The 72,089-nt window shown below is 39.7% G+C and overlaps 1 long non-coding RNA gene across 1 annotated transcript; it reads right to left on the bottom strand.

The window, feature by feature from the left end:
* Positions 1-38,822: 38,822 nt before the first annotated feature.
* On the bottom strand, positions 38,823-64,721 carry LOC133479784 (uncharacterized). Its single transcript, XR_009789068.1, has 3 exons — positions 64,355-64,721; positions 41,146-41,490; positions 38,823-40,156 (listed from the first exon to the last, which is right to left on the bottom strand). It is a non-coding gene; the product is annotated as an uncharacterized LOC133479784 (long non-coding RNA).
* Positions 64,722-72,089: the final 7,368 nt, after the last annotated feature.

Raw genomic sequence — 72,089 nt, 5'->3', positions numbered from 1 at the left:
CTACTACTAATATTACTATGTGTCCCAAAAAAAAAAAAAAAATACTGTACAGAAGTAGATTAAGTACAGTACAGAATTAACATCAAATATTATTTTGTTTATTTTATATCCTTTTATTTATTGTTATAATATTATGAAACGTATGCAAGTAGTACCAGTGTAATTGCTTTCCTCGCTGCTCTCGTCACACAAGTATAAAATGAAATCTGTTACAAACCACGAATAGGTACAGTAAATAAAAAAAATGCCGAACCGTGAAAAAGCAGGGGTCCACTGCATTTCTGACCGTGACTACTGTAAGTACTGCAGGGCCAGGTGCGTTTGTCTGTGTGAGGTAGACGGAAATGTAGAGTTAAGCTCGCTTGTATGGTTTCTGCAGAGCTTCTCTGAGCCATCCCATGGCTTGAGTGAAAACGGTGAGTGCTTACATCATTCAAAGGCATTTATCTGTGTAGGGCACTGGGGAGCAGAAGCATCATCACAAGCAGCCGCTAATGGTTCTCTCTGGATCCAGGAAAATCTCTCTGCAGCTCGACCCAGTGCATCCACGCCAAATGCTGTGGGCACTACAGAGCTGCAGCCGGGGCCAAATTTTACCCTAATGAATTTGGACCTTGCCAGGTTATTGCAAAAGGCAACCATGGCCATCCAATACCCTCCTAGATGATCTGAAGTGACTCCCGTGACCACCATTCATGCCAGGGAAAGCAGTGCCAGGTGTAAATAGGGTCGGTGGGGTGTACGTGTGGTAGATGCTTTTGTCTTTGGCATGCATCGGTTCAGTTTAAGCGTTCATTCTATCTCACACACAAACAAGCAACTGCAGGCATCCACACGTCCACACTTATTAACATGCATTTGCAACTACATGCTCATACACACAATAAGAGGGGGTTCTCATTCGCAAAAAGACACACAGTTCCAACCACTGCTACGCTAGCTGTAATGAAGCCTGAGGAAAACGGCGCTGTTATTTCCTGTTTTCAGATTGGGGGAAATTAGGTTGTTTCGGCCATAAATGTACAATTAACATATTGATTTTCTTTCCTCTAAATTGCTGGGAATCTCTTACAAATTGTATATTGAGCTTTGGTCCAGTCAGATTGAAATGTGCTGGTATAGGCGGGATGTGCACGAAACAATTTTGCTCGCCGAGCATTCCCGAAAGCAGGGAGGATAGAAGTTGACGAATCGTATTTTTAACCAGCTCGGAGCCAAATGCCGTATTTACCACGTACGACTGCAAGATGTTTGGTATTTTTACTTTTAATATTTTTTGTGGTGCACACCACCTGTGTGTACCCCTGGGTATTTTCTGTATGCTTGTTAAAACCAAATTTTAGGCTAAAAGATAAGTTCTAGTACCTGAGTGGCTGAGTATCTGTAGGCATTACATGAAAGAGTAATGCATATACTTCATGAATTGACCTTATACGATTCTCAACAGCACACAAGTGTGGCCATTCAGCAATATTAGTATGTTTGTATCATCACAAGCTATTCTGGCTTTTTTCTCTCTTTCAAATATACATTCATTACTTCTTGTACATCCTTTGCGTCACCATTTACACTCACACTTTTCCTTCGACACTCGCTGACTGTGTTCCTCAGTCCAATATGCTGAAGCCCCCCCCCCCCCCCCCCGGCTGTGTTACAGGTAGCAAAAGTCTCTTTCAATTAGTCATAATCATCACTCACGGTCAATGATTGTGCTAAAGGGTAACTTCCAGTCTATGAGGGGGCCTTCGCAGCTAATGCACTGATTCAGCTTGTCTCGGCCAACTTCTCTGTCTGCTGAAACCAAAGCAATTTATTCGTCGCCCAAGGCTCTTTTGGCATGAGCCAGTTGAGTGAGCTAACAGAGACGCAGATAGAGAGACGTGAAGGGATGGGTGAGAGACAACGAGAGAGAAGAGTACTCTCTCTCGCTCTCTGAGATTTAATCGGAGACATCTGTGCAAAGGCAGGCAGCTTTTTCTCTGAGGAGACTTAAGCGGTGTCTTAGTTTGGGGGGCTGCGTTTGAAGTGCAAGAGAATTATCACTTTCTTCCAATAACAGTGCCAAGGATGGAGAGAGAATGAGAGAGTAAGCATAGATAAACAGCAAATCTTGTTAATCTGCTTCATCCTGGTATACTGGGGCGTGCTCCAGACACATGAGAAGCAAATCCAATCACCAGACAGGAAAGGCACACAGCTGACCAATCAAGTTGCCATCTCACTGGACAAATAGACGAGGCCAGAGGATATTAAAAACGGTAGTTTGTAAATTATGAGGTGGGGCAGAGAGTTTGAACACATACTATAGGCTAAATTGTTTCTACCAATCAGTTTAAAGAAGACAACTCCACCAGGATCACTGAAATAACTTGAAACTGACAAGTAACAAGTACTAACAAGTAACAGTTACAGTCCGAGACTGCAACTTATGAGACTGCACCAGTCAAATGTATTTTGGCGTACTTCTCGCTCCAGCTGTGTCGGGTTTAAAGGCCGCCTTCTATGTCTGCATGTTTCGTCTCCTTCCATATTCGATAGGATTTAGATCGGGGCTCATCGAAGGGCACTTCAGAATAGTGCTATGTTTTGGTCCCAGCTATTCTTGGGTATTTTTACCTGTCCTTTATGTGCCGTTACCTGAGACTCAGAGCAAGCTTTCCGACACTAGGCAGCACATTTTACTCCAGAATGCCTTCATAGTCTTGAGATTTCATTCTGCACTGTACAGATTCAAGACACCTTTTGCTGGATGCAGCTAATCAGCTCCAGAAAAATACCAAGCTTCCGCCAATGTTTGAAAGTAGCTAAACCGGTGAAGGTAATCCCCAATTTAAACATTTGTGATATTTGAATGAGTCACTAATATAAACATTACCATTTACAACACAGAAACTTTGACAGTCCCACAAACATGTTACTGCCATCTCAGACGGTGGTGATGATGGTGTTGAGAGGTGAGGTGTCATGCAGTCTGATTGCATGCTTACCGGTAATAAGTATTAAACCAGTTTTGGCATCATTGCTGCAACCAGTTTCTGTCCTTAATGTGACATTTTTCAATAGGTTTTAGCTAATATGAATAAAAAGCCCCAGTTTGAATCTGTGGAAAATAAGTCCATGATACAGATCAATTAAATTACCCTTATGTAGGCTTCTGAAACGACCCAGTTCATCTTCTTAACATGTTACCCAAACCTGCACCTGTGAACTGCCAGGAAAGACAAAGGAAAGATATGTTCTTCTTCTCGCGCTTTTTGCTAAAGGGCAAGAGGTTGGGCAGAAGAATTATGTGCGGGCGTTAGTTGGGAGGACGTATCGCAACACTTGTATGTTTGTAATTGTTCCGTGTGTGGTTGGGTGCGTGTGGGTGTGCACGTCCTCATCACTTCCTGGTATCTTAAAATAGTCAAGTGATGGAAGCTTTACAGCGATAAAAGTCTTTGAGTAGTTCGGAGTCACAGTTCAACATAGTTAAGTGTTGCCAGACACCGCCATCATCGCTGTCACATCAAAGTCATGGAGTTTTTTCTTTTCTTTTTTTTTTTCTGAGCAGCAACCGCTCTCTGCCCTCCTAAATCATGTATGCTAAACCTCACGATCACAAGACATACATATCTGTAGATCTAAGCAAAACAGACATGTACTTGTGATCCAGTGTGAAGTGCAGTGTACAACTGAACAAAGAGGGCTTTTTAAGAGCTACCTTTAGGAATCATCCAGGTACATTACTTCATTATTGAGATACCACATTCTATTGGCTGGATTCCAAAACAAGTTAAGGGAAAATAATAAACTTCAATTGACTCTGACATTTCAACAACTTATTAATCAGCCTAGTGGCCAAATGAGTGTAAAATAGTGTAATCCAGGGAAAGTGAAGGCAGAAATGAGATACAAAGTGAGTAATAAATCAATCAGGGAGATTGTTACATTTACTAGAATCATAACAGACACACGCCAACAAGTGATGAGCTTCTTTGTGTCTCTGTCACACACACCCGCACGTTCAGACGCACACTCAAAGCCTGTTATTACAGCTTGGGAAAGTAGTAATTTAGTCCATGATTACAATCTATCAGGCAGCCTGGGGCCAGACTCTGAGAAGTGTCTGTCTAAATGACACTTTAATAAGATGCCGTCAAACACACAAAGGGTGGAAGCACACATGCAGGCACATGCTCATCTAGACACACCAGTAGCTGCATTTCTCACACACACACACACACACACACACACACACACATGCGTAAATACCTTCACACAGATACACACTCTGTTAGGTCGAATTTATAGGATAGCATGGACGCTTTTTTTTAATTTAGCACAGTACTTTATGCATGCATGAAAAGACACAAACACACACACACACACACACACACACACACGTACTCTAAAGATGATATCAAGAGTGATTACTTTTATCACTCACTGTGTGTCAGCCATGCATCATTTCAGATGAACATCCCTCCCTTAGTATTTTTCTCTGCCTGACGCTGGATGAGCCTCGAGGATATTTAAATGAGCCGCGAGGGAACAGACCTTAGCAGCAAACTGAATAATAGATTTGTCTTATTTCTTCAACTATTTTTCTTCAGATAGCAGTTCCATGGATGTGAAATCGGATAATAATCCTGGTAAGCACCCAGGCTAATAAGCAAAAACATTTATGTCGTAAAATCATTGGCGCTCTTCAACTTCTCCAGCTTTCTTTTTCTTGTTTTCTTTTTCCTGTGTTATTAGAATAGGAAATGAAAAGAAGAAAAAAAACCTCAGTGTATAATGCAAATTGGGATGTTACATTGTAAAACAATATTCCCCTGAAGGCTGCGTTTATCTGTTTAACTTTCGCTCTGAGGATCAAAAGTACTTACTTTAAGTTATAGTTGATGTTTTCAGCAATTAAGACTATCGACAAAGGCAGAAGTATTTTTGTAAAGAGTCTGTCTATCGATCCAATTTTGTGCTTATCCTCATTAGGCTCACGGGTGAGGTGGAGTCCATCCCAGCCGCCGGCTTTGGGTTAGAGGTGAGGTACACCCACCTTTATGTTCCGCTTGATAAAAGATGAACAAACAATGTTTTTTTTTTTCAAACTACACACTAGTAAGCAAGTAATACTCATCAATTCATGCACAAACTTGCACTGTCTGGATCTTCGTCCCATGTCGACAGTAGGAGACCTTGACTCTTCCGCTCTCTATGTTTCTGTACAGCGTAGATTTTCATGGTCACATCTGGGACAGCGTAATGAGTTAATGCCACATAATTACTCTGTGTGGTTGTAGATGACCAACCAAACTCACAGCGTCATTTGGTCGTCTCTCTTTCTCATGCATCTTCTCTCTCTCCCAATCATTCACTGTTGATTAATAGCAGCGAGCGAATGAGAGGATGGGAAAGAGTAGGCGTACTTTAATGCAGCCAGAGACTCCGTCATCAACATTACCGGAGTCTCTGGCTGCATTAAAGCTCCGAGAGACGAAAGGCTGGCGAGCACGTGTGTGGAAGTGTTTCGCGCTGCCTGGATGGGAGACAGCTCGAGCATTAATTGAATTGAGATGATTCCATTATCAAGCAGTTTGTCTGAGCGAGGAAACCAGTTAGTCAAGAGCAGATAGAAGAGGCAGACAAAAAGAAAGGGTGACAAAGATAATGAGCAATGTGGTGACACTCATCCTAATTGCATGCATTGCAGTGCATGCTGAATATATTAAGTGTACACTTTTAAAAAAAACAACAACTTTTATTTTCAAAGCAAATATGTATGAAACATGCTGGCATGTTTTGATCAGCCCTACACGAACAAGCAAAATGCATATGATTCATTTCACAGTATCACCAATAGTGCGTTTCATATAATGATATTTATATTTACTAAAAGATGGCGAATAAGAAAAATAATCAATTTTTGTTCATGGAAATAAAAATTTCTGCATTTCCCCTTTTCCTTCTTTTCTTGTCTGTGGATCCTAGACAGAACAATCGATCACCTTTGGTTTTATGCCCTGTGACCTCTTGCACACAGCAGTAGCCCATTTGTCAATACTTGTGTGTGTTTCTTCTAATTTGGTGCACAAGTGTGTAAAGGTGTTCGCGTGTGTGTGTTTGCTGTGCAGGTTGCCAGCAAACTCCTCAGAGCAAAAGCCTCCTTTGCTTTTAGCCCCGAAAGCTCAGTGGCTGTGTAAGACGGATGGCCCGGGGGGGATCGCCATAAATGTGTGCGTGTGCGTGTGTACATGCGTATTTAGCATGAGAAATATTATGATGTGATTTAAAGTGGCAAATTTTGATTTTCATTTCTTTCATTTAATCCTATGATTATGTATCCTGAATAAATCACTAAACTGAATACAACGGAATACATAAAAATACATTTTACCCGACAAGATTACTGCATGACCATACTAAGATGTCGTTTTGATTGGTATTGAAATGGTTTGTGGGGTTGTACTCATACTGTAAGTATTCTTTTGGTCTATCTGTGCTCGTGTGTGTGTGTGTGCGTGTGTGTGTGTTTGTTGAGTGAGTGATTTGCTCCGAGTCATGTTTGTTTGTTGTTGTGGAGGTTGCTACTCTCAGTTTACTTGGCACTGGTGTGTTTACGGTTAAAACATCAAGCTGATGTTCTCATTTTACCACTAAAAAAAAAAAAAAAAAAAAACTTGTTGGAAAATTTCAGTGAAGGACAGGGATGAGAGTGGAGGGCATGTAAACATAGCATGTACCATACATAGTATGGGCAGTTTATACACGTATGTAAGCCTTCTGCACATACCGATGTTAAAACAAAACACTTTTAGACATGCTTACAAAAGGGATCAGAATTATGCATGCATAGCTTTTCACTAAAACATGCCAATACTCTGAGATTGCTTTTCACACTAATGCTAAAAAATATATATATTTATCATATTTTTAAGTTATCCATGGAAACAAAACAAAACATTTGAAAAGGGTGCCAAAAATGTATGGCCTCTGAAATATTAGACTTTTTAGGCAATGGCAAGGGAAGATCATGTACAGAAAATGGCGTCACGGCATTGCTGGAAGATGATAGCACTTACTACACTTACTTGTCTGATGTCATCCTCATTCTACTCATATGCCTGAGGTTACATATTTGCATGATATTATAGTCCTTAATTCTTTTTTTGTATGGCATTTCACTGCAGCTGAATCTTCATATTTCTGTTTTCATTTCCAAGTGATCAGCAATTTTTGGTTACAAAACAATGAGCTCATGTTTTTCGGACCCTTTTCCACTTTAGGGTACATCCACAGTACAAAGTCTTAAGGATTTAAAACCTTCCTTTTTGATTAAATTTATAGTCAGTTCTGACGCAGCAGCTTATGTGTCATCCCCTCGTTATGCTGATTAGATGCAACAAATGTCTTGTTCGCAGTTTTTTTGTCTTATTTTTATTTTTTCACCTTTCATTTACATGCATTCTGCCATCCAGACTTCTGACACACCCACTATGCGTCATATTTAATTAAATGAATTTTTTTTTTTTCAGGCGGATCGGTGCAGCGTCTGCAGTGATGCGGACTTTGTATCGGTCTGTTGTGGTGAAGAAGGAGCTAAGCCGAAAGGCGAATCTCTCGATTTACCGGTCGATCTACGTTCCTACCCTCACCTATGGTTACGAGCTGTGGGTCATGACCGAAAGAACGAGATCCCGGATACGAGCGGCCGACATGAGTTTCCTCGGCAGGGTGTCCGGGCTCTCCCTTAGAGATAGGGTGAGAAGCTCGGTCATCCGGGAGGATCTCAGAGTAGAGCCGCATTGAGAGGAGCCAGATGAGGTGGCTAGGGCATCTGTTTAGGATGCCTCCCGGGCGCCTCCCTGGTGAGGTGTTCCGGGCACGTCCTACCGGTAGGAGCCCCCGGGGACGACCCGGGCCACGCTGGAGAGACTACTCTCTCGGCTGCCCTGCGAATGCCTCGGGATCCCCCCGGAAGAGCTGGAGGAAGTGGCTGGGGAGAGGGCAGTCTGGGCTTACCTGCTGAGGCTGGTGCCCCCGCGACCCGACCTCGGATAAGCCGAAGACCTTGGATGGATGGATGGATTTTTTTTCTTATTTTCACTTTCAAATCAGTTCCTTCATCAAATAATGACAGAGCACAAAACACAGATTTCCATTGTAATATTGACCTATCTATTATAGAGAAAAATCTTCATTACATCATTACGAAAATGGTACTGCAGCCAGTCCTTCTTGAGTGTTCATAAACAAACATTTCTGTCCCAATAAAAATAATTAGAAGGCCATTGTTGACGCCATTAGTTTAATTCACATCTTTAAGAATGCTTACAAAGAATAGTTATTAAACCCCCTGAATCCCGTGTAAAAACCTTTTTCCTCTGAGTCGTTGCAGAATTTATAGATGGAAATGAAATGCATTTTATAGACTACAGCAAGAAACATGCGCAGTATAAATGTTACAACTCCATAAAGCATTTTGTAAGAAATAAGTTTGTGAGTCTTCCCTGTACATCTGTTTGGCCTAGGGACGGCATCATATGATGAATTAACTTTCCACATGTAAAAAATAATGTATTTTCTCTGCAACGTGCCATTAAACTGGAAGCGTGACCTGGACCTCAGCGTGTACCAGCATCATGAAAAAAGATTCTTATAAAAAAGACAACGACATGAAGACTTGTGTATCTGACATCAACATTGTCCACATATTCTGTTTATCAATTGTCTAACAAATAATGTGGGTCAATTATTGATATTAGATCATAAATGATTGTTGATGTTTAATGTTTTTTTTTTTTTTTTTTTTTTTTTATGGCCCTAACTAAGGGAAACCTTTGGGTTTATAATGTACATTGGTTGTCAGTACAATTCTGCAGCAAATCAATTAAAAGTAGGCCTGACAAATATGAATAATGCAGTAAGTTTATTAAAACATTTATCAGCTAGGCTTATTATAAATGAATGACTTTGGTGGAAGATTCGCAGATAAGATTGGCTTCTCCTTAGTCTGCCGTCTCCAACTCGGTTGTTTACCACTTGGGAAGTTTTTAATAATGCAATCTATATAGTCTGCTTTTTGTTGTTGTTGTAATTTGTAGAGTTCACCCGATCCATATGCTGTGGTGCTTTCTAACAAACTGCAGTCGCAGATGTGAAAAGTCATCCTGTCCTTCATCGCTAGTTTTTATCTTGAGATTTTTTTTCCCCCAGTTTACTTATCAGCAACAGACAAATCCCGATTTGGCCTGAGCAGAGTGTTCGGCTTGTCCCGGTCCTTGGGGCAAGAGAGGTGTCAGTGAGCTTGCATACAGTATGTCCTCCTGAGAATTAACTACAGAAACAAATTTTGAAAAAGATTTTGAGGTTTGGAAAGAATCAGATGCATGAAAAGAAAATGGCAACCTCTACAAAGGTGTTGTACTAAAGACTATGGCTCTACATCGACTACTACGTTTTACATCCATTTTGTATTTTTTCAACAGTGACAGTAAATTCGCAACACTATCAGTAGTATCATGAGAGATTTCTAATCATTAGAAGTGTGATGTCACTGGAGAACTGCTTAGGATACAATGGGAACCTAAGGGGTTTGGGGCTGCTGTGACTTAATTAGAAGGTTCAAGTGTAAAAGAAAAAATACAAGGGAGGAAGCAGGGAGATGATTAGTTTTTAAGTGTGATTTCACTCTGTCTCTCTGTTTATGTGAGTCTTCCGGGCATTTTGGAACCTGTTGACACAGATAATTCAGGTGGAGGCCTGAGGGGCTGGCTGAGGGCGCCAAGCTGGGCCAGCGTGCACATCTCAGCGCTTCTCTGGAATGGCTGCCAGCCCAGTCTGCGCGGCTGTGATAATGGAGACTGCAGTCCCCTCTCTGTGTTGTGTGGAAATGTTTCCATTAGCCTTTGACAAGAAAAGTCCTCACTGCAATTTAGTCCATCTTTTATGTCCATCTTGTTTCTTCCAGCATGCAGATTTTCTCTCTTCCTCCCCGTGTGTCTTGCTTGTGAAGTTTTCTGTCGGCTGGAGCCCTCCAGCGCTGCTGGAATGCTGGGGCTGAGATAAAGAAAAGGCCTTGCTCGGAGCAGGTTTGAGTGTTCTGCTTTTTTACATCAATGACCTCTTTTTGAGGCTTGTAAACACAAGGCATAAACTACACTGTGACAGAAGCTTTTCCAGAAGGTCTATCTCCTCTGCCATTTGAACACATGCACTTTGATGCAAGGGTTAGCTGTGACAAAATCCAAACACATTTGCTATTTTAACAGCATCTTTTTATACCAAATCCAATCCCGTTTTTTTGGCATGGGCAAATCTAGAAATTTTGATGTCATGCGTATTTGCATTCTTAAGTGCATTTACATGCTGAGTATTTTGAATTGTAAAACTTTACTAGATGCAGATTTTATGCTTCTGTAGAGCAGGAAAGACAACAGTTAAGTGACTAATAATAGGAGTATAGTGGGAAGAGACGAGGGACTGAGTGGGGAGAAAAGACATAAAATGAGCCATTTGGACTTTGTACAGGATTTTGGATACTATACACATTGTTACTCTGTGAAGTAGTTTACAGTGGGCAATTTCTTTAATGTCTTGATTGAGGAGCCAGTGTATATAGAGACATATTTCAAGTCGATTAACAGACATTTATATGTGCAAAGGAAGCTGGGGTTTTTGGATTGAGGACTTCCTAAAGAAGAACGGGAGTCACTAGAGCCTTGTAGAACTATATTCCATAAAAAAAAGTGCAGAGTTTATGTTCATGCACGGAAAAACAATTATGTTTTTATATATCCTTCCGTCCCTCTTCTGTACTGTTTATCCTCTCTGGGGTCGCAGGTGTGCTGGGGGAGGGGGGCTTGGCCACCATGACCACCAATGCCGAGTATGGCTTTCGCCACTCTTAAGACTAGGAGCAAAGAGATGGAGTTGCTACTTGTTGAGCTCCGATTCTAATAAAAAAAAAAATTAAATTAAAATAAAAAAAAAAAAGCCCTCTTAAATACAATACTGATTGTATTTTCACTCGGGGAGGTTGAACTTCAACACCAAGCCGACAAAGTAAATTCATAATAGTAATAGTAGACATATCCCCAAACACAAATAAACCCCACCCCCATGTCAACAACTTTGCACAACATTCAAGTTTGAGCCATTTACCTGACGCAAATCCTGATACAGTTGTCCACTAATGCTGATCTGAGCAGCCAGCAAAACTCAATGTATAGTAGCTCTGCTCACCTTTGACGTAGCCCCACTGTTTTGTCACAACCTGGGAAACTTCAGATGGCTTTTTCTAAAATAGGCATACAAAATTGGCCAAACCGTACACATATGCCGTACTGCGACAAGTGTTATGACACAGTGTCATGATGTTGGTGAGTGCTGTATGATGAATAAAGTTCTTTTTAGCATGCACTTGTTGTCTGTGCATTATAGAACATATACACTTAGAGCAACGAGGATGCGCTGTGCTCTTGTTCTTCGCCGCCAGTCAATCAGTAGTCCAAGATAGTCCTATTCTCATCTACAACCATCTTATTTTCATACTCTTAGACCCGCGTGGATATATGAAGATTATGTCAACTTGTTGGCCATATAGTTCGGTGCTCAAAAGAGCAATCTGGCGATGGCAGCAGACAGGTGAGTCGAAAATCCTCCGTAAATTGACAGATTGGAAGACGAGATGCCAAAACCACGTGATTTGCTCTTAGTCGAATTCAAGCTTTAAACGTCAACGTGGAAGAGTAAAGTTGACTCGTCAACAAATCAGTTTCAGCAATTCTTAGCTCTGTACCGTCATCCATACCTACACGAAAATGCTTTGGTTTCCTTTTGGACCCACATCCCAGCTGTCCACAAGGTGTTTTCCATTATTTTTTTAAACACCGAATCTGTCAAGAAAGTGTTATACATTTTTTCAGGCCTTGGCTGGATGAATGTTTTAGATGTTTGTGTGAATGGATAACAGCAGGAAGCACTGAGTGGTTGCATGTACTGTTGCATCTGGTGACTGCAGCATTGAAGCTAAAACTCACATGGAATCCATCAAGACTTGATCTTATCATTAGCCCTCTGAAATCACAAATAATGTCACATACTGTATGTTCTCATGGAGCCACCATTTCACATCTACCATCTAGCCACAATAGATTCCTTACTAAATGAGGATTGGTGTCCAAAGTTGCAGGAAATTAATCTGGCAAAAGAAGATAAAAAAATCCTAAGGATTTTTGTGATACTTTAGAGATGCTCTCACCATAGGAAGTGATCCAGGAGTATCACTTTATATGCATCTGGGAGTATATTATTTTTAAATTTTACAGAACCTTTAATAATACTGTATATGGGTTAATGTCTATCGCATATTCCTGTTCAGACATGTCAAGAACCATTATGGAAACTTGAGACAGACTCTTTGCTGGCCATTTCCTATTGAATAACAGAGTGTGTGAGTTTTCACGACAGAGAACAGATGTGCTGCCGTTTCCGGTCTTTTGGAGCTCAGTCACACTTAATATAGATCCTCTGACGCATGCATTTCACAAGTGTTTATAGAATAAGTGCTGGATTTCAGCAAGTGTTAAAAGCTTAATCCATCCAAATGTGTGAAACTGAGAAGTATTTTGTTCACACCAGAAGGAGTAAATTGACTGAGGATTGGCGTCAAGCACTTTGCTTTGCTTTAAGAGGCTAAGGTCAATAATGGTACACTTCGTAATGATTTAACTTCCAGTCCAGTGGTTTACTGGGGACCAATCCCCTTTCCTCACGCAAGTCAACGGAAATATGCTCCAGTTTACCCAGGATCCTGAAAAGGATAAGTCCTTGAAAATCGATGGATGGAGGAATGTCACATGAATTTCAACAGGACAACTCACCCAATCTGTCAGCAGGCAAAACACTGTTGAAAGACGCAATATAGAATTACTGGTGTACACACTGAAGTTTTTCAAATGAGCTTTCATTCAAGGCAAAAAGGATTCCAACAACTGCAGAATGTTTGCTTGAGAATTTATGGACTTGCCATCGGAAAAGACCAGATCACCATGTGGCACACTCTATAACGTATCAATTTGATTCCAAATATGACTTCCGGCTACGGCCCCCCATTCCTTATCAGTGAACATGTCCACATCAGTCTTCACGATTTAGCCACGGCTAAATTCCTCCGAATTTAGGCTGGCTGAATAATAAGGACATCTCCACAGTTCCAATAGCTGCAGGCAGCACCTCTTGAATAGCATTTTGTACATAAGCTTTAGCTTACTAGCCTAGGATACCAAGCCAATGCCTTATCCCTGTTAACAGAGACCCTTCTAAGACAGGATTAGTGGGGAAGATAGTCGGTGACAAGGGAGGGGGACGGTCCGTCTCATGGGAAGCCCTACAACTAACCCAATCATAATGCATTTGTTTAGATAAGGAGATCACAGCAAAATCGAGTAGCCTGGTCGTCCACCACTGAAATGGAACATTCGTAGCACTGTAGTAAGAATGTCTCAGAATGTCTCATTTACCCCCCCCCCCCCCCTTGACATTGTGCAATTGTTCCTTCGAATATATCAGCTGCGACATTTTAAACCATACTGTCTAGTTGTCCCATGAAATTACGAGGTAACGTAATGCTTGTGATCCTTTTTTACTTCTGAGTGACTGAGAGCTACTTTTAGAAAGCCTTTCCTGAGAAATATATTTGACCAGGCCACAATAGTATACGATGACGGTAAGTGAGATACAGTAGAGAAAGACAAAAAAAACAAAAAGCCTTTTGACTTTCTGCTGTGACCTTCCGCTCTTCTCAGAATCGGCCGATTCCTTCATGGGTTAACCATCCTTAATGCTTTATGTATGCCATGTGTGACACTCTTTGCATAAATGATTCCAAATAATTGGGATTTATAAATTATTCATTGTGTATTAATGCAGGTGAAATAGCTTTTTGGCTTAGACTGGTGTCTGCCATTCAGAAAATAAGAGGAGGAGGTGGCATATCAGATTCTTCGGCTGTAAAAAAATATGAATAAATAAGTACCTTCAGTGAAATATATGAAATCAAATGCATGAGAACCATGCATGGTCATTGCAGCAACCAAAGTGGTATTATCGCTTGTATTTTTCTTCTTTTTTAATAAACTATTGCTTAAACCTATTGCAAAATTATGAGAATTCATAGATTCATAGCATACGTCCAGAGTTATTTAAATTCATTAAGACCATCATTATTATGGAGCTGCCATAGTTTGCTAAAACACAAATATCGTGTGAGGAAACGTAGAGCAATTTGTTTCATCCTCGATCCATTTTCAGTACTGCTTCTCGTCATTCAGGTCGCAGGTGTGCTGGCGCCTCTCCCTGCAGACTTTGGGCAGTCAATCCAATCACAGGCCACATATAAACAAACAAACATTCACACCTACGGAAAATTCTTCAATTAACCTACAATGCATGTTTTTGGAATGTTGGAGGAAACCGGAGAAAGCCCACGCAAGCACGGGGAGAACATGCAAACTCCACACAGGCGGGGCCGGGGATTGAGGCAGACGCTCTAACCAGTTGTCCATCGTGCCGCTTGTTTATTTATATAGTATATATTTATTTACGGCGGCAAGGTTTGAACCACCAACCTCTGAACTGTGAGGCAGATCTGCAAGCCAGTCATCCACCATGTCGCCGAGCGGTTTGTTTAATATTGTCAATTTTGAATTGTCAATTCCCCAGTTTGATGCTGGTTTTCCTGGCTAAAACAATCCACAAATAGGAAAATTCGGTATTTCCTTCACAAGGCTTTCCAAGAAAACCAAAAACAAGACGGAAGCCGTCGGCCCGATGAACCTAATCTCCCATCAGATGATATATGGTTGAGGAAGATCATAGAACAGGATTGATAAAAAAAAAAAAAAGTGAAATGATGTATGTTTAATTGTGTTATGAGCACGAATGCACTGTTTTGCTTGACTAATGTGTAACCAAACACAGCCAGAAACTACTTTGTCCGTTTTACCGTGTGTTCACACTTTTGTAAAACAACCTTCGGTGTTCCAGTGTGTGACACAGGCCTTGCATTTCCCTTTTCTTGCCCGAAATGCCTTGCCTGATATTGTAATTACAGGGCTGTCGTGACCTTGCTCTGACACTGACTGACCCAAACATGTGAAACTGGGAACTCGGGCGGCTAGAAATATTTAGACTGATAAAGCGAGTCCCTGCGCCTTCCTTCTTAGTGCGCTATAATATTTCTTTTGGCAGGGGTCACGGGTGACTCACCGTACATCATCGCCAACTTATTAGATCTCGAGGCAATTAGCCGAAAACAAACAGGCGAGACAGACTCGCTATTGAGTCAAAAAATAGACTGTGGTGCTCAGTCATTTCAGAGCTGCATCAAAGAGGAGTCAGTGGCATCAAGAAGAAGAAAGGAACACATTGTTACAAGGTAATGCCAATACAGTAGTGGGGGTGCAGGACATTATTTTTCCAGTGATTCAGGTTACAAACCCAACTTGCCAGAGTATAATAGAGTGGTGGAAAGAACTTTTCACATGAACACTATGTCCAATGTGCAGCATGGTTAGTTTAGGATTAAGACCCCATACAGGCCCCCCCTTGACATGGGAAATTGAGCCTTGAGATTATATTGTTCAGGGCAGGCCCTCAGTCTGTCATTAAGGTCAAGGGGACATCTTGATGTTCACTCCCATAATGACTGCAACAAGTCTCGCTGCAGAAATCTTAAACCACCCTGGAGATATCACTTCCTCGCATAATTGTCTGCAATAATTACAAATTGTCTTTTGTGCTGCCTAAGGACTGGACCAAATGAGCTCTCTGGAATGCCAGGCGCTTGGTAGCGCTTCTTGCTAGCATTTTATTCCAACCTCAGCAGTCTGCAGCATGGCAAAAAGTAATGCTGAAACACTACACGGTCCTAAAAAATGATGTCATGGATGTTTCAGAGTACAAAGTAGAGTACAAAACATTTCTAATACAGTTACACAAGTTTCTGATGGATGACAAGAGAGGACATATATATTACAGTGAATGAATGAATAGTTGGCACGTCTAGCTCACAGTTCTGAGGTTTGGGTTTGAATCTTGGCTCTGGCCTTCCTGTGTGGAGTTTGCATGTCCTCCCCATGCTTGCGTGGGTTGTTTTCTGCAGGTTCTCTGGCTTCCTCACAGATTCCAAAAACATACATGTTATCTTAATTGAATACTGCTCCAGCTCACCCATGAATGTTAATGAAAAATGTTATTATATTTATGATTTACTTTCACCAAAAAGTAATTGAATTAGTTACTAATTACTCCTTTATATATGTAATTAGCTACGAAGGGAAATAATTATTGCGGTATTTTTTTGAAAAACTTTCAAATGAGGAAAAATTCATATTTTAAGGGAATTCACAGGGCCAGAGTAGAACAGCGTAGATGGGTACTTTATTTATTTAATATCACTTGTACTGGCAGCACGGTGGAAGACTGGTTAGCACATCCCCCTAAAAGTTCTGAGGTCTTGAGTTCAAATCTGGGCTACTACCATTACTGCCCACCACCCTAATAATTGCAAACGCTCTCGAAAATGCCTCACTGGATTTTTGTACATACATTGTGTTCTCCTTGCATGCTATTACTTATATACACTGTTGCTGCTGAAACATTGCACATTTCCCAATTGTGGAACTAATAAAGACGATCTTATATATAGGGGCGAGAAAACGAATGACAATTCTATACGATCAATAACTGACAGTATTGACAATTTAAATTTGTTCTATTGTACTGCCTATATTTTTCTACAGGGTCCTAATTTCCTGCCGATGCCGCAAGTACAGTGGTTTTCAAACATTTTACACCAAGTACTACATCAAAAAATATTTTTGCCTCCAAGCACTAGCATAATGGCCAACATTCAAATCCAGAAAAAAAAAACAGTTTTAGTACTAAACTGCAAATTTACTGTACTTAAATGAAGTACAACTGAACTGTACTTTTAAAAAAAAATGCACTGCACTTGAAGTAAAAAAAAAAAGTACTTTATAGGAAAACTAAAAAAGAAAATACAGTACTTGATTTTTGAAAAAGCGACAAGATTCATTCAAATATGTTTGATTGTATTTCATGTTTTAAAAATTGTAAATTTAGTTTTTATTGAATTCAGTGATTCTTTCATGTACCACTAGAGAGAGCCTGCGGACCACTAGTGGTACTCTTACCACACTTTGGGAATCCCTACTTTAGCAAGATTGTTAGGACGATACGATACCTGATGAAATATATTGTGGTCTGCAACTATGCATTTCCAGTTATGTTTGTACTGGTAGAATATTTCTAGTTATTGAGGAACAACAGCGTACATAGCGTATGTTTTGGATCTCATTAGGTTGGAGAGGTCTACGGTGAGTGTAAGGGGGTACCAACACTGACTCAAGTGAAACAGATAGCGAGTGAGTTAGTAAGTACAGTCTATTCCATGAACAAAGTTTACCATCGCTATGTACTAGTAGTACTAGTAGTATGAGAGACAAGAGTGTTATTGTCTGTGCTCATCGCAGAGGTCTCATCTTAAGCACTTCAGGGCCGCACCGGAGTGTTTATTTGGTGGCTGTGTGTCGAGGTTGACGGCCCTCACGGGGGCTGCTGGGAAGATGGCGAGGTTGGATTTGGGGGCTCATTGCCTATGCATGACGGTCTTGTAGGGAGATTAGAATAACACTGACTATATTCTATAAATGAAGAAGAGAAGCAACGGAAGCCTCCAGAGTCCATTATGGATTTTAATAATACATCAAGGTAGTGTAACTGAATAACCGATCTAGAGGGAAGAGAGGAGGAATGGGGGAGATAAACTTACACATGTGACATTTGGTTAATATAGAATATAAATTATGAAAACAAAAAGGACTTTTATTTAATCTTGTCTTCCTACTTTTATTCATTTTTAGTTATTTACTCCCCCCCCCCCCCCCCTCTCTCAACTTCCCCCTGAATCCAGAACACGGTGTAAACAAATAAAAAGAGAGGGAGAACAGTTTGGCATCTCTGTAGATTAATTAATGTGCCTGCAAGTTGGCATCGCCGAGTGAAAATTATGTACATAAATAATATCACTAATTAAAAAGATGCAGATTAACATGCAAATAATGTTAATGAGGATCTGCAATTCCAGAGTGTATTCGCATAATATCAACAATTTAATGTGTTGGTGAGACTGTGTTTGCATTACATTAATAAAATTCAAAGAGCTGTGCATAGACAATTCTGTCGGAGTCTCTGTTTCCACTCTGAGTTGTAAATTTTGTGGGCAGTCACAGCCACTTCTTTGGCAGATGCAAAAGTTATTATCTCAAAGGCTGGCTGAAGTGGTGCCATGAGCCAGTTTGACCAGCTGTTGGTGGGGGGCTCGCCAGAAAAGCGCGAAGACAATTAACTGTATTAGCTGTTGTGCTGCTCTGTTTGTTTTCTCTCAGATTAATTTCACATAGCTGACCAGAAATCTGCTGCGGAAGGGGACACAGATGTAAACAAAAACAACATTGTTCCAATTGGAGAGAACGTGTGTATATATCTTGCGACGACATCAACAGTAATGTATCGCCAATTTCCACACCCTTATTTCCACTACGAGCCCTCGCTTTAAATGAATTGAAGAAAAAGATTTCATATCATTTAACTTTCACATGTCATCAAGAAATGCATTTCAGTTACCCTTTCATGATTATTGTATGATGACCATCACATTTGGCTATACTATAGCTGCATAAAGTCTTTAAAACAATGGTAAATCCTTCTACATGGTACAAACACAGTGAGCATTCTGCTGGAAATCCTTGCAAAACAACAGCAGTAAATGCAGTATTTTGCTAGAGAAACCCATAACAAATATTACATTAGGTAGAACATGCATTTGATTTTACATCCAGCAACATGTACTATACTGTACTATGTCACTCCAAAAAAGTAGAATGCGCTCTCAGTAAATCCTTCTAACTTACTGTTAGACCAGAAAGCCCACATCAAGTTAGACAAACAAGATTCTGGATTCATCCCATGAAATAGAAATAAAAATAAAAAAAAATAGATGAAATAGACTTGAGGATGGGAACTCAATGTATTTTGCAGAAGAAAATGAAATGGCAACACAGAGTGAGCACATCCTTTCCTGTGGGGCAAAAGTCTGCTCCATTTTGGGCTGTTACCTGCAGAATAAAGAGGAGGATTTTCTTTTTTTTTGTAACAAGGAGAATTACTGCCTGTGTCTATCAACACTCAGTTGAGTTGGGAAAATGAACATCTTTCCAGCCAGCAGTGATATGACTCAAGAGGATAATGTTTTACAGAAATAAACGCTTTCACCTTGGACTAACGTTCTTAGCCCGTTGAGATTAGAGCGGGCTTAAATTTAGTCAAGTGTTGCATACAGTATGTCACCTAACTATGTTTATAGCAGTAAAATATGTCCTATCTGATGACTGGATGCAATCACGGCAATCACGGGTTTGAGGAGAAAAAAAGCTATTCATCTAAAAAAAACAACCTTTGCGGCAGGTTTCATGGCATGTCCATCTTTAGACATGAAACACGCTGACTGTCGTGATAACGTTGATTTGGTTCGCAATTGCGCAACATCTGTATTTGTGCGGAAGATGCAAGCCCCCTTCAAGTATTCCGACACAGCAGTTGCAAACGTTGTCTGCTCTGGACATAAGTTTGATATTATGCTTGGCATGGCCTATGCTACAGTTTTAAATTCTGAGAGGGAAGTGGGGAGGGAAACACAATGACCTCTTCAGCCGGGCACAGCTCAAGCAGCTGGCCAATAACTTAGACAGGGCTTTGTAATATGCTTGCTTTGGACTGTGGGGAACTGCACAGACAACACATAAAACTATGACAAGCAGATGATGGATTAGGGTCATAAGTTTCAGTTCAGCCGTGCAAACAAAACATTGTGATTGTATGTTACGACAATGCGGGGTAATAGGCAGAAATTAACAGATGTTGATTGCAGCCTGCACGCTCTCGGCATGCAAAACAGCTTCGAAGGAGAAGTAGTTGGGGTGAATGAAGCAAAACGATAAGTGGAGCCGGGAGCAAAGCAGGCAAATATGTTTTTACTTTGTTGAGCAAACTGTGTTGTGCAGTTTGCCCCATGACAGACAGACAGACACACTGGCCCGTCTGTGTTGAAGCCACAACTTTTAGTAAAAGATGAACATGAATAAAATAACGGTGAAGTCGGACGTTTTTTGATCTGCCATGGAGCTGTTTCAAAGTTGTCAGGGAGCGAACCTGTTTTAATGTAACGATTCCCGTTTTTTATGTTCTTCCTTCATAGCCTAAGGTGAAATGCACATTTCATCAAGATTATGGAGGACTTGTGTAGTATTTGCTCTCCTCGTGAATGTAAAGTTGCTTTTTCCTCTCTGCGGACTTGCAGTGAGAGTTGAATGCTGAACTGCAAAGTACTTGTTATAGCTCAGCTTGGCGGGTAATTAACTCAACTCTCTAAATGTCTCTCAGTGCCGGACAGGAAAGCTGAAAATTTGTTCAAATGAATTGCTGCTCCAAAATAAGAAGTCACATAATTCAACTAATCCACCAATGTTGTGTTCTCCATGTTCTGAATTAATAGTAAAATACAAAATGATTCTAATTATTATGGACAAATATCATTATAGTGTTATATTTGTATCATGTGGTGCTCAAAATGGACTCAGCACACCTCTCACTATGAGTTAGTAAAACATCCTTTTATACAATGATAATAGTAACATATACATTAGAATATTAGAATATCAGTAATCATAATGGTATTTCATTGAAATGTGATGAAAAAAATACGAATTTTGAAAAGGTCAAAGTAAAAATGTCTGCTCAGGTTGTTAATAATTGTTGACAACAACAAAAAAATATTACATTATCACTAAATTTGAGTGGTCACTAACTGATAAGTAAAACCATTAATCAAAACAAATAATGCAAGTCATTTAAAATACGACTCATGATTATCTAACCAAATACAAAAAAGTGCCATGTAATCTTCTATTCACAATTATGATAATTTATAATCTAAATTAAGAGAATAATGAAGAAACCCATCCATTCAGTTTTAAGTAATGTAGAATTAATAGCGCTCACAATGGCCAAATGGTTTTCAAACTCAAGGCAGAGACAGAGGGAGAGGACGAAAATGATATCGCAATTATCATAAAATCCATCATTGTAATTCACACAGGCTGAGTGTTGCACTGTTTGGATAGGTAATGATTTTCTAATATGAGGAGGCAATTTGCATAAATAGCCTGGAGATGGGTTATCATCATCGTTGTCATCATCATCATCATTTTCAATTCCGCACAATTACAATCCCGGCACTATATATCAGAGCTCACAGCTATGTAAAACCACAGCACTAATTAATAAGCCATTTACAGACTAGCAGCTAGTTACTGTTGGTCCTGCTGATGACCTTAGTGAGGATGAGCTGTCTCAGAAGTGTCTGTGTGTAACTACAAACATAATGATGTGCCAGGAGGGAATCATTAAAAATAATTTACACAAGCCTTCATTTATCCAGATCTTTTGATAGCGCACTTCCCCCGGTGTTTAGATCCATGGCACAGAACCTCCTTACCATTTGGAAAGTGCCGGCCGGGGGAACAAGTGGGGATACCTAAGTGGTTAATTAAGAGCTGTTGGGGCGCCGGCAGAGGCTCCTGAAAAATCTCTCTGATGTCTGCTGTGTCAAGTGCCGCTCCCAAACTGAGCAGCGAGAGGTAGCAGCCACACTAGGCTAATTACTGGGGAAGGCAGGGAGCAGCTGAGGAGAGGAAAAGGACCACTTAAATGAATTACTCTCCAAGAATCCCGGCTTTTAAGGACAGACACATATGTGCATGCACATGGTACAATGCAAATATTTGTGCAATCAAAACCATTTTGAGCATGGTTAGTGGACGTGGCATCCTCCATGCAGCTCAAAGAGGATGATTGTTTTCAGTCAATGTGTTTTTATTTTTTATTTTTTATAAGAAACATTTAAAAAGGATGTCGGAGAAGAACAACTGAAATGGAAAGTGGGAAATACAGTGAGCATAATTGTCCTCATTCGGGGTGTCAAGAATTATATATTACTGTGTTCCAACTCCTTGCTGGCAATTTTTTTGTCTTGAGTTTGTTGTCACATTTCTGTCGGGCCAATTATATATTACTTGTGCACTCACTGTAGTAGTCTCGCCACGCTGCGCTATCTGCATATCTGTTGTTGACCAATACTGGCCACTCATGCCAGAGTAGCATCTGCTCCACTTGCACACTGACTGAGGAGTATCTGCAACATTTGCACAATCAACATTGTCCCAGACTATCGAACTACTCGCTTGAAGTCTCGGCGCCCTTTGCACAATAGTCATTGCATCGGACTATTGCAATATTAGTCATTCGAACTGCTCTAAGTGCTAAAGGACTGCATCTTTTTGCACAATTGTTCAAAAAAAAATAATATAATAATAATAAATAAAACAAATAATGTACCGGCATTACCTGATAACTAGCAACCCTTTATTGCTCAGTGAATGTCTTTATGTCTCAAAAGTGTTCTCTGTCAATTGACTGTCTGTTGTCGTACTAGAGCAGCTCCAACTACCGGAGACAAATTCCTTGTGTGTTTTTTGGACATACTTGGCAAATAAAGATGATTCTGATTCTGATTCTGATTCATAGGTTCATCTATTAGCAAAACCAATCATCAGTTGTGTCAATAGTAACAATGTACACATTATAATTAAGTACAGCAAGGAAGAGGAAGAGAACCTGGACAAACTAAATAACTCCAAGTTGATTAAACTTCCTTCTTCTTTCCACTTCTATGCAACTCCACTTGTCAGCTTGCCGGGTAGCATTGCACTGATGCAATCCCATACTTGAGGTGTGAGTGCTGAATGTGTGAATTGAATATTGCGATTTTACACTATATTACGAACCCAAACTTGAGTGGTCTGATATGCAACCTTACTGACTAACAGCTAAGTAGTTACACAGTTTAAGGCAAGAAAAATAACAACTCAGCTGTGTCTTCTTGTCTTGATGAAGTGTTTGCAACTTTGCCCAGCACAATTCAAGTGCCAAGAAGGGAATGTACAAAATATGTCCCTTTTAATCGTCGGAATTCCCCAGCGTGGTGTCAAAATTCTGCTCAAATGCCAGCGCTGCCAGAGAGAAAGGGGTTGAACAACGCCGTGGGATGCAGGCGCTAGCTGCCACGAAAGCCTATGTTGATCATGATACGTTGGACCGAGCAGTTAAATGTGCTTGGCTCCTTCTCTCCCTCTTTCCACAGCTCTGCGACTTCTCGACCATTCTATGGAGGGGAGTGCAGTGAGGAAATGGCTTGCTGGGGAAAAGATAGACAATAAGGGTTTTAAGGCCTCTGAGCTGCCGACAGCAAAGCTGCTTTCAAGGCAGCGAGGAGCCAGGCTGTCATGACCGAGCCAAGTGCTCCAGCCACATCAGCCATGACAGAAGGCTGGCATAACAATCATCTTAACAATATGGCTGAGTTGCTGACCCCACACTGCAATGGGGCTGTAGCTGCAACCACGGCGTGTATTGTGGTTGGCTTGCCACTGGCGCTAATAGCTCAACACTGGGCCAGGCCTTGGATCAGGGTGGCTGCAGTGGGATTGCAGCATGCTTGTATTGGTTGTCGAGGAATGTGTGGTTACAAAAGTAAATAAATAAATAAAGCGCTACAAGCAAGTCAGCTTGGTTGGTGATCTTAGACATAAGCAAGATGATTTATGAGAATAAATGTGGGGATATTACTAAACTATTACTAAAATAAAATTGATGGCAATTTGCGAGTATGGAAACAGTAGGTACGCTTGTGCAATATGCGTAATGCATGAGTTGTATGGCGCCTTTTACCTCTAATAGCAATAATTCTCTAGTTTGATTGGCAGTGCAAAAGGGGTATTTAATTAACAGTATTTAGGGGCCATCAAAACAGCAATGAGCCCAATTTAATTTAACATACTAATGTTTTATTCTTTTCCAGAAATCTTCACGGTTTGTATTTTCAAGGTTTTGTCCGTCCTCTTCCTGTCAGCCATTTTGGAAAGGATGTCATTGCTGGATGCCCGCAGAGAACAGTGATTTAATTTCTTTTGAAACATTTTCAAAGGGTGGCAAAAATGTGTATGGGGAAGCTGCAATAGGCTGCAGTACAGTCAAAAGGTGGGTGTCCCGGATCAAAGGCCAAGAACAAGAGCTTGCTTCGAGTGACCGCCGTGACAAGCAAAGGAGCGGCAGAGCATCTTCAGCAGTTAATCCTGGGAATAGTGCGAGGGTCCAGGCACTGATCAAGAGCTTAGCGTTACCAATGTTGACATCACCATGATGTGTCATCATTGATCACATAACCCTAACCCCATACAAACTGTGCAACCCTTCCAAAGCAAGAAATTCACTCACAACAACAGCTTCTGACGGTAATCCAACAATGGCGTCATTTCCAAAATTGATGACAGGAAGTGGAAAGCCTTGAACGTCTTTAAAATAAACCTTCAAACAAGTGTTTAAACTAAAACAATGACAACTTCAGAAAAGAAAAGTCAATTAATAATAGGTTAAATTCCGCTCGTATGTCTTTGTGGTTGTAATTTGTTGTGGCATCCATCGGTTTTCCTCAGTGGATATCGTTATTGAGGTCATGGGTAACAGGAGCCTGTCCCTGCACACCCTCGGCTGGTCGTCTATCAGTCGCAGGGGGACTGCATCGTAACGTCTGGAAATACATACGGCAGGCTCCTATCAATGATGGGCTGACCACATGCCACAACAATGAACTAACCGCCGTTCAATGACAGCATCTCCCACAATATTTTTCTCAGTATACAACAAGCGCAGTCAGTGCCAAATATCAACATCTGTAGATACCTTAATGTCCAAAAATACATGCCTTCCATTTTCTACAAACCAATATTTATTCTAATACGTAGATTAGGACAGCAGCTCAAAATCCTCCTTGGGAAACTTTCTTCTGCACTTGCAATTACATGTTTCACTTCGCAAGTATTATCCTCAAAAGTATGCTGAAGGATTGGAGGAGAGACAAAGTAGTAATTACATGATTTCCGCTGCATGTGTGTGTGTGTGTGTGTGTGTGTGTGTATATCAATATTATGCCATTATCATTAATAATACACTTCAATTGTAGCAACTTACAGTTATTTTGACAAGGCCACTCATGAAACGTTTAAACAACTCACAATAGCAAATGTTCCTGGAAATTGAAAAAAGGAGATAAATACATTGTCTGTTCTTCCTGTGGTATTATATTTCCCTATAATTATGTTGGATCTGACACAAATACATCTGCCCACAATATGGTTGTATTATTTGACTCTAAAACATACTGTGTATAATGTCTCTGAAGTCTCTAGACTGAAAATGAATGGTGTAAAACATGGCTGGCATGGGTACTGTCGCCAGTGTTTCAGTTTTGCTCCCCATTCGCTAAACATACAAGGTGGAAGGGAAGTGTACGTTTTCTGCGATAGGATCGTAGCTGAAGAAAAGCGTGTACATTTTCACACTCAGTCAAACACATTACTTGCGCAATCCAATGCAATACAAATGCTGTACCAACAAACATATTAGCAACCACTCGGTGCGGAGTGCAGCCCGACACCGCTGCAAAATACAACTACAGTACAGGCAATTAAAAAGAAATGCTAACGTAAATCCTCAATAACGATGTCAATCAAAACTGATCATTACCATACAGTTTTTCCTACAGCTTGTGTATTAAAACCTATGAAATCACATTCCGCTTTGGTTTCAGAACAAATAACTTGTCCCAAAAGCGAGTTCTCGTCCAATCCATCTTTTAAGGCACTCACCACGTACAATCACTGTGATTTGTTCACTCCATCAACTAATAAACTGTTGAGGCACGTAAGTTTCTTTTCACGTTTCACTTTTTGCCCTTCTCGTTTTAATGAGATGAAAATGACGAATTCCACTTTTAATGCCACATTTTCATGCCTGCCACGCTTCATGTAGCTCTGCGAATTAACACTGGTATCAATGGCTGGCCACAAAGTAGGACCATAAAGGCTGCCATGAAATTTGTTTATCTAGCTGCTGAATTGTATTCAGCTGGGGATATATGGCATAATAATGCAAGAACTGCAGGCTCTGTAATTAAGTCTCTCTTCAGATGCTTTCCAAAGTAATTCATTAACGCAGTGTCTCACTCGCAGCTGAGCTGCAGAAACAAATCCGATTCACTGCTTGAAGAAAGTTAATTTGTTAAATGATATTTTGTGTGTTTCTTTCCCCCCCCACCTCCGGCTCATTCTAATTAATATTTCTCATTACGGCTGTTGCAATACAATTATTTGTTGCACAGTGCGGAATAGAGCTATTGATGTTTTTCTGTTCTGTAGGTAGAGATTTTGGAAAATTTCAGACCAGTGGCATCGCTAGGTTTTGATGTTTGGGCGTGGCTTAGCCGAATGAAAAATGTCTAAATGTGAAAAGGGGTATTGTGTTGACGGTCTGCTTGCTCATGTAGTGAATACTTAATTTTCTCAAACATAATCGTTGACCCGGGGGTGGGGCAAATTTCATTTTACGGGGACTGAACATTGGTCAATATCAGACAATAAAACATCGTCATAAATACATACTACAAAATAATTTGGAGGTGGTAGGAGGGGCTTGAGAAGTTTTTTTGGGGGGGCTTCAGCATTTGTTTAGTTTACAGTATTTATTTTATCTTTGTCTTTGCGCAGTTTATTTACCAACTCTGACTCAGATGAATTAAATAAGTGGATTCAATATAGCATTGTTGTCATAATTTTAAAGTTATGCCGTTGTGATTGACAACACCATGGCTTCTCGCCTAATTAGACAATATTAGCTACCGATAACTGTAATGGATAGCCTGCTTTGAATACAACTGGAGAATTAAAGAAACTATATTTCATACTATAGGGCTTTAAATGTAAAAATAAATCTGTCCAAAAATGTTGAGTAAGATTATCATTCGAAAGAATGGTTGAATGTTGAGGGACGTGAAACTCATCACGTTTAAATGTTTGACAGATGCCAGGAAAAAAAAAAAAAAAAAAAAAGCTTGCATAGGAACTCCCTATTAAGTCACAAAGTTAAATATTTCAAAAGAAACTAGCAGTTAAGATATGATACTGTAAGTCCCATATCACTTATTGGGTGACATCCTTCATAACATAAATGGGATGACGTTTACTTGACTTGCACTGGCAATTTTTAGAGTTATTTATGCTCAATTGTTGTTCAATGTATACACTATCACATACTGTAAACAGAGCTCTAGTGGTTTCCCAGGATACATAATACTTGCACGGATTTCAAGATAAGGGACATTTTGTGCACCATGTCATCAAGTATTCTCATGCTAACACAAAGCGTTTTTCCTTTCATACATTTTGGACACTTTTCAATTTGCCACGGAGGCTTAGCCAACTTTAAAGTGCCTACAAATTATGAAATGAGGCTTTTGCCCCTATTGCGCTCTTGCCAGTTGGCTGCCTATGGCAACGCATTCAAAGAGAAAAGTTGGGATTTTCAAAGCCAGGCCAATTAAAGGATCTGAAACACAACATAATTTAAACTCTGATCATTTGGCAGAACCTTGGAATGAAGAGTGGCTCCTGTATTGGCCCGTTTAAGGGTGCTTCTAACTACTCTGGGGGGGGACACGAAATATGTCCTGAGAGACGGGGGAGAAACCTGCAATCTGCATTATGTATTTTCCACATTTGATGGGCTTATGGGTCAGTAGGGGGAAATAATTATTGAACGCACGCAAATACATATGTTTTAAGAAGTGCTTCAGGAAGAGGAAGTATAGTGAAATAAGCTAATCATAAGGTGTAGAATAAAGATAATGTCACGGCTAGTGATCTAAAGCGTACTGCAAAAAGGCACCTCCTTGACAAAACAGTCATCTTATTTACAAGGCTCACAATACACCTACGCAAATGTCAAAAAGCGGAATAAGGAGGGGGGGGGGGAATAATTAGCATATTAATCTTTTTTATGCCGTCATCTCTCAGGTCCAGGGGACCCGTGGTGTAATTTAAATCTAAATGCTTTCCTGGCATTAGAATTCATTTTAGATGGGTCAATTGTTCCATAATAAAGGGATAGAAGGTGTACTTCATGCAAGAGATTTATGTTTGCCATTTGTTCATATTCATGTGCTACTGAATACCCCTCAATTCAAATGGTGATGGCAGCTCATATCAGTCGAGCTCCAGACCTACAGATCACTAACCGGCAGCTAAGAATTTCATTTGCGGAGGACAAAAAGAATGACAGAGGCAGGGGGAGTGAAAGAGAGACATGGGGTGGAGGGGAGGTGGATCAGCTCCCTAACACCGTTTATTGATTTCCCCCCCCCCCCCTCGCTAGACAGAAAGCCTGTATAACAGCTCTATTGCCCTCATAATGATTAGTGACAAAAGTTTAATTAAGCAATTATGAAGCCAATAATAGAGTTGTCTGGTTTGCTTAGCTTTAGACTGTTTAAGACTTATCTCCCCCTCACACATCACAGCAGCTGGAATGTGCTTGAAGAGATTAATACCGTGAGAACACAGATGCCCACTTTAATACTGTGCCACCATGCCATTTGAATGAAGTTGAGAACACAAGGTTCTCTTTAGCAAATTACAAGTCTGACTTTAATGAATATGGAGGGGGGGGGGGGGGATGGGGGGGAATCAACTATTGTTTCAAGGTGTGATTATAAAAACAGGCAACGGAAAACAAAAAACAGGAGATTCCGTTTGTCATCTCGCAGTTGAAATATACATCATAATGTTTTATTGAATAAAGGATTAGTATGAAAAGGCTTTGAAATTTTAAAGCATCTCTCAAATGAAAATGTGTCAATTTTATTGAATTTACTCTTCAATGCCTCCGGAGTTGATGGTTTTTGTTTGAATACATAACCATTCGGCACTCTTAATGAATATGATGCAACATTGAAAAATGTTAAAATAGAAAATATAATCCACCGTAAAATACATTTTATCAACAATAAAATGCTTCACCCGCTTAAAATTTTGCCCAAAATTAAACATTTGTGGAGTGGTATTATTTGTAATAATTTGCACAACAATGATATTGCTGACATGGCACGGACCATTTCAAACATACAGTACGGTCCGAAATAAATGACATATTTGTATGGGAAGATATACTTGTGACTTTATAGTGTCAGTGGACGCAAGTGATGCATCAGTGGATTTAGGAAAAATAAATCCATGGCATGAAAGGAGCCTTACTGACTAGCCTATAAAAAGTCTTCAGTCCTCTGAGCTTATCAGCCTTTGCTTGAGCATAGCAACTCAAATTTGTGTTCGGTGACGGTGTAAATCCTCGAGGAAGCACATGGGCAAACAAGCTGAACAGAGGCGGCCGTTAGTATAACAGCATATCCAGTATTTATATGTTCTAAAGTAAAACTATTATAAGAAGGGAATCTTAGAAGGCTCTGGGACATGTTTACACCATTTTAGATAATACCAGCTCTTGCTCAACATATTGAATCGCAGATTAGTCCAATATCAAGTATTACACTACGGCTTTATAAAAGGAGGTCAAACTCAGTTGGATTTAATGTTTTCTGAATATGCTTCCTGAGTTTCAGATGCTTTATCCCCCGTGTTGTTTTCCTGCAGGGAAGTAGTAGGAGGTGGAGAAATGTGCGTGGATTTCACAGACGGACCCAAGACCGGCTTGTCCATATACAGTGGGTACGGATTGTATTCAGACCCCCTTAAAGTTTTCACTCTTTGTTACATTGCAGCAATTTGTTAAACTCATTTAAGTTAATTTTTTCCCTCATTAATGTACACACAGCACCCCATATTGACAGAAGAAAAATAATATTATTAATATTATATTATGTTGTAACTGAGCAATATCGTATGACTTGACTTACATCTTGCTTAAAACAAGTAATGACTTGACATGCCTTAAATTTACTCGGGACTCTGTTTGCTTGATTTTCACCACTTTTTCCTCCTTGTATACTATTTTTTTTATTTCCTGTATAAACTATTGCTGCTGAAATGCTGCAAATGTTGTCGTTGTGGGCCGGATATAATCTTATCATATTTTATCTTTTCATACTTCCACCTCCACAAATATATCCTCCAGTTATTTAGCACACTTTACTGTTAAATTGATGATTAGCAACTAGCCTGAACATGTATGCTAAACAGGAAATAAGTTTTATATTTTTGCATCTTTTTGGCATGGAAGGGTCAAAACTATTCTAGATTATTTGTGGAGATTAAACCTAATCAATTGGTGTCTACTTTGGCCTAATCTATGCTATGATAATATGCATAGTATTATATAGTATCTAGTAATATATAGTATAGTATAGCATAATTGTACATTATACTGTACATGCATAGTAAAGAAATGTCATATGCAAATCTTATATTCATCATTAAATTACTTTAAATTGCATTTTGTTTTTAAATTGAATGTTGTCATTTTATAAAACAATGTGAAAAACAATGATATTCAATCTTGTTCGTCACAAATCAATGGTGTCGCCAAGTAAAACCTCACCGGGGCCGCCATATTTGGTTGGGCTGGCTCTGGATGGACATATTCTCGTGTATATAGAAATCAGTGGCTTTTGCATGCAACATGCAGTAGGCCTACTGTGCAAACGTCTTAGGTCACTATTGAATTTGTTGTTTTATCATTGCCATAATGATCATATATAACTTGAAGACCACGTGGCGTTGAGACCTCCAACAAGACTTAACTGTTAATACAAGTGAGGCCAATTTCTAGTTAGTTAGTTAGTTAGTTAGCATGCAACTTCCTGGTTCACAGAGGATGACAAACAGACAGGAGGTGCCATTATGATTCTGGGAGGACGGTTCCAATGACAGCAGAGTGACTCAAATCGCCACTGAATCACACGTCAAATAGTTGTGCAGATCTGTGCATGTGGCACAATCAGCGGACACTTCGCCAAAATCATCAGTGCTGAAGTCTTCACTTCCAATCGGCCTCATCGAGGACGGCCAACGGTCTGCAAATCGCCGATTGTTGGAGCGGCGGGTGTTCGAGTGCAGCCAGGCCAACCCGGACCTGAAAACGGTCAAGACTGTAGAGAGCATTGTGGACTGCAGGAGTCAGCCTTTGCCACGTGCTGTCCAACTGGCCTGTGTTAACGCCAAAACCACCAGACTTTCCAACAGCTTCTTTCTCCTTTTCATGAGCTTTTTAAACAACTGACTCGTAAATTTACTGTGAAATAATTTGCCATCATGTTGCGCACTTTTATCATAGATATTATTACCGCAATCATCACTGTATCATTGTTACTTGGATACTATTGAATGTTTTTATTTGAAAATGACTTTCTGCTCTTTGTACATTGAATGCATATTTTTATGTACATGTACAAGAGCAGTGATTTTCAGTGTCGTACGAATACCACTACCACTAAAAGAATCATTCAATTAAATATTCAAACTGTGCGTAATGTTACAGTACGGCTTCAACTTTATTTTTCAATTCAGTACAGCCCATTTCTGAAGTATTATTTAGCTTTATTTAACTGCTAAGTACAATCAATTTTGATTTTCTCATCCAGAAATGTTTGTTTTCAAACATTTATTGAGGTGATTTTTTTAATTTATTTCAACTTTTATGAGCAATCCGTTTCAATTGAATCATAATTTAACTACAGTTTTTTTCCGCCCTATATTTAGTTGCAGTGTTTATGTTGAAACTGTGCATAATCTTACAGTGCCTAGCGAAACTATCAAATATACCTACTATGAATAAATCTCAAAATTCTCTATAAATGCTACTGTATTTTAGTGTTGGAGAGTATTTTTTTTAGGCAGTACCACCATACTAGAGGAACACCAGCTACCAGTGACAATTCCCTTGTGTTTTTAATATACTTGGAAGATAAAGATTATTCAGATTCTGAATATTTAGGCTTAAATGTTTCGAGAGGGAGAGTAAAATTGATTGATCTACAGAACTGAGTCACATGCCCATCCCTAGTCTGAATATACTCCAGTGCAGTATCTGTCTTTTAGTACACAAATCATATCACTGCTCCGGGTCGAGGTCACATCAGGTCTCCTGTATGAGATCCGCTTCACAGCTGGATGTCTGAGGGCGCAAAATGGAGCACTCCGTGAAGGACACAAAAGTGAAACAGAACCAAGGGAAAAGAGAATAAACCTGAAACAATCCAGCCCGACATCCCGTAACACATGCTGCGTTGTGGGATGTTGCTCTCTCTCCCCCTGACTCTCGAGGACAATGAGATGACATGCTGAAGGTGGGATTGCATCTGGCATCATATTTAAACAGGGCTGCCACATCTCAGGAACACGGGTCGCTGCCAGATTGCAGGCTAATTAGGGAGCTTCTTGGATGACCATCAGTGCCAGTCGGTGGGCAAGGTAGCGGGGCTGAGCCTTGTTCTGCCATGCTCCCACTGCGAGGCCTTGAAAAGACGAATGGCCACTGAAACACCCTCGGGACCCCATAATGCTAAATATTCCCATCCAAAACAAAAGGTGTCCCTGATGGGATTCATTTTTTTTCCTTTGTCTCAGTCTCCCCTTTCAAACAAGTGTAAATTACCTTGTCTTTTTGGATAACTGCTCCAACGGCGAGTTCAGACCCATGCAGCAATTGCCACTAAAAGCCATGTACTGCGTGTCTTTCATAGATGCCTGCGTCTGAATAAAATATTTCACCGTGGCATGAAATGCTCTGAAGGTTATTTCATGACTTTTAGTCATTTCATAAAAGCAATAAACTACTGTTGTGTGGAAATAAATGGGATATAATTATGATGTTGGCTTGAGGAGAAAGGACTGAAGGTACTGCCGTGCTGGCTGAGAGTAACCCTGCTGAGTGATACCATCTCTGTGGGTGCAGTTTGACTTGCTATTAATTGCATTGTAAAAGTGCTCCATCGGGACGGATGGCTCCAGCCGTCATTGTTTTTGTGTTTGGCATAATGCCTTCTTCTGACAGGCAATATACCTTAGCAAAGTATGCCCAGTTTGACAGCGAGCGGGAAAGCCAGAATTGTTTACTTGACTTCATTTCTTTTCCCCACTTGCTGCCTTTTTTTTTTTTTTCACGTCGCTGTGCGAAAAGCGGAGGGGAACGCGATGTGGTTGAAACATGCAGCTGGCTGACGTCTTGCCTAATAAGATGCCTATCATGCATGCTAGCAGTGCTGATTTGTGTCTCCCTCTAACTCACCCCATGATTACATTCTAAGAAGCCAGCCCCCCCCCCCCACCACCCCCGACACACCTCTCTCTCTGCTCCCCCAGCTGATCCTCGTCTTGTTACGTGGCATTAATGACACTTCAGTCATTGTGGCTCTCAAGCGGAGCCCTTCCACAGCGAACAGAGAGTTGACATTTCCTGACATTTTCCCAACTAATTACAGTACAAATAATTAAGCATGTTCCTCGGTGTAACAAATGAAGGCTAAAGTCGTCTGTCAGCCCGGGCCATGATTGATGACACTCTGGGAGACTTATCTGATGGGTCCTGCCACGAGGTACAGAGGAAGCAAATTTATTAGAACGAACAATGCAAATTTCGAGTCATCTCATCCAGTTATGCACCGAGGCAATATCCGTGTCAAGGTGAATGTGACAATGAAAGCAAAATATTAGCATTTTGTTGAGCGGGCTGAAGGGGAAATCAGAGCACAGAGATGACAGGCCTAATTATTTCGGCTCACACAGGCCAGGACAGCTGTTTCTGGTGTCCTGAACAAGCCTGTCACACAGGTAACCAAACAGGGGATGCGTTCCTGCCTCTGTATCCGACACTCTGCGGATGTGTCTGCCACTAATGACCAATGCTAATGTTGCTGCCGTGTCTCTGTAAAGAGAAAAACAATGTGATGTCAATAGATTATTATTATTATTATTATTATTATTATTAGTCAATCAACATTTTTTGAAAGAATTATGTGAATTTAGAATTAATGAATGCCTGCAACCTACTGGACACCAAAAGGCTCTAGAAAAAATTTACACTCCCCCCCCTATATTTGGAGAGTGACAAACACCAAGACAAAGATATAATCCAATATACTTTTGTCAAAGAGATAACTATACATATAAATACAAAATAACAAAATAATAGTAAATGTAAATGATCAAGCTGTGAATTAAGGCCTATTTGAAGCTTTTTCCAGCATAAATAAAAAAATAGGCTATCAGGCCAAATTGTGATGTTGAAAAAGAATCCTTTTCCTTAACATGAACACACATTGAACCACAAGTGTCAGGCAAGTGATCTGCTCGTGCTGCAAAAAATAAAATACATACTTGTGATATATATGAACCAACAATGAAGAATGGGCTGAAGGCTTTTATACTACCAAATAGCAATATGCTGTCTCCATACATCTTTGCTTTGGGGATTGCAAAGGTGGCCGCCTACACTCATAATGAATGTAGAGTTTGTACTCCAGGGTAGCCTAACAATGACTCTTAGGGGGCAAGTAAATCCAGATAGCTTTGGGGAAAAAATGAGGATCAAAGTATGCTGCTTATGACTCGCTGGCTGGCTCGGAACAGATGGACGTCGGAGGCACTGTGAGCCCATTGAGATTCACGATCCAAAGTGGTTGCTGCTGTTCTGTATACACAGGCAGATGATGTCTTTGTGTCATTGGATTTTGTTAGGAAAGGGATGCAGATGTTTTTGGAATATGCATGCAGGAGTAAAGCAAATAATAATTTAAAAAAAAAACAAAGCAGCAGAGAAACAAGAGCTACTTTAAAGGAGAGTGTTTATCGAGATTCGTTCACACGGGTTGAATAAAATGTGTTGTTTTGCTTAGTTGTAAGCATTGTAATTGAGTGTGTAGCTTAAATTACAACAACAGGCATGTTTTATTCACTTTGCCGCTGCTTTTTTTGTTTTTGTTTTATTGAACCACAGTTAGCTCCACATTTGTAGGCTATACAGTCATCAATTGTGAATGTTCAGTTTTACAAAGCCTGGTATTTTGTGGCAGTACTTGTGCCATGTTTGTTTTAGACCACTTTAACTTTCTAGTTGTACAAAATGTACCATGTGACACTAATTTGGATCAAAGGCTGTACAGACACCTCTTTTTTAAAGAAGACAGTAGCCAGTCATTGTTCATTGGGTCTCCCCGCACACCACATATTGTTTACGGAAGAGTATTAATTTTTCCAAATTTTCGATACCAATGGGTATCGAGCAGTGGAAACATGCCATTAATTAACATACGACACTCTTTTATTATTATTTCAGACATTCTATTTTTACAGTATATGACAACTTATCATCCATACATCCCTCCATTTTGAACTAATTGGAATGTCAAGATTTCTGCCCTAAAAAGGTGTAGGCTCTGGTCAAAGCATATTGCGCCAATACCCTGCCCACAATATAACCAATCAGCTCTCCCATACCCACAAACTCAGCGATACATCCATGAGCAAAATGTAAATTTGTCTCAATATCTGTTATATATGCATTTTCTTGGTGAATCGTCTTCATGTTTTCCTTCCAACCAGCTAATGTTCGAGCGCTGCCATTTCATTAATGCCACACGCTGCAGCGCCCACTTTCACCGTTGTCATCTTTGAAATGCCAGAATGTTGAGGAGAGTACAGAATCAGGGACTTAGTAATCAGGCTTGTCTGGCTCCAAAATGCCAATTAGAATGTTGGTACTGTAGGGAAAGGGAAAACATTTACCAATGTGAGCATTTTCTTCAATGGTAGTTATTAGTCATCTTCTTGGAACTGTTCTGTTATTTATGAACACAGCTCAAGAGTTGTCATCACTTGAAATTGCTTGACAAGCTAAATCTGAAAATATTTGCATAGGCAGGTCAAGAATGTATTTTCTTTAAAAAGCAACACGGTAGCTTTTGTTGTTGTGACACGCAGAGTCAAAGACTCAAGTGCAACAAAACGTACATTCATGTAATTCAGATAAATGACAATAAATGTCCTTGTTTCAGTCTTGTCACGTTGACAAATGCGTAATTTTGCTTCTGGGCAGTGTTCTGTTCTCCATCATGTAACTGTTGGTCAAAAAAGGAAAAAAAAGAAAAGGTAAAAGCTACAGCGAGAGAGTGAACGCGAGAGTGAATGCCTCAGGGGCTCACATTTAACCTGCCCACCAATCCCAATCAATGTCCTTACTCCTTTCCACTCCATTTTATCAGCAACTCCAGTTTCCTAGGAGTGACTGTAGTACGCCGCTCTATGAAACAGTCACAGGGCTAATGGGATGAGATGCAAAGAATTATAAATGCTGACAGTAAATCATATTACATCCCTAATAAGCCTTAACAGGATAACTGGGTCAAAGCTGTATTATCTTAATTGATTTTTCTAAAGAAACCTGACAGTGAAATGTCAATGCTTGAATATTTCTTCATGCATCATTAAAACAAGATTGGCTTTTAACAAAAGGGGAGGAGGACGGGATCCTTCGGGCTGAATTGATTCTTCCTCGGGGCAGACTTGCACAAGTAAGTGTATTACATAAAAATCTATACAGGATATTAAAACAACACCCATTCTGCATGACGTTTACAATTAAAAGCTGACACCCGCCCGTGCCTTTGTATCGGCCACTGCTGGCTGCCAACAAATTGCATTTCAGTTCTGTGACTTTGAGAAATCAATGGACTGATTGTATAAATGCCCAGAGAACTTGTGTTAGCAGTGTAATAGAGCTGCGACAGTCCATGCACAGTTGTCTGCCAATCTCTGCTAACGGCACTCTTGTTAAATTATACAGAAAGTGCACAATACATGCAATAGTTGTGATCAAGGTGCTATAGTACCTTATGTCATATGCAAGACATTTTAATGAATTAAAATTCTGCTGCCGGCACGGTTATTGTGACCGGTTAGCACATGTGCCTCACAGTTCTGGGGACCGGGGTTCAAATCCCGGCCCCGCCTGTGTGGACTTTCCATGTTCTGCCCGTGCCTGGGTGGGTTTTCTCGCGTACTCCGGTTTCCTCCCACATGCCCAAAACATGCGTGGTAGGTTGATTGAAGACTCTAAATTGCCCGTTGGTGTGGATGTGAGCGCGAATGGTTGTTTGTTTCTATGTGCACCGCGATTGGCTGGCGACCGGTACAGGGTGTACCCCGCCTCCCGCCGAAAGATAGCTGGGATAGGCTCCAGCAGCCCGCTACCCTTGTGAGGATAAGCGTAAAGAAAATGGATGGATGGATAAAATTCTGCTGTAACACTAAATGTCTACCATTCAGAAAATATATGCTCAATTATAAATAATGTTATTTATTTTTTTTTTTTATATATACAGGATAGAAAATCAATGATGCAGCAATAGACATGAGATAAGAGCAAGTATTTGGGATCCAATCAGATTGGTATGATATCATTCATATGAAGCTCAAAGCCCCTCATGGTAGGTTTACATGATATTCGGGGGGGAAAAAACGAGGCACCAAACGCAGCAGAATATGACAAACCTGAAAAGGACTGTGAGATCCCAGGCAAATACAAACTGTGCAAATACCCACTATATTTTTTTAAAGTGTTTATAGACTAGAACAGTAGTCCCCCAAATAGATTTGAGAAACATGATCTAAGTTCAAATGCTTCCATACTGCCTTGTGAGATGATAGCCTTGCTATCCACGAAGTTCTGTCAAACATTTGAAACTTGCTGTCCGTACGAACCCACTTGCGGTCCAAGGATTACAAGAAAGATCGTAAGTGCCTGGTTGTTCACGTTACGATAACTCATCGTGAGAATGTCAGCTGAAACTTGTGAAATCCCTCATTTCATCATCAACTTGCATCTTGGGTGAAATTGGAGCGAGGGGAGGTATTGGTGAAATGACTCAGTGGATGTTTGGCGTATAAAGTTACTGCACCTTGATTGGCTGTCTCCTATTCTGAGTGTAAGCAGAGCTTGTCAAGATGTTGGGAAATGTGTGTGCGCGAGGATGGCGCAGGCAGCAGGATGGACTGGGTCACTTGGCACGGCCGCACAGCAAATGCTGAGAATAAATCAGTCTCACTGACACGGTGCCTCTCATCAAGTGACATCCCGCAGTGTCCACATCGGATCTGAACTAATAAAGATGTATGAGAGGGAAACAGAAGCGTACATGGCAGATGCCAAGGTGAAATGCAGCCGGTGTCTGGAGAGGCACTGGATGTCACGTCTCGCAAATCCATCAGGAACGATTTCCAAAAACGGCACTGTCAGACTACAGACTCCACACAACACACACATGGTAATAATACAACTTTATAACATGAACTTGAACATGAACAAATTTTGCCCTATTCCAATTGATGCTTATACTTATATGATTAACAATTATTGGCTAACAACAAGCACGTTCATCAAACATGTTTGTTTTAACAAAGTTGCTAATTTTAGTAACTCCAAAATTCTTAAAATCTATATCATTTTCTGTACAAAATGCAAAGTGTATATAATCATGACAATAACAATACCAGTGTTGTGCAGTCCTGGCCTGCAAGGCCTTCTCTGCTGGCCTAAACACTATCAGAAGCATCGACTTACAATTACAACTTCAAATAAAATTGTACTCATTTATTTTCATCAACCCATTATCCTCATTTCTTAGCCATCCTCTACTACTTGCAGTATTGTGTATGTTATTTATATATATATATATATATATATATATATATATATATATATATTTATTTTATTTTTTTTCGCTTTTTTTTCTTGTCCAATCAGATTTCAGCTTCTCTATGTTGCCATGTCAGTGTGTATTCTGCCCAGAGCCTTCAGAATCAGGAGTTCTGGCTCACTATTAGCAATGGCTGTTTCCTTTTTTAACCAATCAGATTTCAAATTCACCACTCTTCGCCTTCCCGAAGGCTATGAGTGATGTCAGCATTTTTTCACCCTCTGATTGGGTGAGCTAAATAGTCTTGCGATGTGCGCAATGAGGGATGCAGGAGAACAAATGTCGGACATTATTAAAAATTATTTTTCAAAGAAAAACTGGACATTGTGAGGATAGAGCCAACAGACTTCCTGGCTGACCTGATTTATTTGGCACGTCCCGCGTATCACATATGAGCGCGACAGCTAGCTTACAGGTAGGGCAAAGAAAGGAGGTGGATTTTATCTTTAAATAATCAGCATCTGTTGAGTATGATGTATTTTATTTCAATATTTTTTTTGTCACATTATTAGATAAACATTGATTGTGACCGGCTCTAAATGATATTGTAGCGTAGCCGTTGGGAGTTGTTTGGTGGAAAATAAAGGTTCAGCTATGTTTCTTGCTTCACTAATAAGAATGCCTCTCTGTGTAATGCCACACATTGTTATATCGTGATTTCATATGTAATTTTGTAAAATTGTGATGTAATAGATGTGGTATTAAGGCCAAGGTGCGAAATGCACCGCCCACCACTGAATAATAATAGTTCTACAACTAATTGCTGAATTACATGTTTTTTTTTTGTGAACTTGAATACATATTTGTGAAAGACTTTTTGATTTGTTGCTTCTCAGTTGTTTTTCTTGAGAAGATGGTTCCCTAACAGTGGGAATTACTTAATTAGCTTTAATGTCTCACTGGAAGATTAGCAGTGTGTGTGTGTGTGTTTGTTTGTATGAGAGTTTATAGATAGTAGGGTTATAGATGCGGGGCTACTCTATGTGGGTATGTGGAACGATGTAATATTCATGTAAGTCCTCATGGAAGTTGTCTCGTTGCTGTGTTCTGGAAAACTCACACACACACACATGCACGACCGCACGCACACGCACAGATCCATGTACACTGAGCAGTGCGGTCCAGCGGTGCTCACCTGCTGACATCAGCATATGCCATTCAGAAGGGCAATATGTGTCTGCATCAGTGATTTCTAAACACTTTGGGGTCAACAAATTATTAATATTTAGTATTAGCACTGATGACAATGTGGCATCCTCCTGAGAGGTGGGCAAAATGTTGAGCGGGGGCCATTCTCTTGACGGCAACTGTGTTTGGCAGATGGTGCTGTCAGTTTGGGTCTTCGTTTATTCTTCCGTGCATATGGCAGCATCTCCCCTTCGTTAAAAAAGCAAGCACGTTCATGTATTATCTATGGGGCTAAAAAGCATGCAAACACGAGCGGGAATGTATCAGAGGAGCTTAAACTTCTGTAAACAACCAGCAGTGGTTGTTGTAAATGTGATTTTACTGACAGAAAGAGTCGAAACATATGGCCAGAGACAGAAAAAGGGGCTGATACCGGGATGGAAAGCAGCTCCACATCGACCCACGGCATAATGCATCTGACAGCGAGGTGCGTGACAGGCTCAGCATTTTAGATGACTTGTAAATTTTACCTACTGACAACCCACTTCTTTCTTGTTTCAACCTACTTTTGGACAACGCAGTTTCTCTTGCGAGAATTCATTTCTATCCCGTTGTTTATCAAAAAACATGGGTTTAACAGTTTAAGTTTCCCTTTTTTTAAAACATTCATATCTATACCATTCCCTGATTTAAAACTGTAAAAACATCATATCCCGTGAATTCATTTAAATAACTCATTATAGAACCATTAGATATCGACAAGATTGCTGGTCTTGAGCTTCATCAATTTCCAAATATAATTTCAATTTTGCTGTGTAAAAAAACAGGATTGTTGTAATTTTGTAAATGTATAGTACCAGGAAATGAAGTTATTTTAAATTGTTTTCAACTGTGTTAATGAAATACAATTTGACCCATGTAAAAAGACAAAAGTTTGACCCATAACTTTTTTTTAAACAATGTTTTTTGTAACGCCGCATAAATTACAATTTTTAATTTAACAATGTCATCTTGACGTATTTTTGCAGTATGTTATGTACACACAAACATCTGTGAATCAGCTGGCAACCGTAGAGTAAAACTCACTAAGATCAGTGATACACTTTAATGCAAATATTATTTTCAGAATTGTGAGAATGTGTAGTGAAAGAGAGCAGCGCTGACCACATTGCAAATAGTTGAATAATGTTTCATATTAACGTCAGTTGTTGTGAGAAGATTTTTTTTTTTTTTTTTACCAGCAGGTTGAAAAGCGAAGTCTCTCTTGAGAAGCAGCAGGAGGGGAGAAGGAGCCCAGTTACCTTGTGGAGTGTTCAACAGTGAGGGGTCTTACTCCTGCTTCTCTCTGATGCGAGGCTGGCTTGGACAGAACTGATAGCGGGGCTGAGCAGGCGGATGAATGGAGATATGAGGGTCCTTGTGTCAACCTGGCAAGGGCCATAGCAGCGGAGTGATGGGAGATAGGAAGGACAGACAGGAGAGGGAGTGAGAGGGCGAGGTAGAGGATATCCCATTGAAGTGAAATCACTTGTGACAGACCCAAACGCCGGTCGACAGCTTTCAGGTTGGAACTCGTGTCTCATCTTTGAGAGAAAAAAAAAAGCAGTCAGGGGAAGGAGGGAAAGAGAAAGAGGTGTGACAAAAGCCACAAAGACAATGATGGTCAATAATTAATCATGGCACTAGTGTTCAATGCAGTGGCTGCTGAGATGACAGCTCTTTTGATTGACATATCTGGAGCATTTGATCTGCACACTGTGGATCTTACTACTCTGCCACAACTGGCTGCTCTCCTGTGTTTCCCTTTTGCTCCCACACCGCTCTTTTATTCTTCAAATCCTTTGCAAATAACATATCATCTATGGCAAGGGAGTTGTTACTGCAGGGCAAAAAAAACTCCTGCCTCCACTGAAACTTGATATGTTCAAAGTTGCTCCTGCTGATATGTATTTTATAAATTCCATAATGCATATTTTTACTCAGGAGATGCTGGGGAAATCCAAACATTTCCAAAACTGGAAAATGTAAAAAGTCACAAGTTGTGGTCATTAATGTTTCACTTCTACTGATGTCAGTAATGTGCATTATTATGGTTGTCGTGAAGTACCGCTAAATCTAGCCTGTCTAGTGTCTTTTGTGGATCTGTGGATCTGGATCTATTCATGCATCCACTTTCTATCGCTTATTTGATTCAGGGTCATGGGTTAGGGTCCTGAGGCTCTCTTCAAGCTGTTTTCGGGGAAAAGGGTTTTATTGTCACGATTAAAATAAAACCACCTTAATCTGGTTCTGCCCTGAAACAAGGTATTTTACATACACCACACCACTAATTTGGTTTTGTACAGTGTTTGACAAATTCAAACGCACAACCCCCCAAAAAAATGGTGGGGAGCAGAACAGAGCGTGACAATTTGAATGGCACGCATTAGACTCCTCTGCTAAGGTTGAACAATACTAATAAACATGTCCACCTGACTAATTAGATTGTTTTAATTTCATTACAGATGTGCATTAAAGAGGTGGGTTCAACTGCCACACGTGTGTAATGCGTGGCTAAATTTGGTGGCTGGTGTGTCACCGACTTGACCCGAGTGCAAGTGAACTGTAAGCAAAGTATCAAAAAATACATGCTCAATTTTTACCTTTATCCAGCTCTGTACCAAAATGTCTCGGGTACTTCTTGGGAACATGCTCAATCTCTATACCCCCAAAATTGGAAAACGTTTTGCATAATCCTGTTGACTAACAAGCCAACAAACGAACATATGTCTCATTTTGCACTTGGTTTAGTACACAGTTTTTAAGACAACAAACCTGGAAAATAACCACTTTCCCTGTGAGTGCTGCCAAAGAGGCAATGGTTGGCAGGCCTCTATTTACTAGTGCTTGCTAAATGCTCACAGAATTTGATAGCAAATAGCGTCAGAATCAATTGATACTGTATGTCACATTTGAAACGTTAATTCCTCTGTGCTGGAAATGCTCTGTGAATCCACCGGGGAGTGTGGAGTCCATCAATCAGTCGATGGTGAGTGTTCCAGGCGAAGCAGGGCCTTCATTGACCTAATAACTGGCAGTCACCAGCATGTTGAGTAGTATTCATTATTCATGCTCATTAAAATATAGGCTCCATATTAAGCAAAGACTGCCAGTTTGCTGCCAAACTGTGTTGATTTTGTGATGTGCCCGTTTGAGATTTGGGGATTTATAACCAGGACACCACTTGTGAAATCTAGCATACAAATACGCCCGATTTAGTCTGCTTTCTGTTTAACTTTAATACATCTGAAGCAATTTTCACTTATACTCACCTCTGCTCTTTTATCGTGAATTGGGTTTGGGATTAATAAATGGGGGGAAATAGGCACATTCTCCCCATAAAAAGTGTCTTAACAATAAAAAAGCATGTCTGAATTGTTCAAAACATACTGCATTCTATGGAGTATTCAACTTGTTTTTCTTGCATTATAGGGATCATTCGGGTTCTGGGAGTGGAAAATAAAGCAACAATTCCACAATATGCAGCTGAGTGTGTGCATCTTATGTTGAATCAGTTTGAGCATGGTAATGGTTTTGAATATATATGTTGTTGTTCATTTTGCAAATGTTGATTTGTCATGAGCTCAGGAGACAATAAATCATGTAAGCTTCAACATATGCTTGGAAGAAGCATGGCAAGACACGGTACACAAAAAAATTCTTACTGCAAAAGCATCCATTTTGCTAAAATGTGGCAAAACAATGATACTGTCTGTCAACACCTACTCTTTACATGGAGAAGAAGAAATGTTGTACGTGTTTGATGTAGTTGGAGCAGCAGCAGGACTGTGTTACAAACACACCATATTTGAAAGGTGGAATTTTTCACACACTTTCATCTAGAAGGGATATAAAAAACAAGCTATAATAGATAGGAAGACCTTTTTTTTTTTTTTTTTTTTTAATCGAGAGACATATCCAAAAGGAACCAACAGCTGTCTACACCATTTCCAGGACTGTGGGGCAATCCATATTTGTCTGTCCTGTACTCAAATCCCCAAGAAAAATACATACAGCTTCAACACAGAGACAAACTGCTTTCCCATATGCTTCCCTTTTTCAAAACAACCATATCAATCTGAGCCTTTTCACTTGCTCTTTCATATACTCTTAATGTACTGGAACGCTTTAGACAGTTGGCTTTCTTCATTGCTGCTTCTGGGCATGTCTCTGTCCCTAGTTCCAGAACTGAGAACACTGGAGAACAATCAGGTTTTTTTCTGTTTGGTAGCGAATAAATGGTGGGGTGGGGGTGAAACCCACTCGTGGATGATTGTTGTCAGCTAAGGTTAGGTTTTAATACCGAGATACTTCAGCAATGGGTCTTTGTCAGAAACAAGGTCTAAATCAGCAGTCGGGCCCCTGGGAGCTGTTTCGTTCATCGTGGCCTACTTTTGATGGCGGCTTGCCAGAGAATCATCTGGAATCATCTTCTCGATGAACAAGAGGAGCTCCCTCTTGGTTCTCCTCTCTCAGCCTGGACAAGTCGACCAACCCTTGGACAACACGTTGACAAACATGCAGTATTGTATGGTCTAAGCACTTAATCCCAATGCTGCGTCAGCGCTCACCACCTCTTAAAATAAAAACGCCTAATTAGTCATGTTGAACATTATACGGAAGTTTTTGGAGGCACTGTTTGGGTTGCCTGTTAAAGTGTTGAGTCACTAAATCTTGCTTTGTATCACGAGCAGATGCAAATTGACAACACATCTTGAGAGTCATAAACTGACAATGGTCGCCCTAGTGAGCCACGAGCTCAAATATTAGTTTTAAGTCGGCTTTTTTTAATTCGTGGGGTGAACTGAGATTACTTCCGATAAGCCTGGTACGAGTACAGAGGGGACTTTCATGAAGTCACCGAGATGGGAGTGTTTGCGAACAAACATAACTTCAAAGGCTGTATGCACTGCAGAATGGTATGATTGAATGCAAACATGTATTCATTTAACTCTATTTATTTTTTTTGCCTCCCCTCAAAGGTTCTCTTTCCCCAGATCTAAAGCTTAACCTTTTGACCATTGAGAATTCCACTGCTGGGTTTGATTTCTGGAGCTCAGTAACAGCAGCGGCGCTGAGTGACACTTGGATGATCGGAGGGTATCTGCATTTTTCGTCTAAGCAAACATACAGTTAATTGTTGTATACGTGTACCTTTTGAATACCTTTTTAATTATTATTAGCCACATTTTAGAGGGGCTGGCTTGGCAACATTTAAATGAGATATACAATTACTTTTACCCTTTCAGAAATTGACAATACTCATCTGAAACTGAACTCATACATTTCTGTGGATGTTCTTAAACCATTCAAATCATCTAAAAATAGATTACAATACAGCTACTTTCATTACTGCTGATTTATTTGACTGTAAGGGTTTCAAATCCTCCCCCTTACGTCCACATACAGGCTATATAAAACTGTATGGAATTATTTAGATTTATGTTCACAAATGACTTATATTTAAGTAACCTTTTATATTCATACCCACATGTACAGTATATGAGTGACTTAAATTGCTCGCCAGCCAATCACACAGCACATAAACAATCTGATAACCATCCACACTGAGATTCTTTTTGGTAGCTTAGTTTAAATTATGAGTGAGGATAAGCGAAACGGAAGATGAATGAATGAATGATTTTTGCTTTTAACACTATTTGGTGTGTTTAATTTACAGCGGTCATGTTGCCTTTTTGCAATTCATTGGTGCCAGACTTGTTCCAGTTGTGCACCCTTTAATTTACATGTTGTCCTGTGGCTGCCTGGGAGGATTGTAAAATGATATTTTGGCAAACTGCTGCTTTCTTTAACTGGCTGCAGGGCAAATTACTTAATATAATTACTGGATATACCGATAATAAGCTAATGATTTTGATTTGGATTTAGTCACCTCCACGCATGTTCTGGGACGGGACTACAGATCCAAGGAATGGATGTATGGTATAAGAGATGATTACAGGCAGACATGACATGCTGAGGTCCTCCACTTGGGTAATGGGACTTAAAACAGACTTAAACGGAGAGTTGGGGAATACCTGTACCTAACAAAATTAATAGCCACTGAATATCCATTTCTTTCGTCTGCGTCCAACGTGTTCTCAAATGTTGTTAAACAATGACATTAAGCACTGTTTTGAGAGTTACTGCTTCTTGGCACATGGACAAAACCCTTATGAGGAAACTCTTATTTTAATGTAGTGTTGTTCGGGTTAGCGCATTTATCATATTACATACATAACCAAATATTTAACATGGAAGCTTACCCTGTTTGCTTCTGGTTGCAGAAGTTAAGTGCATGAATGGGAGCCAGTCTGGCAATACCACATATTTCTCTCAATCAAAGGTTATTCAATCAAATCTTTCTGTGTGGAGTTCCTCTACTCTGGTTTCGCCACAAACAGTATTTTAAAAAATACGTTGTGTTAATTGAATATACTGTAAGGTGCCCGTAGGTGTGATTGATGTGTGAACGCTTGTCTGTTCATAAGACCCCATTATTGTGTGATCTGTGATTGACTGTCGATGACTCCAGGATGGACTGCGCCTCTCGCGGGATAAGATCCAACACACCTGAGCAGAGTACGCCGTAGAAAATAGATGCATGGAGGGATTTACAAACGCAGTACTGCACTGACTTGTTTTGGTTATACTGTATTTGGTGGGGATGTGAGATGCTTCTCTCTCAGGTTGCCTACTTGAATATAGCAAAGGTAGAGTGAGTGCAAAAAGGAGTCGGCTATTATACACAGGAGTTATCATGCTAGCCTGTATCCAGTAATCTAAGATGTCACATGTGAGACAGCTGTGATCTGTGTCAGGCGCTTTCCGTCCCCCAGGCGGAAGGTCATAACGGTTGACTTCACCTCCTTCCCCTGGCCCCCAATCACTCAAACATAAATCAATACTGTTAATAACTGTTTGAACGATGTCTAAATGGGATATCTTGGCTGCGAGCGATATTAAAAGATATTTCTTCGCCAGACCATCCCTTCTCTCTGCTCCTTTGCTGGTCCATATATATATATATTTCAAGTAATAAACCAGTTTTAAATGTATACCTCTAAGAATGATTTCATATACTGTAACTCTTGAGTAGCTGTAACTGCAGTATACTGCCTAATGTTGGCCAGTGAGTGATGATTCTACTTTGGCAATAAAGGTAAAATTACTTAATTTAAGTGTCATTTTGCGTGTATTAAATGTCATGTTGGGTTATATCCTTTACCAAGAGAGTGTAATCTAATAACATTTTTAGTTGACAAATGTTCACGAATGGCATCCCCTTATGATACTGTCCTTCAAGGCAAATTTTCAATTGAGGTCTGATTGCACGAAATAAGAAGACATCACAATGATGATGGTCTATCAGAGAATAAAGGATCTGTGTGAGAAATGTTGTGGTTCATGAAGGTCACAGCCACCGACCGTGTGCGTATTTGATATCATTCAAATGATCAATTAATTAGCTCTCTCGCAACTGTGGAAATAACCTACATGCTTTGGACATCAGCTAAGACACATTAAGTGTTTTAAAAGGTGTTTCTGCAGTCATGTGACCTCTATCTCATCTTGCTTTCATTTTCTACGGCGTATGCATCACTGGTCTAAGTGTATTTACTCTGATAGTGCTGCCACAATGGAATTATGTGCGCTTGTAAATAGAGTTAGCAGTCAGCTGATCTTGGTGTTTTATTATCAGGTGGAGGGGATGTGAGAGAAGTGCAAACTGTTTTGCTTTATGAGCCATTCTAAAACCTATTGAAATGACTGTTATAGAATAATATCATTACTTCTACGTATAAAATCTTACTGCTCAGCCATGCAGGGCGATCATCCGCACGGTTTGTAGAAGAACACAAAGCAAGCTAGAATGCAGTGACGGCAGGATGAGGCGTGAGGGTCGTGTGACGATACGCTTACGTGGGACAATGCAAGACATGCAGTGTCACGCCGTGCTTCTCGGACAGTCAGCCACACTCACAGGGGCACTTGTATTATTATATTGCACATAATATTTTAGAAATATGTGGCAACATTTTCCTGTGCTACGATTAATTTCTTCTTTTCACTTGTAATAACATTTTACAGTGACATGAGCTGTTGGAAAATTTCTACCGCAACTGATTCTCATTAAGAAAATAGGTAACTGTGTTACAGGCTAGCACTCAAATGCAATCTTAACAGATACAGCATGTCAATATTAGACAAACAATACTGTGAAAATGTCACGGGCGCGGGAGTGCTGGAGCCTATCCCAGCTATCTTCGGTGCAAGAGGCGGGGTACACCCCGAACTGCTGGCCAGCCAATCGCAGGCACATATAAACAAACAACCATTCGTGCACACATTCACACTTCACGGGCAATTTAGAGTCTTCAATCAACCTGCCATGCATGTTTTTGGGATGTGGGAGGAAACCGGAGTGCCCGGAGAAAACCCACGCAGGCACGGGGAGAACATGCAAACTCCACACAGGCGGGGCCGGGATCTCAACCCCGGTCCTCAGAACTGTGAGCCAGATCTGCTAACCAGTCGGCCACGCTTCAATTATATTATATTTAATTATATTGTAGATGTGTTGCTCAGTGGTCAAGTAGGGCCTTTTTGTTTTCACGAGAATCTGGATAAAGGTGAGTTTGTAATTGTTTATTTTCAACATTTGAGTCACAATGGCATCAATGAAATCATCCAACCCATTGACTCATAATGGTACCATCAGCGTGTTTGTCATCATTAGTAAACCTGGAAGTAGCCTCCTAACTATCTAACAATTGTTGTGCTTTCTAGCTTTTGGCAAAATGAACATTATGAAGGCTATTTGTACTGTAGGGTTGGGATGTAATGAAGCTTTGACGCCATACTCTGACTATGTGCTATAAAACCGGCAAAATCTACATAAATCAGAATTAAATGATAATGAAAATGATTTAGGAGAGCATCAACAACTGGATTGACCAGCTGGTGTAAGAGGTATTTTATTTTTATTTTCCTGCAGTGCTGAGGGGGAGCTATAACCCCTTAAGATCAAGCCTAATATGATTTGCTGTAAAATTCCACAATAGCAACACTATGGCAACAAAATCTGTTCAGCTTCAATGAAAGGTATGTATCGCAGTGGGTGACAAAGCCACGGATAAACACAGAGGGAATCCTGAACAATGGACCCTTACAGGCACAAGTCCAAAACTCGCTTTCTCTCTCTGCACATTGCCATCTATCCCCGTCCCCTCGTGGCTCCCTTTTATTATATTGTATTTTCCACAAAAAAAAGGTGTAACAAATGTGGAAGGAAATAGAAGCCTTTTAACAGGCTTGCAAAGTAGATGCATAATGTAGCTATGCAATATCAATGTTACTCTCACAAGTTACTTACACAAGTTACAATTGCATCAAATCCATTGAAACTATAGTTTTAAATTAACATGTAATCTGTGTTCACTGTTTTAAAAGTTGGATTAGCATATCTTGACTGACTCAATTCCTCTTCCATGTACCGTGTACACCTCCATCAATCGAATATTAGAGCCGACTTTCTGTGCATACGAGCTTCCAGGAGTGGGAGGGGCCAGGCGTAATTGGGCCGACAGGCAATAAATTCACGTGACATCAGATTAATGAAGATTTTTTTTAAGTAAATGGATGGAAGTAAACATCCTTGAGGAAATCTGTGTATCCACATTCCAAACAGGCGTATTTTAACAACAAAATTGCATGTCTGTTCAAGTTAGAATAAAAAAAACAGACTAAAGATAATGTATTCCTTAACAATACTGATAAATAGTCAATATTTCAAGTGAGTACAAAGAGTCTCCCCAAGAAGCACATTAGTATATATGTTTATTCAAACTTCACCTGGTATAGTATTCTACTTAATCACTGATTTAAACATCATGAACTTGTAGTTGCTGAATAATTTTTTTTTTTTAAAATTAGCATCACAGAAATGTGCTGCCAATATTCATTCAAATCCACCAATCAGAACATACAGTATTTAATCAACTCTTATCACAGCAGTATTTACTTTTGATCAGCATCCAACAATGATAAGAGCACCTTTGAAGTAACAAACTACAGAAGCATTTAATGATTTATCTCTCCCTGTGAATACATCCATAACCACAAGAGCAAAAGCAGATTTCCTTTCTACAATGAAAATAAAACGCTACCGCATATACGGCATGTACGGGGCTGTGAAGTTATCCTTTTGAACCACTTGTAGCAGTTAGCCAATAGCAAGTAGCAACCATCGTACTTGTTGAAAGATCCTCACCAAACAAACTGAAAGGAGCATCATCACCACATGGCTTTGCGAAGGCGGACGTACAGTAGTCTGGCCAAAGATTAAATGGCCCCCTTTGAATGAAATTTACCAGTGAACAAATCTAATTACGTGTGGGCGAATGTCTTTAGTGACTATTTGGTACAAAATGTGATGGCGTAATAATAATAGCTGATTCATCCTTATTTGGCTCCCGGAACAACGCATCTGCTGTATCCTTCCGTTGGATTCTTTTCTTCAATGTTTGATGTGTAACACAAATGTCCACATGTAGCACTGTCATTGCAACAAGGATCAAAACTTAAATTCAATTAGTTTTAAAATTAGGCATAACATTTCAGGTCACACTGAATACACCTGCCATTTATCTGCACCTTGGCCACAGTGTGGAAGCTTGCAAAATAAACAGCTGTGTTTACCAAATATCTTTAACTGGATTTGAGAGTCTTGGATGGCCTTGTTCCAAAGAGAAGGAAAAAGAAACAGATACTTGAGCACATCTATCAATTTGCAAATAGACTTAAAAGTGTCAACAATGGTGCACGAGCCTCACAGAACGTTGTGCTTATTCTCCACCAATGCGACCCTTGATGTAATGTATTTTCATTCTCAACATTTCATTCTTTCTTTTAGCCCTCTTCTTGTGTCACTATTACACAGTCGGGGCCCGGGAGAGAAAGCCAAATCCAACAGTGACAAAAAACTTCCCACTCCTCCCCCCCATACGTAAAATTAGAAAAGCTGTTCATGTTTTTTTTTTTTTTCCTTTATATCTTTCAGATTTCTTGGGTTTTATGGTTAAATACTAAAGCACTGGAGGCTGGTCATGCTTTAAGCTACTAGAAAAAGTTAAGCTTTAGCGTTGGGCAGCAGAGATATGGGCTATAAGCTGACAAGTAATTAAACCGGCATATCTGTAACAACTGTCATCTCTTATTTCTCCACAGCCTGGACGTAAAGCAAAGGCAAGAAAGCTAAACGGATGGTGTAAGAAAAAAAAGCAAAAAAAAAAAAAAAAAAAGCAATGTGTGCAGTGTGTGAGTGAGTGAGAGTCTTTACATTGCGGGGCAACTGCAGGCTATATCTCCTGCTGAACAGTTTAGCAGACTTGGGCATTTAGGGGATTGTGGTGGAGATCAAAAGGGTCAGGGATCCTTTTACCAATTAACAGCAGGGAGACGGACGTCAAATAAGGTGTAAATTTCAGCTCTGCACTTTTCAGCGAGTCAAGCATGAAATGCATTCTAATGCCCTTTTTGAGTTTCCAGGCGGATTTGCAACCACCAATGATATCACCACGGTCCCCGCAAAGACGAGCTTAATCGCCCCTCAGAAAGGCATGTAGCCATCTTATCCACTGTGTTGACGTCAAAGGGAGTGCTGAGTCAGTTATTGATATGGCGGGACTGAAACGGACCGGAGACAATAAGCTTGCAGAGGTTTCACCTCTCTACGTGTGAAAGTGTTTGAAGCTGTTATTGATAAAACTGCAAGCTTTGTAAATGGGTGATCGCATCACAGATTTGTTTGGTAGAATTGAAATGTTTGGTTTCGCAGTAAAAAGCACCTCTTATTGGATTTTCATACAAAGCACAGCAGGGCCACTTGTATTCTTTCTCCAGATACCCAGATAAAATGACCACGGCGCAAATCACATTGAGTACAGTCCATAATATTTAACCATGCAAAGCGGTTGGATTTTTGACAATGCGTAACATGATAAATCTATCTCGCCAAAAAAGAAAAGAAAAAAAAAACGAGGCAGCATCTTGGGGTTTAGCTTCAGTTTCAAAATGCAGAAAGCGGGTACTGACTACAAGTGACCCCTGAAGAGATTAACACAGATGTTGCCATAGCAGCAGTTTTATCAGACCTGAACTAGCTCAGTGTATAATAAAAAATGTGTAAAGAACAGCAGTGAAGGTTTAACTTGATGGGACACTAGTCTTAAGACAAGCAAGAGAGCTCAAAAACATGTGTTCCCATGTCAGAATGAACACTTTATGTATTTATAAAAACTGATGTTGTAAACTGTTCATTAAAATTGGAAGGGGTTTTATGAGTGGTTGCAGTTTCTCAAATATGTTTTTTTTTTTTTAGATCTATCTTTTAACAGTCCACATACACCTCAATGGAAATAAAAACATGCACATTAAGTTCCTCTGGACACTCATTGGGACAGAAATATCAAAGTTCAAGGCCTATGTACAAAGGAGTTTGGTTTCTCGCATTAATGGAGGACACTTGGCAACATCTAATTTGAACTGGATTAACAGTTTTGTTACAGAGCACAGATGAGGCTGGTGGAACCACCTCATCGACGCCATCAGCACAGGGGCCCCCCAAGGATGTGTCCTCTTGCCGCTCCTCTTCTCTCTCTCTCTTTCTACAAGAACGACTACATTTCATTGCATCCAGTTGTCATGGACAGTCATCAGCCTCATCAATGATGCCGACGAGGCTGCATGTCGACAGGAAATGGATCGGCTGGTGCTCAAGACTGTAGAGATGATTGTGGACTTGAGGAGACATCCTTTCCCACATTTGCCCCTCACACCGGCCAACTTCTCTGTGTCAACTGTCCAGAGACTCCAGACGGTTAAGTTACAGGGGAATAAAATCTCTCAGGATCTGAAGTGGGAGTCTAACATAAACTCCATCTACAAGAAAAGATGAGCAGAAGCTGTACTTTCTGCAGCTCCTAAGGAAACTCAGCCTGCCACAGGAGCTGTTGAAGCAGTTCTACACAGCAGTCATTGAATCAGTTCTCACTATCACAGTCTGCTTTGGTGTTCCTACCAAGAAGGATACAATCACACAGCAATGAGTTAGCAGTTAGGACTGCAGGCAAAAAAAATAAAATCATGGTAACCCCTATCGACTCTTGAGGACTTGCACGTTTCAAAAAGTTGGCAGGCGAAATTCTCCTGGTTATATACATAACTAATGTGTTATGATCCCCTCCATAGCCAACATTGCAAATACAAAATGATTTTTTTTAAAATGGGCCTGTATGAATTGGAGCAGGACTCAAGGTTATGCTTCCGATAATGAAGCACATTTAATTTAAGCCAACAATAATTTGAGGAAGCCTCACTAAAATAATCAATTTTAAAAATATTGTTTTTCAAAGTCTGGAAAATCACAATCCTGACTGCTTCCATTCTGTCTTCCTCCCAGTTTCATTATGCATGCACTGGGTAGGAGTAAGTAAAATAATCGTTGTAATTCAATAGAGAAATCGTAACTCATTTAGTTGTGCTAAAGGCGAGTGAGGAAAAGACAAAGAGCCTTAACGTTTCACCATGGTGCTCATTATGCACATTTTAAAACAATTTGCAATTCAAGGCCACACAAAGTGATGGGGGTGTAGGGGGCGGGGGGAATGCGCCTGGCCTTCAAAAGACTGCTGCAAGAGAATGACCTCGTACCCCACTTCTAGGGTCGCCACCCTGGATGAGAGCTGGGAAGATGCAATTAAAAGAATTTAAAAACAATGTGGAACAAGAGATTGGGCTGCTTATTATCCGATGGTGCCACACAACATTTGTGACCTTAGCTTTTTCTTTCCTCTTCTTTCCCTTGCTGTCTCACCCTGGCAAGACATTTATCTATTTAAATATCAGCCTTTCACAAAGGTGCATCATTATTCTAAAGGTGTCCTTCTGAAATGGGTATTAACTGTACAAGTCGATAAATTGTTCAGCTGCCAGGTGAGTCTCTTCCGATCTTCAGCACAAATTGTATTTAAAAAATAATTCCTTTTTAACTCATCCATCCATCCATCCATTTCCTATCCTGCTTATCCGAGCTACGGTTGTCGGTGAGTTGGCACGTTTAGACAAACAGCTATTCACAGTCACATTCAAACCTATGGAGAATTGAATTTATCTTCCATTAACCAAAGAAGCACATTTTTGGAATGTGGAAAGCAGCCAGAATGCCCAGAGAAAACGCCACACAGGAAGCTTAGATTCAAACTGTGAAGAGCAGAACTCGGCCACTGTGCTGCCCACAATTTCCCGATGATATACAGTGGAACCCCGCTATGCGCGTGGAGTAGGGACCGGGCCTGACCGCGAATACCGAAAATCTGCGTATAATTAATGCAATGACAAAAAAAAAACTGTTTTTAATCCCCCCGAATTCTTGACAAAGCAGGGATATACTGCGTGCCAAACCACGAATATGTAGGGGTCAATGACAAATTGGTCGGAAAAGTGAAATTTAAATCTGTTTAAAAAACACACGCACACACATTTGGTTTCACACATGAATCTCCACAAAATCATTACTAGTTTCATTTTATAATGGACACCACACATTATTAAGAGTGTGTTTCTACCAAATTACTTTCCTGCAAAAGCCATTATGTTTAAGCATTCTACCCAAAGTGATTTTTGTCTGTACAACTCATATCAGAGTCACTTCAGCATAACGGCGTTGTATTTATTTTAGGGGTTGTACGCGCTCGCTCTTTGTCAGTCTGCCTCAATAACTCCTGTGCGGTTATTGCTGAAACAAATGCAATCAAAATGTCATTTCAGGAATGAAAAGAAGCTGTTTAAAAATGCAACAACAATCCGCCACAGAGGGTTTATTAATTCAACTCAGGCTGTGCTGAGCAGTCGTGCTGAAAGCTCGAGTCTGAAAGCAGAAAACATTCTCCGACACTCCCTTATCTTTATGGTGTAATTTCCCATTTAGTGAGTTAGTGAGTTACCACCTAGGGAAAGCACAGTGCTGCTGGTCTAATTGAGCAAATGAGAACACAATACCAAACAAGCTCACTTTGTTTAGACACGTGTCTCTGTTTGGACCCATCTGACACAATTAAAGCCCTTGAAGAAAATCAAACTGGGGACATCTCCAAATAATATTTAACTTCTCACCAGTGTGAAGAGCCAGGACTACTCATGCACATTATATAACCACATAATGTATTCCAAAAGGCTGTCACTTCAAATTGAGTGATTGACAGTACTGCCACATGCTTGATATGACTACTTTGTCAAGCCTATCAGGAGAGATAGATGCTCAGCTCATGATAGTTTGTAGAAACTATTCATAAAAGTAAGCCCATAGATTGAGCAGCTCGCCACATTTTTTTCATTTACCATATCATTCACCCATCACAAAATTGATAAAAGTGGAATTACCAGAAGCATCATCAATAACTGAAGCTGAGGTGTCGCTTCATGTGATGGATAACAAACGACAGGTGGCGAGATGCTGTGGATAGTCTTTTTCAGCCTTCTGCTTTGGGCACCTGCAGACAAGCGTACACTACACTTGCATCTAATTGAAGACATACATTGCGTATACCTTCCACATCTACAGTATATATGGGCCATTAAAAAAAAATATTAAAAAAAATAACCTCACAAGAACACAAACACAAATATACAATGTCACACATGCACAAATGTTGAAAAAAAGAAAAAAAAAAGAAAAAAAAGAAAAACCTGAGGCATTAGGTTGAATTAGTTAAGCATTAGGTAGGTCTGCATGTTATCGGCACCAGGCTATTTCTGAACGTTCTGACACTGACACAAGCGATCCATCATGTCGGCATCCCCGACTCAGATGTCTAAATCATTGTGTGCTGTGGTGTGTGTGTGTGTTTGGGCAAGAGGGGCTGAGATGTTCTTTCGCAAGGGTGGATTAGACTGCAGTGAAAACTACTACGATAAAACATTGTTTTTGTTAATGTCATATTTATTTGACAGCGTCAATCAAAGTTGATCATAGTTATTTTTAGAAAGTTAGTGGGTTATTCCAGATTGGAGGATATTTTCTGCCCCCCCACGTGAAATTTCAAAAAACACTTGCACACAAAAACAGCAAAATGCACTTGTTTCGTAAATGACATTTGTTCTAAGATAAAATTTAACAGTAGCTGTTCAAAAAGTGATTTTCAAATATTATTTAAAATGCAGTACCCAATAGCTCTAGACCACCCCTTAAAGAGGCTTTTTTCTCATCTCTCTCTCTCTCTCTTTAACACCAATTTACATATCAAATATAAAATATACAATAAATCAGCTTTTTGGGTATGATTTTGTTATGCCTTCCTTGTAATTGATAGATTTATTTTAGCACATTTTAAATAGTAGTCATCATTATCTCAAGTTGTTTCAGTGAAAATAACTCACATAATTAACCTTAAAAATAACCTTCAAGCAAAGTCCTTTATTTAATTTTTTTATTGTAAAATTTAAATTAAAACTCACTTGCCAGTATTAAATAAAATATACTTACCACTACCTTATCTATTGTAAAGATATTAGGTAAATGTTGTTCGGCTACATATGTATAGGAAAGTAACTTGTGAAATTATTAGGTAAATCTTACGTCAGTAATATTCACTTTTATGACATTTTAAGTAAATCCTACTTAATTTAGTTTCACAATGGGAATTACTTACTAGTTTTACATGTTGCTTATTTTCTTTTCATAGTGCTACATATACAACAAATCACACAACAATGCAGTTTATCCATTTATTCTATATTTTTATATCTTTATTTAACCAAATACAAAACAACATTCTGGAGGAAGCCCACAAAATAAAACAATTTTTTTTTTTTTTTTTTTTTTTTTTAATGTTGGGGAACACTAAATTATCAAGGTGGCATAAGTAATCAAATTAATCAGTTACTAATGCTTACTGTGTTGAAAAAGATGTTTATAACTGTATAAGTATATTATTCAAGGGACTGCGATTCTATAAAATAAATTGCTTGGTAGCATGAACATGAACTTGCTCTTAAAAGAAACATCTGAAATGGTACAATCACAACATATCACTGACAACAATCTGAAAACCTTCAAGACAACTTCCAACAAGTGGTTACAACATCCGGGTTAACGTGAAACCGAAAGGCAAGGGGCCTCCTCCCGATACCTCAACTGTGAACTGCACTGGCCCATCCTCACCGCAAAGTCAACAACCTCTGTATGAACAGACAATATGTGACATTAAAAACAATGATATGCAACATCTTTACTGTTATAATACCTTACAGAGTGGATATACGAACAACAGCAATGAAATACAATGCGTACATCGATTTTGATGTGCCTTGATGAGATAAAAGATGCAGTATTAGATCAGTTATTCAATAGCAGCAGAGCATCAATCTGATGTGACACCTCTGCTCAGCTTCCTGTTGGGAAGACTAAATAATTACAGATGAACTTCATGAATACAACACTGCCATCCAATTCCATTTATTTGAGTTCCAGAAATGCCTTCAAAGGTTAGACTGGGCTTTTCAGTTGTTTAATGTTGAATTTTGTTTACGATAACAGGCCAAGACAAGTACAACGACAACAATGTTTTCATCATTAAATAGTTCATTGAAATCTTTTTTTCAAAATTTGCTCTGAGATGCTGGAAGCTTGTAGCTAACACTCACACAATACTTATTTTTTTTTTTTTTAAGTTGAAGCCCGGCTTGTTTAACTATAGCTGTAGGTTGAACAATATGGATATCATCTCATGACAATGTAACGTTTGGAGACAGTGATGACACGTGCGCACATGCACGCACGCACACACATACACACACACAATCTTCACCCGCACCCACCCGAAGGCTGTTCTTCGCATTCAGCCCCTCAAACTGTCTCCATTTTTTGCATTATTAAAGTGGACACTGAATTTCCCCTTAGAGTGATTAAGGTTTAGTATTCTCCACCTTTGCATCTTAACAATTTTTTTTTGTTCAAATTATCTACACATTAAATTTCGACTGAACGTTAATATATTCTGAAGAGAGCTTCCTTTTCATATTGCAAATTAATTTCAGGGGGAAAATAGTCTGATGAGCAATACATTGCAAAGAAAGCGTCTTCATTCTCAAACAGGAGGAGCAACATGAATTTGAACACAGCTCACAATCTTTTCTGCTTGCCTACGGCAAGTTCGAATCCAAAACCTTTCTCTGACAGTAGCTTTTTTGTATCTAACAACAGGGTGGAAATAATTTTATTGCATGCATAAATTAAAAACAAACATTTCATTTTGTAATGGGCTTTTGTCTTGTGGCTTGTTTTGACTGCCTCAATGTCACATTATGTAAAATGTAAAAAAGCCAGAGAGGCGATTTTGATTATTTTACTCGTCTTTGTCACTATCTGTGGAGCTGAAAAACAAATCTTGAAAAATTTATCTGATAAAACACAGTAATGTATTTATTTGTCTGTTCAAATGATAATGTCATTAACAAATGATGTGAATAGAATTAAGTTTTCTAAGTTTAGAGCATTGTAGAAACTGTGAAATGAAGTAAGTAGCTTCCCTTTGGGGAAAACAATCCGTTATGTAGGCTTGGTGGCTGATAAAGATCCGTGGTTGGAGTGGAAAATTGCGTCTGAGACCTTATGAACGCAGATAAGAGAGAAGATTAAGCATGTTGCTTCTTTGTTGTGTTTTGTTCTTAAAGAGAAAAAAAATAAACATTGTAGCCAATCGTGGTCAGTATTATGCAAAGACAGACACAGCAGTGAATGTGCACAGATACACTGCACACACCTCTTCCATGCAGTGGCACATAACACGCAAAGCCTACTCCACCTGGAACCTGATGTTTTCTAAAACAAATAAAGGCTTATTGAACAGTCAGCATAGGTTGGTTGTGGCTGCTAGATGCTATCATTATTTTGTTCCATTCAAGAAGAAAAAAAAGTGACGAATGTGAGAGCAAAATGTGGCAAACCTCTTTTGAGGTTGGTGTCAGTAACATATAAGGGGAAACTCAATGAGGCTGGATGTTATCGCTAAAAGCAGGCAATGTAATGCGGAGGAATAATATGACTTCTGTCGTTAGACAACTCCTCGATGGTCACGTCAGATACATAACTGTCAAAAACAGCGTTCCCACACTACCCCAAAAAAAACTGAAGATTGCATGAAGCAAAACACTTTGCTGTGTGTGAAATGCATTCGGCCAATATTTTATTTCTAATGTGATGTTATGTTGAAGCTGGTTAAGTGCATTTGTTAGTGATGAGGAAGGATGCGCAACACTAGTGAGGAATGTGCTCTGATTCTAACTGGTTAAGTATGTTGATCTGTTTGAGGATTCAAAAGCTGTTTCTTGTAATGACACTTTCTAGAGGGTGAAGAAAAATGTGTCATATGAAAAGAAGAAATAAACAAAACTGAAACAAAATTCAAACAAATTTATTTCAACCGCGTCGTGTTGAAAATAAACACAGACATGCTAAATTATTAAAGGCTCTTGCATATTCGGAGTGATGATTCAGAGTGAAATAAACACAGGGTGAATTGCACGAACTAAGTGCGCATGAAGTGAATTGTCGAACGGAATGTAATACAATTAGGTTTTGTATTACAAATGAAGACGATTTCGTTATTTCTGTCCTGCCATCAAATTCAATTAGCAGCTGTATGTCATCTTTACAAGTTTTATTTCTGGTCTTGTTTGTTTCTTTGTTCCTCTCTCAGTATGAAGAGATCAGTCATCTACATTTGCATGACAAGTTTGTCAGTGTGCCACTTTGAAAATATTACAACAACAAGTGTAAAAACTGTAGATATTTACGAAAACATGAACAAATGCGTTACGTAGTGTGAAAACCAGGGAGCAGAATCAAAAATGTATTTACAAAGATAATGAAGCTGTTTCGATTGACAGTAAGAGGTTTAACAACAATTTTAGTGTTCTTGTTGCAATTTACATTGTGTCCCTCTGCAGTGTATCACGTAGTTTCTGATATCATGGGTTTCCTTATTTAGTGACCCAAGAGGGAAAATTGAAAGCTTAATTTTGCTTCATTAGATTGTGCAGAGGTACTTAAGTGTGCAGTGAGCACATATGCATATTCAGATAAAAGTAAAAGACTGCAAAAAAAAAAATGAAAATATGAGGTTTCTATTTTTAAAATGTTGTAGTTGAAGTAATTATCATATGTACAAAAACCCTGGATGAGTTAGCTGCAAGTGCATACACGGCAACAGTTGCACATTTCCGTTTTTCTCTTTGTATGTGGGTGTATGTGTGACTACTATTCCAAAAATAACATCCCACCGTGAGCACTTGTCTTCTCCAGCCGTTTCCCACTGTTAACCTAATCTTTATGATTATTGTGATGGCTTTAGCAGCAGCAGCATGTCTGACAGCAGCTCTGGCTGTAGGGACATAAGCTGTGCACACAAACCCAACTTCCAATCATCAGGGAAGGCAGGTAAGTAGAGGAGTAAAAAAAATAACTTTTACATATTTGCATTTTGTTTGATTTACAGATAATTACAAGTAAGATGAGGCCTGGAAAACTAAAAGTACAAGCAGTCAAGAATATATATCTACCGTAATTTCTCATGTATAATGCGCGTTAAGAGTGCGCATTATACATAGGTATAGCGGAAAATGGAAAACAACTTTCCCATTTCATAAATGTATACCGCCATCTAAAGCAATGTTCCCCAACCTTTTTTGCACCACGGACCGGTTTAGAGTAGGCATTTTTCTCACAGACCGGCTGTGGCATGCGCATATATATATAAACCTGCTTTGACCTGCAATATATATTATATATACACACATACATACACACGCTTGCCTCGCTTCTGCTTCCTCCTTCGCCGTTCGTGACGCGTCCACTGTGGGCGCAATGCAGGAGTGGGAGTCGGAGTTGTTGTAGGCAGCCAGATCAGACTGCAGTTCCATAGCTCCTCAATGAGAGTAGACTTTTAACTCCGTAAAAGTAGTTCTGCCTGTGTCGAACAGCAACCTACGTTTGTATCTGTATCAGAGCGGACTTGGTGCGTGAGAGTTAACTGTTGCGATAAACCTGTATTTTAAGTAGGACTCCTGATATAGTGTTGTTTCGTTCGTGAACAATTTGTTCAAAAGAACAAATCTTTTCAGTAAATGTCATGAACTGAATTAGTTTATGAAAAGATTTCGTTCTTTGAGCTTTGCCGCCATTAGCCAGCCCGCTCGGACCGTAAACAGAAGCGTTCGAGCCGGCTGGGATCGGAAAACGGAAACGTTCTATGCAGTCTTGACATGTCAATTGAGACGGGCAGCTGTTGCTGCGGAGAAGATCCGGGCAATTTAAAAAAAAAAAACAGACTGACATGTGAATTGCAATACAACAGAAATTAAAGAAATTGGTAATTTTTTTCTCTGCAGCCCGGTAACAAATGCCTAAAAAAAATGCATTATACATAGGTAGAAGGTTTTTCCAGAATTTTGAGGTCAACTTTGGGGATGCCTATTATACATGGGTGCACATTATACACGAGAAATTACGGTACATACCGATATATATATATATATATAGAGAGAGAGAGAGAGAGAGAGAGAGAGAGAGAGAGAGAGAGAGAGAGAGAGAGAGAGAGAGAGAGAGAGAGAATGCATTTCATTCAGTACAGTCAGTCAGGGAGCTATTTGAGACGTGTTTGTTCTTACTAATTATGTTCAGCAGTGGGTCGAGCTCTGTGTTTGCTTATCTCTGAAAGTCCCACATGAGGTGCCACACTGAAAGAATTTCTGCCCAGAGCGAGTGACCTCGGAGGCCCTTTTAGCAAAAAAACAACTGCAGGAAATCACTGACTATGGTTCTTGCAGCATGTGGTGAGATAATAACCCCACCCCTACCCTTGTTTTGAAAAAAAATCCCTATACAACAACAAACAGCAAAACTAAAACTTAAAGATTGTTGATAAGGTTATTAGCACCTCACGCTGGGAACAAAAGGGGAGGCACGCAGCTAAGATCAATAACAGATGTTAGCAGGTAAGCTTCAATAAACAGCCCCTGTCAAAATGCAAAATAAATCATATTAGAAAGCCTGATAATTGTCTGCTTGAGCCTCTTCAGTAATTTACAATCAACAGAAACAGGAAGTTCAACCGCTTGGTTTTGTCATCGAATGTTACTTGTATGCTGGCACGTCCACTAACAGGACAATTTATTAGGTACGCCAACACGAGTTTGGTCCAATACAGGAGCAGTATTAGAAAAAAAAGTCTGCCTTGAAAAAAAGGATAGTGTGTCAAGTTTTTTGACACACTCAGAAGGGTATTACTTTGACAATGTTAGTATAGTGGGTTCATAGTGAGTGTCTATTAAAAATTACTTATACTTACTAAAATAATTTAATTACTTATTATTACTCTCTGTCAAGGCCACATATGTGGAACAGATTAAAATGTGCAACTTTGTGGCCGGTGAGTGTATATTGTATGGTTATAAACAGTTTATATTGCACACACTCATCATCACACAGTGGCTCGTCATTGACAAGTCTCAGCTTGCATTAAGCAAAGTTTAAACATCATTCAAGAGCATGCGGTGACCCACTGAGAAAAATACATGAGTAAATGTGTAGCAATACAGCACTTATTACTGTTCCCCCTCAGGCAAATGCCTTTTGCTTAAGCTCCACGCATGGGAACATTTTGTTTTATTACCTTGCAGGATAGGTTGTGAGTGAGGAGAGGGGATGGATTGGCTGCAAGGGGGGGACAAAGAAGATAAAAAAAGAGAAAGCTTAAATCACCTGGGGAATTAAAATATTTCAGCTGTGTCCCAGTTCATTTTCAAATTGAGAAGAAAGACTCAAGTTCATGAGCAAATTAATTTGCGATCACCGAAACAAAGACGAGCAATGCTTGACGAGGGACACCTGCAAACTGGTCTTGAAAGAGTGCAAGATCCTTTTGAAACACACAAGCTCAAATACGCACAGGTCACACATTTTGTGAAGCAAAAACTTGGTGGGGATCTTATGCAGTGCTCATACTTACCTGGTACAGAACCAAGCTCCCCTCCCTTTCTCTCCTCCTCCTCCTCCTCCCTAGTTGCACTACCATTTCCCAATGTCTCCTCTCTCTCAGATGTCTCTCTCATTAACAGTCCTATGACCAGTGGAGCACTATAGGCCTCATTAAGGCAGCCTGAAAGCATGACTGAACCTCTGACTTTAAAAGTCAAAGTAAAGGAGGAGCAGGTGGTGTTGGGGGGAATAAGCGATGAAGAGTCATCCTGGCCTGGCAGTGTAACACAAGGTCAACGGCGAGAAAAAGGCAGTCGTCGGATCTTTTCATCAGGCTAATTTTCGAGATAAAGTCACAGTCTAACATTATCAGCGCGGCTTAAATAGGAGCAGAAAGGTTGGAGATGTAGGAGGGTTTAAGAACACCTTTATGTAGTGGAGCAGCCTGACTTTTAGAACCGCTCCTTTTAGATGACTGCCACCGCCCACGAGATTACGCACAATAGTCAGCAGTCTTGTGATCAAATCGCGTATGATCACTTCTTTGCAACTAGTGTTGGCTGATGAATTAATAACATTTGATTTGTGTTATGCTGTTGAGTCATTTTGCTGACAGATATAAGCTTACCGTTGGTTTGCATGCTTTACACAAGTTTGAACAAGTTGAAAAGACTTCTTTTAAGAGAACAATGGGGGAATTCAGAACCAAGAAAACACACTTGACATTAGCTATTTATCTGAAGTAAGAAGTCATATATGAAATTGAGTAGTCGTAGCAACAAGCAATAAAAGGATGACATTGGGTTACAGAAGAAGAGAAAGAACATTCTAGTGTGAAAGTTGAGCTATTCTCACATTACCACTGTTTTATTAGGATATTATTCAGAGGAATAAATGTGTATTACGTGATAAAATGGATTACTGTGTGAGCGTTATGCATAGTGGATATTCAGAGTACCTACCTACCTAACCAAACCCAACCAAACAAACTTTGCTCACACATTACTATATTAAGAATAGAGTGGTGTTTTAGTTTGCAGCGGTGTAAAACTGTATATTGACCGTGAAAACTACAACCACACAAACGACCGAAAATAATTGCCAACTGTAAACAAAAGTAGAAATAATAAAATATAATACATAATGGAATAAAAAACAACAACAACCTTCCTCAAGTCATTTTTGCTTGATGGAGGAAATAAGCATGTCAATATCCCAATCAAACTTGAGCATTGTTATCGGATTTGTGTAGCACTTGTATTGTACCACCTTGATTTTGATGTGGTGTATGTGCATGTGTGTGCGTGCATAAGCCTTGCAACCTCTTCACCTTCGCTCCTGCTCCCCAACCACAAAATTCAAACGCAACTCACCACGCCTCCGTAAAGCTCACATCCTTCCTTGCTGTGAAAACTGTTTCTCCACACTTTTGTCAAGCTCGCTCCGGCCCACATCTCAATCCTTCAATCCGCACTTTCCCCTCCTCCTCACCTCACACACATGCCGTCTCGTCCTCAAATCTTTCTTTTCCTTCTCTTTCTCCCTCATACCCCAGCCTGACATCGCTCCCTCCCCTTTGCCTTTCCTTCCTCTTGCACCCTTCACTTAGTTTTCCTTCTAGCAAGCCATCAATGCACCCTGTGTAGAACCATTTTTCCTATCCTGTATGCTTCTCCTTAGGGAACCTGTTGTGCAGTCAAATTGCTCCAAATGCTGAGGGAGACGGGGGGGTAAAGTCAAGCCTCATTAGATTCTCATTACTTTTGCAAACTGAAAGCAAGAGAGATTCTTTTTCACCATATAATCGCAGCTGCTGAGCACCCTGGGAATGCCAGTGCCCCCCACCCACCCCCCGCCCCCCCACACCCGCATCTGAGCAACACGATGTCTCCTCCATTCTCCCTTTTCAACCTTTTGCCGTCATCATCGCTCCTTTTTAACGAATGCACGGCAAAGCATACTGATTAACTTAGCCCAGGGAATTAGTTTTATTTCAATTACAAGAGCACAATAATCCATCATTTAAAAAAAAAACAATGAAAAAAATGACCCCTCAAAGTTAAACATGTTTTTCATTGTACATTTCCTGCCTCACTTTACACTCTAATAAACATTTCTGCCATTTTTAACGTATTGAAGTTGCTTCTCATTTTCTTTGTCGTTTCATGTTATTTTAGACACTTTTGCTTGTAAATCTATGCACGTCTGCTTATCCCTGTTTTCCCTGCAGAAGCACACAAGCACCCAAGGGAGCCAGCCGATCCTCGTTTAGTGCGTACTTGAACTCGCGAGGGGCCTCCCTACTCCCCCCTCCCCTCAACCACCAACCGACACCTTCGCCCCCCTCCGTCATCGTAATAGACAACGCTGCTCTTCAATACAAAGCCAGTGTTGACGCTAAGTACATTAGCACATTTGGAAAACAGTGCGCTGAAAAACAACACATCACCATAAGCACAAACACCCCGGGGAAAATCACTCATTACCAAAGCTCATCACTGATAAAGCCAGAGAAGAAAAGGATTTTGGAAATGGAATTGTTGCCTGAATTCTCGGGGTCTGGGTGGTAGTGGAATATTAGCACGTGGGCCTGTTTTGAGCTCGTAATTTACAACTTAACTACACCCAAAAGGGCTTGCAGTGTATGTAACACTTCACTATGAAACTGTAGAACCATGTGGTTTATTCCTGCTCGTCACTGAAAAACGGCAACATAATAACTATAAGAATATCATTCCATACAGTAAGATGAAAAGTATATCATACAGATAGGCTTTACATGATCAGGATTTTTGGGGCCGATCACCGATCAGCGAGTTTTAAAAAAACGATAACCGATCACCGATCCGATCACAAGATGGAGCAACGTGTCTATTTAAATGACTTGTTCATTTACTGTATATACTTGCGTACTGTATACTGAGTATCGTCAAAAGTATTCTCTATTCAGGTCATGTACCCTAATCAGTCAGGTCAAACTAACATAACAACAAGACAGAAATCATGGGAGCTAATTTACTGTAATTAAATTACTTCATTGTAATTAAGTTATTTCACACATACCAAAACTTTAGAGCATGAGTCGACATAACGCCGGCATGTTTACGTACAACTGTTAGCGCTAGTACTAGCTTGCTAGGCTACAGAACGTTTTGTTGCATGCTTGCGAGCAGTATCGGATTAAAAGTACGTGAACATACCTTGAATAAGCCTTGAATGAAAGTACTCTCTTAGAATACACACAACGCGATCCATTGTTGTTGTCGTCGCCATGGTAACGAGTGTATCCGGTCGCATTTGAAATGACAAGATAAAGCCCAGTGAGCGTAAAAGATTTTATTGCAGTAGTCTGACATAATGTAATCGTGAAAGAGCTAATTTGTCTTGTTGTCTGATCCACGCATTACGTGTTGTCTGTCCCACACCGACGACGTTTTTTTAATTATTATTTATTGGCTGTCAGATATTTACAGTGCTACATCAAAAGACACATGATAAGGCTAAAAATAAACTGGCTTTTGGATTCCAATATACTGTACACGATGGCAACGCGGACTAAATGTCTTTTGAGGAGCGGATCGGCAAATTATGACAAAGTCGATCAGCATAAAATGATAATTATCAGCCGATACCAATCAAGCCGATCAGATCAGTGTAAAGTCTACATACAGATATATCATAATTGTATTTATAATGATGATAAATACAAATGGTAAAAAAAAAAAAAAGCTGAAGTAAATAATATGATAATGGAATGTTGATAATAATTATTAATAAATGCTTCAATGTATGCCTTACACAAGAACAAGTTTCCAATGTTTGAAAACAGCTCAGAGGGTTGATATGAATATGACAGGTGTTACTACAAGCGTGAGAAAAAAAAACAATGATAAACATGAGAGTGGCGTTAATGTCATGTTTATTGTTCTCCTCGGTTTTCTGTCAGAGCCAATGTGTGACAGGCTGCAGCTTTACATGAATTCAGCAGCATGAGGTTGAGTTGACAAAAGCCTGCAGCGTGAGAGCTCGAACGCGGTCCCAGTGCAGGTATCAAAGATGAAATGATTACTTTACTCTTTTATGTGGTCTTCCCCTGTGTGTTTTCTCTTAATGCTGACTGACAACATGTTTGCAATGTGATGCCACTCATGCCTATCATAATGTTCATTTTCTTGCAAGACCAAAGACACAATTTACGTAAAACCTACAACGCAGGTACAAAACAAGTGTCTTGAGGACACCTCCAAGCATTTAGCAGTTATAGATCTATTTATTATTGTGGTTATATATTTACTATCATCTGAACTGAGAGCTGTTTTGAATATTTAGAACCGTGGATATAATAGAGGGGTACAACATTATTCTCTTCACCAGTGCAAAGTTACACTACAACACTAAATACATTGACAAATGTCGATACATCCACATCTTTGTCATCCAGACATGTATTGAATATATACAGTATAATGTTTTTGTATGTGGCTCACTTAATAAACTGTTTTAATAAACTGTTTTAAGTCTTTCTACGCAAACTTTCTATAGGCTTCAAAACTGTCAAATGCACAAACTGAAGGAAGTTACCCAATGCTATAGATTTATTTACTATATATTTACTTGTCACTGCAGAAAGCTCAAGTTAAAAAAAAAAACACCTTAAAAGTCAATCCATTTTTATTTAACTTATTGTTGCTGTGATACCTGCTACCCATCCATTTCCAAATATGCACATACCCTGCAAACACAGATGAGTAAGTCGAGAGAATGCAAAGAGAATCAAAAAATAGACAAAAGATAGAAATAAACATCAAAGACTGGGAAAGAATAAGCCAGGATACAAGTTTAAACATCTTTACAGAGCACATACGGCTAGATGAAATGGTAAATTGGCAAAATTGGGTTTGGCTTCTTTGTGGAGTATCAAAATAGGATTATCCTTTTACAGTTCAAGGCCACCTTTCACTTGCTCTCCCATAATCCCTTGTGGGTCACCGGATACACACAAATATAGCTAGACTGAAACGGTAGCGTGTCCAGGCCAAGGGTAAAGAGAATGTTTGTGTTACTCAAGCAAATGCTGGTCTGTATTTTCAAGTACAGCATTTGGAATTAAGAAATATTAAATGGATGTGGGCCTTGTGACCATGGATACGACAGTCTGTTTTTTTTTTTCACCATTACCGCTGAAACAAAATAACTACTGAAGCCTATTATTGACAGCTTCAGTGACTTTAGGTGTACACAGCATGTTAATATTTTCTGTCATGTTAAGAGACTCCATCATAATGAAAATGAAAGATTTATTGTTTTTGTTAACATTGCATTTCTTTCTGATCACCCCCATCACATCCGCCAGGATCTTGATCGGTCCCACATGTTGGGGTGACACAAAAAAAGGCTGTGCCCCCAGCCAGTGGTGCCTTGTTAACACATTAGAGTCCTGGTTTTAGAAACGATATCCCAAAGGAATGTAGAGTGTATAATAGCAAATATTGCAACTACATAATCTTGGAAGCTTCATCTCTACTGTGTAAGTGCAAACAAGAAACAAATAAAGAGCACACCGACTTTTTCTCTCTGTTTGTACCGCAGAAGTTTTTTTCATAGGGTGATAAACAGAGGTGGGGAGTGTTCCTCCATATTTATATCAGTGCCTGGAACCCATTGAACCACGGCCTATCTTGAACAAATGAAGAGAGAGGGCTCTGTGATTAATGAAGTGGCCCACGATAGCAAACTGACTCTGATAACGGTTTCTCTTGCAAATAATAAATTACAACTCTTAAAAAAAAAAACTCCTCAGGGAAAAATAGCATGGAGGTATGAGATCACCCATGGCGAGTGGTAGAGGGTGAAACTGAGAGGAAGAGAAGGCCGTTTTAAAGTGATTAAAGAGGATTGGGGATCGATAGAGAAAGATAGAAAATGTGGAGAGAAAGACTCGGTTGTTGAAACATGGTTTATATTAGTAAAAAAAAAACTGCATAAAATGATAAATGGTAACACTAAAGAAAAGAAAAAAAAACTATTTGCATTACTTTTAACATTATCCTTATTTGTCAGTGTCACGATGCACACTAACGTGTAGACAAAAGTTGGTAATATTGCACTGCTTAAACTTTGAATTAAGGAATTACGCCATACAAAATGTGCGATTGGAGTTTTCTTTTTTTATTATTTGTTTTGTAAAATCCATATAAAGGGTCTGTCTCTGACATAGCCGCTCAGTGGAGAATAAGTTGATGTTTATGAATAAAGTATTATCAAAGTTTACATTGAATACAGCTTGTTTTTACTTATTGTTTATACCTTGTATTACCATTTAGATGTTGAATGTTGAACAGTCACAGCCATGATACCTTTATGGCAGGCAACTCAATTAGCAGTAATCTGCCTTAAATTTGTCACAAGTTTTTTTTTTTTTCATATTTTATTATTAACATGTTCCAATGTTACCAGAAAGAAGATATGTACAGTAAATGTTTTATGATAGCGATAAGTAATTATTGCTATTTCCATTCTTGACCAGCGTCCTGAGCCCACTGCAATTGTTCTGTCTTCCAGCAGATACATGAATAAAATGTTTGTTTTACAATGTGAAATGCATGTCGCATATTCCACGTATGAGATCAAAGCGGAAGACAAGCAGGATGTGGTCTGAGCCATTACACAGGAGAGCCAAGGTGTGGACAGGACTCCTGAGGGAGGGGGGGGGTGGGGGAAAAAGCAAACAAGCTTGATGGAATGAGCAAATTTTACTCAACAACTGGAAAATAAAAAATAAAATAAAGTAAGTGACCGCATCACCTCAAGCCCAAGGACCCCCGGCCTCGGCAGCACAACACAACACAGCACAGCATCAACCAGAGGAAGTTGCCTGGCCTGGAGAAGGCTTGGAGGTAATTAATCATTTGAACCTGAAGCCTGTCAGGACAGCACTCACTCCATCTGCCTCCCTGCGCTGATTTGCCTGTCAATTAGATGTCGTGACAATTCTGCAATCTCTCACTCTTTCCTTTGCGCTCTACCGCTCCAAATGGCCATCTGTAATTGTTTAAAACTTTGAACTGAGCGTGGTTCATCATTCTTGACTGCTGGCTGTTTTTCTTCAGAATGCAGAGTGTGAAGGAAAAATGATTCAAAAATAGGAAGGGAGGTAGCCACATATTTATAGCGAGAAAAAAATGGCAGATTTTGCATTACACGCTAACAATGTGTTATATAAGAATTAAAATTGTTACTCCAAAACTGCACGAATCTCAATCATAGAGCACTGTCACCAATGTCAACCGACAATTGTAACACACGCAAAGCACCGCTTGCACTTGCTGTTTCTTTCACTTTTCATTTACTCGCTTTGTGGTACGCCCGTCATGTGTTTTCCCGACTTTCTTCCTGAAGCTTCTTTGCCCTCTTGCATTTTTGCTTCCCTCAAACCTCCATGCATCCATTGACCCTCTTCCTCCAGAGAGTGGCTGCACTAGTCCCATGCACGCATGCTTGCCAAGAACAGATGTCTCAGACAGAGAGAGAGAGAGAGAGAGAGAGAGAGAGAGAGATTAGGTTAACTGCTAATTCCATCTGCAAGAATGAGATTCCATTCAGAGAATTTAAAAATGATGTTAGTTTGTATTTCTACAGCATTTTGGATAATATTACGTCCACTACGCATGAGGAAATGTTTTCCTAATCTTTTTTTTTTTTTTTTTTAGCTTGTTTGCTTGTTACATTTGAACCCCCAAAAGACCTCATTTTTTGGATTTCTTCTCTTTATAGAAAGTTATATGACATTTATGATTCAGTTTTCAAAGGTTGAGTGTCTTAAACATAGTGGGAGCATGGAGAGAAAAAAAATAAACATTCACAATGGAGAGCATTCCCATATATAAAATATACTTTCCACTTCTATGGGCCTGAATCTAGAAACTTCTTCACGGATGAGTCATCAAGAAATTTGCAGAATTTGATAAGGGTGAGAAACAAAACACTCACAAAAATGCCTGCCTTTGTTGAAGAAGCCGGCGACCCGCGTAACCTGGGTTCCTCCCAACAGATTATCATGGCTACCGTGTGATTAAGACTCGACTGATTTGCATTATGATTTCCCATCCTGCCTTTTCTCTCCTTCCATCCTGCCATCATAGCCCCTTTCCCTCCCTCTTTCCCGCCTTCACTAGGCTTCATGTTGTTAGCCACCAGCTCCCAGAGCTCCTCGAGTACTTTAAGCTTGTTAATAATCATTATGGGTGTGCAATGAACTGTGGGAAAGGAATAATTACCTTACCTGAGCCAAACCAAATTAACCCCTTTTCATTCTTCTCCCCTCTTTTACGATTGTTGCTTACCCATTCCATGTCCCCACACACCCACTTGCACATATGCACACACACAGACGTGCCTCCCACTGGGGACCTATTAGGCTTGTCTGTTTTTAAGTGTTGAAATAATAAATGCTTGCACACTTGATTTGCAATATAAACCTGGGTTTAACACAAATGGTGGTTAGTGAAAAGTGCGGTGTCAGCGGTTATAAGAGTGCAGTATACGGTATTATAATTTAGAGATGAATTTAAAAATATAATACTAGATGCAAAAAAATAAATAAACATTGCTCTTCATTCAGCTGCAGTAATTCATCAAATAAAAACAAGCACACACTGGATCTGGTTTATCGATATCTTTGACAGCATTGTCCTAAATTTGCTTTTCTGAAGGTACTTAAGAACAAAATGGAAGTGGGATTTACAAAGTCTTCTTATACATACATTTATGTAAGTTTCATGTGGAGTGCTCTTAAGACGACATGGTGAGTCCCTTATTCTGTTTGAAAAGATTTCAAGTGTGACTGAAAAATTAATTTGTCCATAAAAACAGTTTGTGAATGAGGCTCATTGTCCTTAAGTTCTGGGTATTGTTAGTCATGATCATGCCTTGTGTAATGGAGAAATGTGCCAGAATGGAGCTCGATATAACTACTACGATAGCTACTGGGTGATGTTAAATACAAAAGGTAATGAGCGAAGGAAAAGAAATACCCAGTGGAAACACGTGCCGGATTAGGGTTTACACCAACTTGACTAGTTTAAAGACTCCAAAACAACTGGCAGTATT

This window comes from Phyllopteryx taeniolatus, chromosome 6, assembly GCF_024500385.1.
Source record: "Phyllopteryx taeniolatus isolate TA_2022b chromosome 6, UOR_Ptae_1.2, whole genome shotgun sequence".
Classification (NCBI taxonomy): domain Eukaryota; kingdom Metazoa; phylum Chordata; class Actinopteri; order Syngnathiformes; family Syngnathidae; genus Phyllopteryx; species Phyllopteryx taeniolatus.
Note: the sequence above shows the minus strand (reverse complement) of the source record. Positions and strands in the feature narration are given on the sequence as shown.